Here is a 61421-nt window from a genome sequence, read left to right as displayed (position 1 = left end):
AGTGCGAGACTGGTGTTTAAACATTGAAGAATCATGTGGTGTTGGTGTAAATAAGACAGAATTCTTATTTAATTGTTAATTATTCTAGAATTCTAGGATAGGAGAGATGACAAATGAGGACTTGTGGCCACAGTGAATTGTACTATGAAAAAATAATTCCATTGTGTGTATTGATTTTTGTTTCGTTTCTTTTTCGACATTTTTGTCTATAAAAGGTGTTGATATTTTGGAGGTGGAGGGGGCCAAGAAGGGACCTATTTACAGCCATACAATGTGGCACATCCATATGGAATCCCCCCCCCCCCCCCCAAAGAACTGAGAATCCCAAACCTGCATGACTGTTGAGCCTCTTCTGTCCCGAAGTAGCTTTGTGTGGCTCAGTGTTGCCAGAAGGGAAATGTTAAATTATCATACGGTAGGCTTAAAATCTGATCGTATTTGAAAGAAAAATACCGTACACCAAAAAAAAGGGAGAAAAGACGGGTGTAAATATGTAATTTCACAAAGAAAAAAAGAAACGACCTTGTTTGAGACTCCTACGTGACAAAAACGCATCACATATGCTGCGTGGAAGTAGGCTACATCCTGGACCTCATACGCAACTAAAAGCCTGAAACTAGATTGAAAAGACCCGAACGGTGTTTTGAATGCCTCCAAGTACAGATCTAGGGTCAAAAACTGATTTACTGACTTATTTTGAAAAGCCAAACCGAATCCAGAATCGGCAGCCTGGGAATTTAGAACATTATCGTGCATTTGGGCACATTGTACAGAAGGTACAGAAGTTATCGTACAAATACGATAGTTATCATAGATCTGGCAACACTAGGCTCCACCGCAGCCCCCCAGAGTTTAAGCTCCATGCCTTATTACCCCCCCCCCCCCCCCCCCACACCTCCTACAGATGTACATTTTTGTAAACCATCTTTTGTACATAAAACACTGCACTTGCTGAAATAGTTGGGTTTCTTTTTTTGCCGTTTTTCTTTAAAACTTTAGTTTTTTCCGTTGTACGTTCATTAGGAATGTTTGATCTAATTTAAATGCAATGTGATCTTGCAGTGGGATGTATTTATTTGATTTATTTATTTCTATAGCCATCCTGTGTACACACCATGAGTGAACCTCTCATACATGTAGGGCCAGTAACTCCATGCTTTTTTAACAAAAGTATGACTCGTCTATTATTCTGCTCATTAAAGCATGTGTTTGGGCCTATACTGTATGTGGTCTTAATGTGTGCCAATGATTTCTTTTCCACACAATAAATAAGACCTTTTTTTTCCTGGCAGCCATATTGGCAAATAGTTCTGTAATAATTAAAATCCCTTCAAACGGGTGGCAATTTAAATCGAATTTTGAGTTGTGACGCAAACAGCAGAGGGCAAGTAAAAAAGAAAAAAATACAGATTGTAAGAGAGAAGAGAATTGATAGTTTACAGCCATTTGTACTGTATTGAAAAGAGAAGAAAATGCTGGATTTGTGGGAGAGAAATAATAAAAAACATTGTCTTTAAAACAATCTAGAAAAATCATATCGTATTTCCAGTTCCACAAGTGTTACCAGGCAATGATATTAATTAATGCTCAGCTGTTCAATTCAGCAACAGAACCTTTTCCAGTGATCCAACATTCAGCATCCTGGAACACAAGTTACAAAACCTTAAATTAGTATAATTGGTAACACCTGTATAGGAAGTAGCTTTACACAACTGTGTCAATATGGCTGCCATGAAAAAGGTCTGTTGCACACAAAACATACAGTACACAGATGCAGACGATTATGGACATCTCACCACAGACTGCCAAAAAGAAAACGCAGGTATTCAAAGAAACGCACACACACACACCGATCGATCGTTTTCATTTTTATCCTTTGCTTTATTGGCAAACAATTTCTTGAAAGTCAAAAGGGATAGTTGGCCGTCCTCTCAGTCACAGAGCAGTTTTAATTTTCTACCCTGTATCTCCGACATCTTTCCCCCTACCACAAACGCCTCCAATCTTGGCTCAATCTTCAGACACTGAAAAAAAAGGTTTTTTTTTATCTCCTCTCCCATCATTCTTTGGCTCTTATCTGTCTGACCGTCCTTCCTTCTGAGAGCCTTGTTTGTGACCAACCTTGGGAAGTGAATTGAAAGTCGGTGTAACAATGACACTAGTAGTGTGACCGAAGGCTGCTGTGTTTGTCTACTGCCATTAACTCATTCTGACCTGAGATCAGATTCTAAAAATGTCTTCTACATCCTGACAGTTTTCATTCTGACCTGAGATCAGATTAAAAAAATGTCTTCTATGTCAGTCGCTCTTCGATTTCTCAAAAATAGCAGACCTACAAGCTCGTAGTGCGCCACTCGGTGGCACTATGAGCTTGTAGATCTGCTATTTTTAAATAGCTAAAGCATGATGCTAACACCAAAATGGGTTCCCGCCCCCAAAATGGGTTTTAAGCAAGTAAACACCATTTCAATGTCATCTTCTCAAAATCATATACAGTGTGTTGGGTTGTAAACGATAAATGCTCTAGATAAGTGGTAATCAAACCTTTTTATTTCAAGGATGCCCAATTGCCTATGCCATAGCTTTGAGAGTATACAAATGGAACCAAATGGACCCAAATTAACCAAATGGACAAATGGTCCATTTGTTTCCATTAGTATATTCTCAGAGTTACAGACCCTGGGGGTCCCTGGACCACACTTTGAGAACCAGATAATGTGATTAATTACTAGCATTACAAACTTATTTTGTGGTACCCTTTCTCTTAAAACATCTAATTCGAACCTAGCATTACAAATCTGAAGGCCCTCTCTGTAGCCTGCCCTGATCACATCTCAGTATTGATAAACATTTAACAACCTTTAAACTTCCCAAACCCATAGATATCTACCAATCACCCTACCTTCACTGTGTTCACATATAAAATGTACATTTGTTTTATTTACTCTGGTACTCATTTCAACAACATCCTCAACATCCACAAAGTCCCCCCCCCCCCCCCCTCTGTTTTATCACATTTTCCACAACTTATTTTTCCTCCAATCCACCAGAAGAAATGATATTGAGATTTCTTCTCTGCTTCTCCGTGATACACATATAGTTACATGATGTCTTGTTCGTGCTGTGACGACTCACCGACCACCTGCAAACGGATGCAAAAAAAGGAGAATGGGGCTTACAGATAAGGGTTCTACCAAATCTGTTAACCGAAAATACCCGATCTATAGGCTCATAACACATTGATGAGATTTACCATCCCAGAGCCAAAACCTTGAATAGTTTGTTGTCGTCGGACAAGATTTTGTCCACAATTCCATGCTGTATTGATGCTGGTACCATTAGGAGAGACAACAGGCAAACGTTGAATTGTGTAGACTTCTTGTAAATTATTAAGTAATGCAGATGTTTAACAATAATCTAACTTGAGAGTGAACTGAATGGGGTATCATTTTACACACTAGATCTACACGGGTACATTTGGTTACCGACTCTCCATCATTTAGCTGGGGACCACTTGGAGCTGCCTCAAGGACCACTGGTTGAAAACCACTGATGTAGGCCTAAGAGAATGAAGTCTGCACCCTGGGTCATGCTATAGCTTGACCCAGCTCCTCATCGGAATGACGAAGAGCCGGTATAGGCTTGAAACGTCAAGTCCAATGGTGTAAAAAGGAACCACAATATTATTTTAAGCTTTGTAGCATGGCCCAGTGTGCAGACTTTATTCTTTTTGGATTTTTAGCGGAGTGGAAATGGATGTGTGTTTATTTTGACTGCAAATTATGATTTAGTCTGAGCATTTTGAATAACACACGTGGACTAAATATCAAAATCTTAGACTTTTAGTCTTAGTCAACAAAATGATCACTGGTTTCTGATAACATATACTGGTTGATAAAACTGCATGATTCCATCTCTCCATGACACACAACGGGACACCTGGTGAGAGGGAGAGTCCTCTTCACGTCAAAATGACAAACGGGCAAATCTAGATAACGGGGTTCTGTGCTTTGTTGAAACGATAACATGGCCTGTCATAACATGACATGGGCTGAAGCGTGCTTATCTCGGCGTGCCGGTGTACTGTATGTTGTGTCAGGCCTGTCCCGCCCTTGTCCCCGGGGTGGGACAGGAATTTGAATGTTGCTCTGCAACGAGAACTAGTCTGTGCATGCGTGTGTTTATGACATAGGGGGGGGGGGGGATGTGGGCCATGACCGATCACGTGTAGTCAACAGAATATCTTTGCAGCCTGTCGGGCACAAACCATATCTCCATTATTCTAACTTTGTGTGTGTTTTTGCCAGCTGCTTGAAAAGCGGCTGGACAACATTTTACATGTATCGCTAGTAGCGACCATAGTGGACACTTTTTCATGACTGGCTGCCTCTAGGCTACCTCTCTAAGCCAATGGGAGACATACCCATAAAACCCATAGTCTGAACGGCATGATAAATGAGAGCTTGCTGCAGCTGGCAATTTATGACCGAGTCATTCTTGTTTTTCCATAAATTAACGCCCTACTATACAGTACTATAGCGTTAAGTAGCATAGCTTGTCGATCTTCTACTTTTGCCGTTTTGGAATTTTAATCCTGAATAGCAACAGTTTGGACCCATGAGGTTTCCAGCATCGACAATATTGTATGAGGAAACAAACCTACCATAGTCCATTGGCCACCCGCAGCACTTTTTCATCACATTGATTGATTGATTGATTGATGTATTAACAGTTTGCAGAATTACAGTACATTTCAAGTACAACTCGATACAAAAACTGTTAACAGTGAGTGGACGACACCATAAATAAAGCATTAGACTTGTTTACAATAGGGCCCACCATTTTCAATTCATCAAATTAATGCTAGGACTCGGACTAGAGTAGGACACAGGAATATTCATTGCACCTGTTGTCAGTCAAATACTGGTGCTTTAGCAAGCCACGATTATGATCCTACTGTTGCACTTTATTATTTCACTCTGATGAAAGCATTAGCCAAATGACCTCAAATGTAAAAAGAAAAAAATAAATCTAAGAGCTCTCTGGTTTATCCAGTCCTATAGTCTAACGTCACATCCTTTTAGCTGATCCCATTTTATTTTGCATTCTGTTGTGATTTTAGTCATTTGGGCTAGCTATGTGTGATTCAGTGCTTGCCATTCTGAGAGAATCAGAGATAGAGATGAGAATCTGATCCATTAACCCATTTAGGCCTAAGGCCGATTCTAAAAATGCCTCTAAATCCTGACCTAAGGTTTCTGAAAAACTTCAAATATTTATATAGCAGCATCAAAAAAATTACATTTTTGAATACTGTACATACAGAACCCAAATATGGGTGCCCGGCCTGAGGGGGTAAGATACCAATAGGGGTTCCCGCCCAGAATGGGTTCCCACAATAACGATCGTGTGTGTGTGTGTGTGTGTGTGTGTGTGTGTGTGTGTGTGTGTGTGTGTGTGTGTGTGTGTGTGTGTGTGTGTGTGTGTGTGTGTGTGTGTGTGTGTGTGTGTGTGTGTGTGTGTGTGTGTGTGTGTGTGTGTGTGTGTGTGTGTGTGTGTGTGTGTGTGTGTGTGTGCGTTACCTCTCCGTCGTGTGTCTCAATGGTTTTAATGAGCACTGATCTCTTGGCGTGCATCTCAGAGGAGCGTAGTTGATGCTCAGGGCTGGTTTCTGTTCAAACAAATAGATGAGCTTGTAGATCTGCTATTTCCATCTGATTTTTATACATTTGAAAACTTGAAATGGGACATTCTGCATAATGATTACTTTTGGTACTTTATGTATTTAATGCCAATATATTTGTACTTTTACTCAAGTATTATTTAACATTTACTTAAACTTAAAACATTATTGGTTACTTTTTACACCACAAAATATCACAGACAAACTACCACAATGAGTACTAATGTACTGTAAAAGTAGGCTACATAATGTCACCACCTCAATACTACGTAACATATTGATTCGTTAGCATTTCTTTGTAACCATTATCATTCTAAATTCTAATAACTAGTCATTCAGCTACTAATATAGATATATAGTAATTTAAGCGGGTCATGTTTGCATGTTTGGAATTGTAACAGCTGAAATAAATAGGCTACTATATCAATATTCTAATATTAAACTGCGGGCCACATTAAGTGAAGGCCAGTTGTCCATGTATGTGGTGGTAGAGTATGTTAATACAATACAACTTATACAATTGGGGTGGTTGTATTTTGTCTCTTGAGATATTTAGATCGTTTCAAAGGTCTGAGGGTAGAAGAGGAAAGTTACAGCTACTGTATAACTATTAAGATTGCTCTTTTCATGAATATAATCAAATACAATATAACATTTAAACAATAATTGGTTGACTACACCTTAAAGTGCATGAACGAATAATAACTCCTTGCATTTGTGTTGATTCACAGACTTGTGACTTGTGCCCTCTAGTGGCAACGAGGTGTTTGCTCTTACCTCTGAAACTCAATGTGGAGTAGGTCTGAATGGGCAAGGCAATCCTAGAGAGAGATAGTTTCATTGAGTGTTAGTGATGTGTCTCTTTCCCCTGACAGCATTATAACAGTCTTTACTGTGCCAACAAAGCTTTTTGAATTGAAGTGACCAACGGATACACGACTTTATTGTTGCAATGAGAGCACTAAATTAGTACTCTTTGCACTGCTGCCATTTCTTGATTTTAGATTGTATGTCTCTTCTGAGCATTGCTATAACTTAAGGCCAGACTGCACCAATGCAGCTATAGTCGCAACTTCTTGCGACAAAACAGTTTTAAGGCCAGTCCACACCAATGCAACTCCTTGCAACTGCCATTGGGGATAATGCAGTTGCAAGTAGTTGCATGTTGCAAGCACTTGCATTGGTGTGGACTGGCCTTTACTATATGTTGACTATGGCCGACTCCCGTAATCTATCCTAATGATGCCATCATTTGTGAGACAGGACAGACAGATTTAACAGACTTAAGGAGACAGATGTAAACAGAAAGCAACAACAATAACAGATGGACATTTGACAAATGCCTTTAGACAGATGGACAGACACATACATGGAAATAAACAGACAGAAAAAGACAGAGGGACATAAAAGACAGGCAGAGACAGACGGAATACGGAGATGAGACTTAATCAGTAGACCTCTATACCTGCTCTCCTCCCCTTCCAGGAGCTTCCTGTAGGTGGCTATCTCCACGTCCAGCGCCATCTTGACATTGAGCAGGTCCTGGTACTCGCGGAGGTGCCGCGCCATCTCCTCCTTCATGTTGGCACTCTGGGCCTCCAGCTGCGAGATGCTCTCCTGGAGGCCGCCGGCCTCGCGGCCATGCCTGTCCTCCATGTCCTGCATCTGACGCAGCAGAGACTCGTTCTGCACCAGAACCAGAGAGGCGAGGATGGAGGGAGGACAAGAAAGGAAGGACCGGAGGTAGGTAGTTACGGTAGTATGGAAAGAAGGAATTTATATAAAATAGTTAGGAAGGGATTGTGGGGTAGGTAGGTAGGTAGGTAGGTAGGTAGGTAGGTAGGTAGGTAGGTAGGTAGGTAGGTAGGTAGATAGATAGATAGATAGATAGATGGAAATTAATAGAATCATAATACAGCGATGGAGGGAGTGGAGAGAGAAGGGGGGTGGGAAATGAGAGACAACATGAGTGAAAAGAAAGATTCACTACTACTACTTTAAATGAATACAAGAACGCTCACCCCAAAACACAAACCTCATTCCTAAACTTGACATCAGTAAAACTATGCCCATTGCCTAACCCAACATACAACCTTAGCCTCAGTAAAATGAATACAAGAATCACTGGGGGCGAGTGGTCTGTGGAAAAAATGTGTGTGTAGTACAGAGTGTGCATGATCGGTGTGGGTACGTACGGTGCCTTTGAGAGAGTCGATCTCACAGGTGTAGGACTGGATCTGGTGTCTGAACTCCATGGTCTCCTGACGGGACGTCTTCAGAGCCAAGTGGTTCTTACTGACCGCCTGGTTCAGGTCAGTTACCTGCAGGCCCAGGGGGCAAAGGGCAAAGGTCACAACATAACAACGTGATATCACGCAATATTGAACAATTACAGGCTTCCATTCTGACCACAAAATATATACATTTTACTAATAAACCTCGATCTGTCTGTTTGCCTATACCTATAGCTATCTATGAATCTTTGTCTAACTCTGTTTATCTTTTTACAGCCCCCCCCCCCCCCCTCTCTCTCTCCATACCTTGGACTTGTACCAGTCCTCGGCATCAGAGATGTTCTTGGCGGCGATGCCTTCGTACTGGGCTCTGATGTCCCTCAGGGCGGCTGTCAGGTCCGGCTTGGACATGTCCATCTGGATCTGGACCTGAGTCTCTTGCATCTCGGCCTGCAGCTCCCTGATCTCCTGCCAGGACGAAGAGGAGGAGGAGGAGGAGGAGGAGGAGGAGGAGGAGAAAGGCCAAACGGATTTAGCTTTTAACTGCACGTATGCATTGTTCTCAACTTTCATGACCAAAACAACTGCACGCTGGATGGAGGGAGAGAGCAGTGGACAGAAAGTGGAGAGAGTAAATGTGTGTGGTGTTAAGATTACACCACACTACACACACCAATAATATTGTCTTCTAATAGTGGGGAATACAGCTTAACCACTTTTCACCTGTTTTGGGCATGTAGTTATAGGCAGAAATCCACCCCTCTCCAATTTATTTTCAAAGATAGCAGATCTACAAGCTCACGACGTGTCCTGTGACACATGCCATTTGCGTGCTTGCAGATACGCTATTTTTGTTATTTTACTGACCCCGACCCCAACCCTAACTTCATATTGAAGGGGTTTGACACCAAATTTAGACCCGAAAGATTAGTTCTGGCAAGGACTTCAAGCCACTGTCATCCCTGGACAAGACAGACAGAGGGACAGGGACAGACGCATGAAGACAGGTGTACACACTGTACAGATACCGATAGACCTTGAAGGAGAGACCAAACACAAGGTCAGGACAGACAAACGGACCTCTTCGTGGATCTTCTTCAGGAATGCGATCTCCTCTTGTAGAGTCTCGATGCGTCTCTCCAGGTCTAGACGGGCCAGAGTAGCTGCGTCCACGTCCTGTTTGACGACAAACGCATGCCGTTCACAGTGATGCATTTTCATGACCCCCAAAATGATATGCCCGTGGACCTGTTTTGTGCCTCCAGAAGCAAAGCTTTGAGTTAGAATAATATTCAATGATTTTTAGAGTATATTTCTGCACAGGTTGATTAATTTATGTTGACTTGGTGTTAGAACACCCCCCCCCCACCCCCCCACACCCCCACGGAGATGCCCAGTGTGGGAAACTCACCGCTCTGAAAGCAGCCAGATTGCTCTCAGCTTCTTCCCTCTGAAGAATCTCTTCCTGTAGCCTTGAGAAAGAGAGAGAGATTGTTTTATTGAGTGTTGGTGATCTGTGATGTGAGATCCAATAACATCAACATGTTAAAATGTTATAAGCTGCAATTTTGCAAATAATTGGAGTAGAGCTGCAATTATTCTAAAATAAACTAACTAGAAGAGTATCTCCACCATGGAGGCTACTCCAGGTCAAATATTACTTGAATAAAGTTTGCTCTGTCAAATTTGTATTTGAGTTAAAGTAATGGAGTGCTTGCTTTTAAAAATGACCATGAGTGTTGTCTAATGAGTAAAGGCTCATTCATAGTCTGGATTTTCGGTGGTGAGCTGACCACCGGAGCTGAAATAACGTTGAGCGGTGGTGAGTAAAAACAGAGAGAAGGGCTGGAGCGGTGGCGGTGGTTTGCTCTTCACCGCGGCTCGTGACGTCATGTTGTAGTTCCGTGGTCACCTCACCACCGAAAATCCAGACTATGTATGAACCTTAAGGCACCCATTTCGCCAATACCTTCACAGGACATGTAATCCATGTATAGGCTGGAGGGGCCACTGCGAAAGTTACATAGTTGTCGTTAAGCAAGTTGAAAAGTATTTGTGCATGAGTTCAGTTCAGGTCCTTGCCCTGCTATCGGACTGCTTCTGATTGGAGCCTGCTTTGAGCCACAGACCAACATTTGATGAGATTTAGCTTCTCGGACCCAAAACAAAATAATATGTTATTGTTCATCAATAGGTCAACATACTGTAGCAGTAACAGCACAGACATAGCGAGAGAGAGAGAGAGAGAGAGAGAGAGGAGGGGTGGAATCATCAGAGATGGTTGAGATTCGTGCATTCGTTCCTGTCCTTTTATAGAAGAGCACTTTAAACACAGCGCTGTGGAGGAGCGTTGCCCCAGGAGCAGCAAGGACTGATGGGTAGAGACAGGCCTGGCCTATGAGTGTGCAGACGGAAGATGGATGACGTGTGTGTGAGATTCTGCTGTAACTCTCTCTCACCCTCACACAGCACGCATGCTGTACACACAAGCACATGCACAGGCACGCATGCACAAGCACACGCACAATATATGCCAGCAGGCTCAAAGAGAGATGAATATGAGCACATGCTTACACAGACACTGTATGCACGTCGTCGTGCATGCATGTGCACGTGCGCGCGCACTGTCCATAAAGTTAATGATTCAAAAATATATCATTGCTTCCCTCTACTCCTCTGAGTCTCAAAGATCATGCAGATCAAGCCTCGGTCAGCTCTTCCAGTCCAGTTCTTCGGTGTGAGTTCACCATTATAAATAGATATTTTATTTTAATAGAGGCACGTTGTAATTGTCTCTTCAGGGTGAATCACTGTACTGTTTGTCCTGGTTCTAATCACATGAACCCCAGCTTCCTTATCCAGGGACAAACATTAGGCGGAATATATATAGCCGATCACAACACACATTGTGAGCTTGTGGATACTTACACTCCTACAGTACAACAGGTTGTATAGCATTGCATAAATCTAACTTGTGAACTCTCAGGGAGGTAGGGGTGGTCTCTCTAAGACCAACCTGCTGTCCTGTTGAGACAATTTAGACATTCTCATTTCAATTTAAGTCGAAGTGCATGATTTAAAGGCCCAGCTTAATGGATTCAGCTTATACTGGCTGAAGAAAAGAAAAAAATAGTGTTCAACCTGGCTATTTGGCAAGAACCTTGTGGTGTAGGCTACAACATAAACTTGAACCTGTGATCGCTTTTGAGGTTTTCAGTTTTCATTTTTTCCCCATCCAGACAAGAATATATCCTGATTAGATTAAATGTCTCAAAATACACAAACATTGTGCAAAAATATATTTTCCCTAAAACATTCCCTAAAACATTCTCGGCCAATGTTTGAACAGTTTTTAAAGTATAGTTTGTTGAACCAATGGCCTTTTTCTTTTTAGGTATTAAAAAATAACACCCTTGTGAACTGAGTGTTGCAACTCTCCCCCCCCCTCTCTCTCTCTCTCTCTCTCTCTCTCTCTCTCTGTAATTAGCAGGCAACAGTGCAACACTATCTCTCTCTGTTTCTGGCACAAGAGCGCCACTTTTGCCCCTACTGGTACTCTAAACATAGTCACATAGGTTAGGACATAGGTTAGGACGGACATTGCTATTCCTTGGAGTGGTTGCACCACTCAAAAAGGTCTTAAAAGTCACTTCACTGTCATCTGCAGGATAACCCCTAAAAAGCATGTGGGGACCTACTTTGAGCTCAAGGCCCACACTGGCCTACTCCAACCTGACAGCTGATTCACTTAAAAGACCCACACTGGCCTACTACAACCTGACAGCTGATTCACTTAAAAGCACTGTGCTTATCATCATGACGGCAAACAGTGGCCTAAAAATACCCTGTGTCGGTAACCACAGCAAACAACACAGATAACGACCTCACCTCAATTACCGTACCACAAACAACTCTCAACAACTCTCATATTCCACTGGGGCCGGTTTTGAATCAGACCGCTGCGTCGTCGCTCTTACATGTCTCAACCTCCGGACATGCACGGCCCTCAAAATGCCAGTGGCTTTCAGGGGGTCCCAGTGGACCTCGTATGTGATTCCTGCATCTCTTTCTTGAACGGGATCGAATACCCTGCACTTCGACCCCGCCTTTAACTGTATCCGTTCCCCTGATCGTGTCATGCATTCCTTTGCATCTCAATACGGATGGGATTTAGCACAGTTTAGCAGCAGCATCCTTTGGCGGTGCGGGGGAACTATATCCTTATATCCTTCATCACGGTGGTGTAAACTAACTAACTAAGTACTCCGTTACTCAGTTTAGTTTACTGGAGTATTTCCACTTTTACTTCTACTCTACTACATCTCAGAGGCAAATATACTTTTACTCCACTACATTTATTTGAAAACTTTAGTTACTGTTACTTTGTAGATTTAGATTACCGGTATCATTACAAAACATGCATTGACCACTTCAGCCCTACATACATTTCGACCATTTGAACCCCTGTTTCCCTATATGTGAGCTCATTCAAGTAGAAAACCTCACATGGACAATCAAATGTTCTTATTGTTGAGCATGTTGGGCTTCAGGCAGTACTACAGTGCTTGTATATCTACAATAGGTGTCATACTGTATGCAAAGAAAACACATTTCTCAATAGAAGAGTGGTGAGACTACCTCCAACCACATAGTTATAATATTGTGTAAGTACTGTACCAGACAGATTGATAAACAAATATTTTTATTGTACAGAAAGGATGAACTTGACTAAGAGCCTGCGGCTTGACTCTGTGCAAGCCAGTATAAAGGTCTATTCATAGTCTGGATTTTCGGTGGTGAGGTGACCACCGCTCTGGTGGTGAGCTGACCACCGGAGCTGAAATAACGTTACGCGGTGGTGAGGTGAAAAACAGAGAAGGGCTGGAGTGGCTCGTGACGTCATGTTTGGTGGTCACCTAACCACCGAAAATCCAGACTATGTATGTGAGAGGGAGGATGAATGATTTAAGCAGTCAAAACTAGAACTGGACTCAGAGCTGGGTGTGGCTGCGCACCTGTTGTGCATGGACTTGATCAAGGCACAACAGGTTAAATCAGTAATCCTCCCTCTCACAGAGCCTTAACTCTATCAAACACCTTTGGAATGAAGTGGAATGCCCAATGTGAGCCGGGCCTAATCGGCCAACATGAAGTGCCCGACCTCCCTAAGGCACTGCAGCAGCAGTGTTCCAACTCTGGAAAAGCCATCCCAAAATAGTGGAGAATGATACAGTGGCAAACTCCATAAGCCTGTGATTTACTTTGTAACTAAATAGTAAAACATATATACACATGTGACATATACACAAACAGTCCTGTAACAATTAAGCTGAGAGACACTTTTTTGCCCAATTCATGCAACGTGTTGCATCTCTGACACATTGTAGGCCTATAGGTATTTTCCGTAGAGGTCGATTTGCAGGCAGCCCAGCCCAACTAGTGTTGATTTTGACAGAATATTGAATGAAATTTCATTTTATTTGGTTTAGTCATATTTTAGTCATCTGAAATGTTATAGTGTTAGTCTAGTTTTAGAGTTGTGAGCTTGCAACTAAAATAAAAATGCCTTGTCTTTTAGTTCTACTGGATCTCTTCACTAATCCCTCCCTAACAATTTAGTCTAGTTTTTATCTTGTGACGGAATTGTCAATATATTTAGTCTTAGTTTTAGTCATCAATCATTATCATAGCTTAGTTTTTATTTCGTTTTCATTAGTGAAAATAGGCAGTCGACGAACACTTTTCGTCATGGCTTCAGTCGACGAAATCAACCAACCCACCTGAGTCTGACCTTGTCGAGGTCGTCGGCCAGGTTGTCCCTCTCGACCTCGGCGCGGGACCTCTGTCCGGTGACCACCTCCACCTGGCGCCTCAGCTCGCTCATCTCCTCCTCGTACAGGTGGGCGACCCGCACGGGCTCACGGCCGCGCAGCTTCTCCACCTCCACGGTCAGCGCCTGGTTCTGCTGCTCCAGGAAGCGCACCTTCTCGATGTAGCTGGCGAAGCGGTCGTTGAGGTGCTGCAGCTCCGCCTTCTCGTTTGTGCGCGTGGCCACAAACTCCTGGTTGACGGCGTCGGCCAGGTTGAAGTCCAGCGTCTCGCCGGCGAGGCCGCGGCCCGAAGCGCGCGTCGCCGCCGCCGCCGGCCGGCCGTAGGCACGGTACGAGTAGGCCGGCACCGATGAGGTCCTCACCTCGTAGACGCGCGAGGCCACGTGGACCCCCGCGCCCCCCGCAGAGCCGCAGCTGGGGCGTCCGAAGAGGGAGCGGTTGAGGGAGGGCGACGCGTAGGCCCCCTGGTCGCCAAAGGTCCGACGGTAGGAGGACGACTGCGAGTAGGAGGTCATGTTGGCGCTGGTTTAGGCCGGGGGGGAGAGACAGAGAGTGAGAGAGAGATGCGGTGCTGTGTGTTGTGTGAGAAGGGTCCGCCTGGTGAGAAGCAGGGCCGGAGCAGGAGTATGACGCTCACTGAAGAGCAGGACCTGCTGCCCCTGACTATTTGTAGTCATCCCCCCTTCCAACTCTCTCTCTCTTCGCGAGACCCACCTCGTGTCCCCTCCCTTAAGATTACTGCGTCTACCCCCCCCCTCTCCATCTCTCCCCACCTCTGTCCTATACTTCTCTCTCACGTTCTCTATTTTGCTTCCCCCCCCCCCTCTCTCTCGCTCAGGGTGTGTCAGTGTGTGGTATTCCAGAGTTGCTTGCGTTAAAGGCATAAGATCAGATTGTTGTAGAAGTCTGTCAGTCAGTTTACACTGAATAGAACCCCTTCCCCCTGTGACACCAAATATACACTGCACTATCAGCGCCCAGCCGCCAGAACCTACAGACATGACCAGAGAAGGGTCGTGAAAGGCTCCCCAATCGTATGTTGGCCCACTCTGTTGTGCTGATAGAGTGGGCCAACATCATCAGTATATTATCCGAATTAATCACTGTTTACTTTATTTGGTATAGTGATTAGCCCGACCTGAATACCAGAAGTCTAATGTTGCCATTGACCGGAAGGATTCATTCCTCTTTGGTTTATCAGTGGGTGTTTGGTATTCCATGCACGCAAAGAGACCCCCATTTGAATCCAGGGTGTTACTGTATATATATCGGGGGCTCGGCCAGGACCGGGACCAGCAGTGGAGGTGAACTATCCGTTTCAAGGGGAGTGAATGCTGTAGTCCTGCCTGAAGACCAGCAGCAGGGACTGGGGTTACTTCGGAACCAGGTTGTTACGTTGGGGGCCCGTCCAGGATGGAATCATGGAACCAGGTTGTTACGTTGGGGGCCCGTCGAGGAATGAATCATGGAACCAGGTTGTTACGTTGGGGGCCCGTCGAGGATGGAATCATGGAACCAGGTTGTTACGTTGGGGGCCTGTCCAGGATGGAATCATGGAACCAGGTTGTTACGTTGGGGGCCCGTCCAGGATACCATACCATACCATACCATCTTTATTTCTATAGCACATTTAAATAACAACAAGTTGTACCAAAGTGCTTTACAATAAAAGCCCCCCCCATCATGGAACCAGGTTGTTACGTTAAGGGCCCGTCCAGGATGGAATCATGGAACCAGGTTGTTACGTTGGGGGCCCGTCCAGGATGGTATCATGGAACCAGGTTGTTACGTTGGGGGCCAACCCACAATGACAAGCACCCCTGAACTCCCTCCCCTTAATCTCTACAGATTCAAAAAACGTCATAATTCCATCGCTGCGCAGACACTCGGATGGTTGTTGGACAAAGCACACGGCCGTACGTTTAACGCATGGGTGGTTTTAACTGCTATAGTTGATGTCATGACATAATGCATGCAGGGGTGCAGCATGGATGTCTTTTTTTAAACAGCAACCCCCCCACACACACACCCCGGGCCAGTGACGTAGAGTCTGTGGGGGCCGGAGGGCCAGGGGCCCCATGAGGATTTTCGGGGGAATTGCACCCAACCGCACTGAAGACAGTCAAGACTCTGTCCAACACCGCCCTCCCCTGGCTAAACCAGGCACGGATTATGAAAACCTGCCCCGGGCTCTTTATGAAATCTTACATGGGATGGGAGAGATGCTCATGGTCGACCTGACAACCTGCCTTAAAAGGAAAGAGAGAGAGAGAGAGAGAGAGAGAGGGAGAAGAGAAGACAGACTCACTTGCAGTGTTCACTCTGTTCTCAAAGGGAGGTGGAGACGGAACTACACTTTCTGTTACAATGTGACAAATATAAAGACATCAGAGAATCATTCTTCCCTAAATTTAAAGAAAAATATAAAGAATTTGAATCCACCATTAATAACTCATCACTCCAATAATGTTCTGGGAGAACAGTCCAAATGCACGGTTTTGGCAGCAAAATATGTGTGGAGTTGTCATCAACTGAGGGACCACCAGTGGACAGAAGAGACAGGTATATCTGTCTGAACAGGGTCATTAAGTTGCTGTTATGTTTATGTTTGTTAATTTATTTTCATTGTTACTGTATTGCTTGTTGTTCATTATTGTTGGGATGTTTGTTGTTGTTTCTGTGTGCGCAAAGAGTTGTTGTCTCGGTGTGCGCAATGTTGACTTTTGTTTTGTTGTATGTATGCTTTGGCAATGTAGAACATATTTATCATGCCAATAAAGCCTTTTGAAATTGAGAGAGAGTGTGAGAGAGAGAGAGAGAGAGAGAGAGAGAGAGAGAGAGAGAGAGAGAGAGAGAGAGACCATCCCAGAGTTCCAGACACAGACACCCAAACAGCAAGCCAATGATGATGGTGATGATGATGCATGATGATGATGATGATGTCATCAGTATCCTTTATACTGAATGAAGTGAAAGGGTTTTCCTTTCCCAGCAGACACCAATTATAAACATTTACATTCACGGGCTTTATTCATCTGTGGGAATATTTTCATCAGCATTTATTTATTTTAGGTTTTCTTTCACTGATAGAAAACTAAGCTATGATGACTACAACTAAGACTAAATATATTGCCAATATGTCATTTTATGTTTGGTTGCACTCAAATCACACATTATGATGCCATCAAGGCCTGCCAAAATAAATTTTTGGTGACAAAATCAATAGTAAAATCGTATTAAATTTTGCAGATTAAAACTAACTATAAACAAAACGAAAACTTTTCAGATGACTAAAACTAAATTAAATCAAAATTAAGTCAAAATTACCACTAGTGTTTAGTGGTGTACCGGTACTACCGGTATGTATGTTTTGGACAGGTTTCTTCTAGAACGGCCATTATAGTCTCACACCGCTCCTAGAGCTAACAAGTGGATATAAGGGGCCTCTGTTCCGCATCTATTAACATATCTAAAATAAACCATTGCAAAGTGTGTGTGTGTGTGTGTGTGTGTGCACACACACACACACGCAAAGAGCGCATGCGCGCGTGCCTGGGCTTACTCAAGGGAAGGGGTAAGGATTCAACCTGACAGCTGATGTAAACACCCCCCTCTCTCAATGTCTCTCTCTCTGTCTCTCTCTCTCTCTCTCCTCTACCATTTCAACCATCTCTCTCTCCTTCACCTCCCTCAGTGTTCAGCGCTATATAAGGCTGGTGTTCCTGTGATTAGGGTTGTAACAATTATTACATAATCGCCAAATTGCAATTATTTCAGATAATCGCAATTATTTTGTCATAAATTCGTGTCCATGTTGAAAAATGTTCATAACGTAAAAAAGCTGAAATAGCAGATATACATATCTGCTATTTCAGCTTTAGATGTAGATGCTGTCTGTAGAAAGTGCTGCACAATTAATTGAAAAAATATCTAGTTTCAGATCTCATTTCAAAATTTGAGCAAGAATCATGCAGCACTATAGTTGGCTAGTCCAATTCATTTTAGTTGGGTCTTTGGGCTTCTGCAAGTAAGCTCACAGAATAAGGTCTTAGAATAAGATATATTGTCAATAGCATTCCAGAATATGGGCAAAACAAAAGAAAGCTTTAGATATCTTTTCCTGATGATGATTAAATGAGGTAGTTGAAAGAAAGAACTTCTGAAAAGTGTGCTGTCCCTGTTATCGTCAATTTCTCTGTAGCACAGAGTTCAACCAGTAAGGAATGTTTTGTCATTTACTCTCCACCTAAATGGACAAAACACATTAAATTCTTTCCTCTTACATTAAAAATAAAGCTTTAAGACGTCTTTACACACCGAGCCCTCCATGGCCAGGCACCTCCTTATCTCTCTGACCTGATCCAGCCGAATGTGCCCAGCAGGTCACTGAGATCCACATCACAGGCTTTGCTGGTTGTTCCTCAGACAAAGCGGAAAACCAAAGGCGATCGAGCCTTTGCAGGTTTTGCCCCTAGGCTATGGAATGAGCTTCCACTCCACCTAAGAACTGTGGACTCTGTGGACATTTTCAAAGGACTGTTAAAAACTCACCTTTTTAAACAGGCCTTTCCATAGCCGGCCTGGTTAAATGTTGATTGCTTTATTTTACTCAACTTTTTTCTATTTTCTATTTTGTCTTACTTTATTAATGATTTAGTTCTTAACTTGTTTTATTGACTATTGACTTGTTTTCATTTTATTGTTGTTAAAGCACTTTGTGACTGTAATTGTCTGTGAAAGGTGCTCTATAAATAAACTTTACTTACTTAAACTTACTTACTTTTCCTGACGTTGTGGATGTGATGAAACAGTTGAAAGTAAAGACTTCAGAAACGTGCTTCTAAATCTAGAAGGTTAATAAATTGGTTGTCCACCGGAATCTCAAATCTCTGTAGCACAGAAGATATGATATGACTACTTTGCTAAAATGTTTGCCCTTTGGGAAACCACACTAATAATAACGTCGCAATTTTGAAAAAAATGGTGGTTGCCGCAGTCACTTTGGAGGTGAACTTAACCGCATCTATTAATATATCTAATAGGCTATATCTTTTAGCAAGTGTTGCTTTTTGTAGAGATATATATGTGCATGTGTGTTGTGTTCTAATCTTTTTTTTAAATGTGTTTAGAAACTAAATGACCAATTCCCATGGTTATGTTACTACTCTGACATTAATTCTGGAATGTGTGGTTTTGTATAGCAGCACAATCTCTTTACCTCAGCCTCACCTGCTGGTCAGGTTACCTGGTCACTTGCTGGTCAATCTCTTTACCTCAGCCCCACCTGCTGGTCAGCACACAGAGGAGCGTCTCTAAAGGATGTCATAGGCCCTTTAAGGTGCTGACAGTCAAGAAAGCATTTGTTGTTGATAAGCATACATTTTGTGTTGGCTATGTTGGTGTGTTGGTAATCTGCAGTCTACCAAGCTGTAGATGCTGAACATGTATTTCTTGTATTGAAGATGTATTTGTTTCCCTGGCAGCACAAAAGCTAGAAATATAAACAACAAAAATGAAATAGACATAGTGGTATCAGTATCGTCAAAAGCATCGCCAAAGATATAATCAATGGATACCACATTGGACTTCTAGGCATCTCAAAAGATATAATCAATAGGTGGGTTAAATATAAGTCCCAGATTGTACCTTACAGCCCAGCGTGGCTCAAAAGATAAATCTGAGGTTTACAACCCAAAGGTTCCTGGTTCAATACTCAAACAAAACTAATAATCAACAAAAAACTCAAACTAAACTAAAAGAAACTCAAACAAAACTAATAATCAACAAAAAACTCAAACAAAACAAAAAGAAACTCAAACAAAACTAATAATCAACAAAAAACTCAAACAAAACTAAAAGATACTCAAACAAAACTAAAAGAAACTCAAACTAAACTAACAATCAACAAAAAACTCAAAAAATATTCAATATAAAAACTGAAACAACAAATCAAACAATTAGAGGTTCAAGCCTCTTGAATAATATTTTCACTGTCCTTCTGAAAGGTGCAGTGTTTGAACCTCCTAAAGTGTGCATTGTTTTTTAACCTCCTAATGGAACTCCTAAAGAACCTCTATATTCTGAAAGGTGGGTTAAGTCAGACATTCTCAACTGCATCACTTGTGTGGCTCATGAGTAAAATCCAGTGTTTGTACACCAAAGGTTGCAAGTTCGAACCTGCCACAGGACATTTTCACTGTCCATTCTTTATTCTGACAGGCTGGTTAAATATAAGTTCCCGATTGTACCTTACATGCCACTGTGGCGCAGGTGATAAGCCTGGGGTTTATAAACAGAACATTCTGGGTTCAAATCCCCTGAAGAACATTTTCACTGTCCATCTAAATTCTAAAAGGCTGGTTAAATATAAGTTCCCGATTATACCTTACATGCCAGTGTGGCTCAATAGATAAAAACTAGGCTTCATAAACCAAACGTCATAGGTTCAAACCTCAAAGAAAACCAATACTCAACCAAAAGGTCAAACAAAAACAAAAACCAAAAGAAAAAAAAAATCAAACAAAACAGCTGAAATAAAGTGTCATAAAAAAACTCAAATATCTCAATAAAAATAAACTGGTTCAATCAAATTAATGTGAAAAGTACAAAAATCACTTTGCTTAATATGTACATTTCTTAAGCTCCGCCCCCAGGAGGCAGGCTCATAAAGAAAATCCCGCCCCAGAGGCGGGTTCCCAAAAAAGATCCTCCCCCTCCCACCGGAGCCAAAAGAGGGCGTGAGGAGGGAGGCGGCCTGCCTCGGCACTTTGGCCTTAAAAAGCCAGAAAATGAAGGTTTGCTCTGAGCAAGATTCAAACCCACCACCTTCAGCTTGGGAGACCTATGCTTTCCTCTTGTGCCACTAGGCATTTCACACTAATAAGAATTTGGAGGTTGTATTTAAGGTTGAAGGCAGAGGTGACAGGTCAAGGGATGAAAATCCTTTTCAGACACCTCTACCCCTTGCCAGAATTATTGAATCTAAAGGTGATGATCAGGGTTCATGACGACTCAACTGAGATTTAGGTTATTGTTTAAAACCATCTGTGGGAACATTTTTACTCTGTTTCCCACATTTACTCTTTCATTGAGCAAACAAGATGTTTAGTTTGCCATAATGTAATTACATTGCATACCAGTTATTGTCATCTCTTACTCTTAGTCTTAGTTTTAGATGACCAAAACTTTTGCACTTTTAATCAACCAGAAATATAATTGTTTTGTTTAATACATTACTTTTGCTGTTCTCACTCCAGACTTTATTTAAACAATTAAGTTGGATATAAAGTTTTCAACTAGTTTCTCAAACAGTGCTGTGACCACAGCACTTCTTTGATAAGCTGAATAAAAAATAAAAAATAAACTACTTTAAAGTGAGAACAAATGCACTATAGCCTGTTTATCAAAACCTAAATGTTTTGTGATTAGTATATATATTTTTTACACTTACACATTTTTGTTAAAGAACATTTGCTGTTCTCACTTTAGACTGTTAAACGTCTTTAAAGTTTTCAACTCAAACAGTGCTGTTATGACCACAGCTCATCTTAGAATAGCTTATTTAATTTAAAAAGAAATACCACTTTATACACTCATGGCATGCAGCATGTCAATCAAATCAATTATAGGCTGAGCTCCATACTTGTGAACTGCATTCTGTTTTGAGCTAGTGACTCAAGGATACCTTTTTTAAATTGAATCCAACAAATTCCATTTAATGTATTTATTGCAACAAACACCAAACAATTAAATAAAAAAACAAACAACAATTTGGGGTAAGAACAGGACTATGGAAATTGTATACATGTGACCATGGCAGAGTAAGAACAGCTCAGTAAATTCAACTTGATGGTATTCCATCTTGGGAATCCATTAAAAGTGCTAAGGTGACCACACTGTTGATGTGTTCCACAATGGCAAGAGTAGACAAGCCTATAAGTAGAACTCTGTTAGAACCACAATGGCTAGAGTAGACAAGTCTATAAGTAGAACTCTGTTAGAACCACAATATGAAGGTACAGATAAGGCAACATTTCTGCACATTTGGTCATCAACACTGATGTGTAGAGAAGGGAGGCCTGCGAAACATAAATTAGGACCACCAAGTCCAAAAAGAATCAATGGCCTAAACTCAAAAAGTGCTAAAGCAATTACAAGCAGTTTCCTACTTTGCTCAGTCAGTGCAAACAAAGAAAGACCAAACAGGAAAGCTAGCATGGCCAGTAGGCTTTATAGGGGAGGGGCTAATCAGTGACTACTTACACCTGGGTAATTGGGGGAAAGGTTAAGTGTATGGTTATCAGAGGCATCTTCCATGCCTTTGTGGCATAAGTATAAAAACAAAGGTATATAAACCAAAAGTGATAGGTTCAAAACTCAAACATGACTCAATATTAAAACTAAAAGAAACAATACCATTGAAGATGTCAAACAACTCCAATTTATGAGTAAAATAATTTTCAACAAAAACGTACTGACTCAAAATGTATGTAATGTTCTCAACTGCATTTCTCATGCATATGTGGCTGAAGAGTAAAATCCAGAGTTCATTTCTGCGACAGAACATTTTCACTGTCCATCTAAATTCTAAAAGGTGGGTTAAATATAAGTCCCAGATTGTACCTTACAGCCCAGCGTGGCTCAAAAGATAAGTCTGAGGTTTACAACCCAAAGGTTCCTGGTTCAATACTCAAACAAAACTAATAATCAACAAAAAACTCAAACAAAACAAAAAGAAACTCAAACAAAACTAATAATCAACAAAAAACTCAAACAAAACAAAAAGAAACTCAAACAAAACTAATAATCAACAAAAAACTCAAACAAAACTAAAAGATACTCAAACAAAACTAAAAGAAACTCAAACAAAACTAACAATCAACAAAAAACTCAAAAAATATTCAATATAAAAACTGAAACAACAAATCAAACAATTAGAGGTTCAAGCCTCTTGAATAATATTTTCACTGTCCTTCTGAAAGGTGCAGTGTTTGAACCTCCTAAAGTGTGCATTGTTTTTTAACCTCCTAATGGAACTCCTAAAGAACCTCTATATTCTGAAAGGTGGGTTAAGTCAGACATTCTCAACTGCATCACTTATGCCTGTGTGGCTCATGAGTAAAATCCAGTGTTTGTACACCAAAGGTTGCGAGTTCGAACCTGCCACAGGACATTTTCACTGTCCATTCTTTATTCTGACAGGCTGGTTAAATATAAGTTCCCGATTGTACCTTACATGCCACTGTGGCGCAGGTGATAAGCCTGGGGTTTATAAACAGAACATTCTGGGTTCAAATCCCCTGAAGAACATTTTCACTGTCCATCTAAATTCTAAAAGGCTGGTTAAATATAAGTTCCCGATTATACCTTACATGCCAGTGTGGCTCAATAGATAAAAACTAGGCTTCATAAACCAAACGTCATAGGTTCAAACCTCAAAGAAAACCAATACTCAACCAAAAGGTCAAACAAAAACAAAAACCAAAAGAAAAAAAAAATCAAACAAAACAGCTGAAATAAAGTGTCATAAAAAAACTCAAATATCTCAATAAAAATAAACTGGTTCAATCAAATTAATGTGAAAAGTACAAAAATCACTTTGCTTAATATGTACATTTCTTAAGCTCCGCCCCCAGGAGGCAGGCTCATAAAGAAAATCCCGCCCCAGAGGCGGGTTCCCAAAAAAGATCCTCCCCCTCCCACCGGAGCCAAAAGAGGGCGTGAGGAGGGAGGCGGCCTGCCTCGGCACTTTGGCCTTAAAAAGCCAGAAAATGAAGGTTTGCTCTGAGCAAGATTCAAACCCACCACCTTCAGCTTGGGAGACCTATGCTTTCCTCTTGCGCCACTAGGCATTTCACACTAATAAGAATTTGGAGGTTGTATTTAAGGTTGAAGGCAGAGGTGACAGGTCAAGGGATGAAAATCCTTTTCAGACACCTCTACCCCTTGCCAGAATTATTGAATCTAAAGGTGATGATCAGGGTTCATGACGACTCAACTGAGATTTAGGTTATTGTTTAAAACCATCTGTGGGAACATTTTTACTCTGTTTCCCACATTTACTCTTTCATTGAGCAAACAAGATGTTTAGTTTGCCATAATGTAATTACATTGCATACCAGTTATTGTCATCTCTTACTCTTAGTCTTAGTTTTAGATGACCAAAACTTTTGCACTTTTAATCAACCAGAAATATAATTGTTTTGTTTAATACATTACTTTTGCTGTTCTCACTCCAGACTTTATTTAAACAATTAAGTTGGATATAAAGTTTTCAACTAGTTTCTCAAACAGTGCTGTGACCACAGCACTTCTTTGATAAGCTGAATAAAAAATAAACTACTTTAAAGTGAGAACAAATGCACTATAGCCTGTTTATCAAAACCTAAATGTTTTGTGATTAGTATATATATTTTTTACACTTACACATTTTTGTTAAAGAACATTTGCTGTTCTCACTTTAGACTGTTAAACGTCTTTAAAGTTTTCAACTCAAACAGTGCTGTTATGACCACAGCTCATCTTAGAATAGCTTATTTAATTTAAAAAGAAATACCACTTTATACACTCATGGCATGCAGCATGTCAATCAAATCAATTATAGGCTGAGCTCCATACTTGTGAACTGCATTCTGTTTTGAGCTAGTGACTCAAGGATACCTTTTTTTAATTGAATCCAACAAATTCCATTTAATGTATTTATTGCAACAAACACCAAACAATTAAATACAAAAACAAACAACAATTTGGGGTAAGAACAGGACTATGGAAATTGTATACATGTGACCATGGCAGAGTAAGAACAGCTCAGTAAATTCAACTTGATGGTATTCCATCTTGGGAATCCATTAAAAGTGCTAAGGTGACCACACTGTTGATGTGTTCCACAATGGCAAGAGTAGACAAGCCTATAAGTAGAACTCTGTTAGAACCACAATGGCTAGAGTAGACAAGTCTATAAGTAGAACTCTGTTAGAACCACAATATGAAGGTACAGATAAGGCAACATTTCTGCACATTTGGTCATCAACACTGATGTGTAGAGAAGGGAGGCCTGCGAAACATAAATTAGGACCACCAAGTCCAAAAAGAATCAATGGCCTAAACTCAAAAAGTGCTAAAGCAATTACAAGCAGTTTCCTACTTTGCTCAGTCAGTGCAAACAAAGAAAGACCAAACAGGAAAGCTAGCATGGCCAGTAGGCTTTATAGGGGAGGGGCTAATCAGTGACTACTTACACCTGGGTAATTGGGGGAAAGGTTAAGTGTATGGTTATCAGAGGCATCTTCCATGCCTTTGTGGCATAAGTATAAAAACAAAGGTATATAAACCAAAAGTGATAGGTTCAAAACTCAAACATGACTCAATATTAAAACTAAAAGAAACAATACCATTGAAGATGTCAAACAACTCCAATTTATGAGTAAAATAATTTTCAACAAAAACGTACTGACTCAAAATGTATGTAATGTTCTCAACTGCATTTCTCATGCATATGTGGCTGAAGAGTAAAATCCAGAGTTCATTTCTGCGACAGAACATTTTCACTGTCCATCTAAATTCTAAAAGGTGGGTTAAATATAAGTCCCAGATTGTACCTTACAGCCCAGCGTGGCTCAAAAGATAAGTCTGAGGTTTACAACCCAAAGGTTCCTGGTTCAATACTCAAACAAAACTAATAATCAACAAAAAACTCAAACAAAACAAAAAGAAACTCAAACAAAACTAATAATCAACAAAAAACTCAAACAAAACAAAAAGAAACTCAAACAAAACTAATAATCAACAAAAAACTCAAACAAAACTAAAAGATACTCAAACAAAACTAAAAGAAACTCAAACAAAACTAACAATCAACAAAAAACTCAAAAAATATTCAATATAAAAACTGAAACAACAAATCAAACAATTAGAGGTTCAAGCCTCTTGAATAATATTTTCACTGTCCTTCTGAAAGGTGCAGTGTTTGAACCTCCTAAAGTGTGCATTGTTTTTTAACCTCCTAATGGAACTCCTAAAGAACCTCTATATTCTGAAAGGTGGGTTAAGTCAGACATTCTCAACTGCATCACTTATGCCTGTGTGGCTCATGAGTAAAATCCAGTGTTTGTACACCAAAGGTTGCGAGTTCGAACCTGCCACAGGACATTTTCACTGTCCATTCTTTATTCTGACAGGCTGGTTAAATATAAGTTCCCGATTGTACCTTACATGCCACTGTGGCGCAGGTGATAAGCCTGGGGTTTATAAACAGAACATTCTGGGTTCAAATCCCCTGAAGAACATTTTCACTGTCCATCTAAATTCTAAAAGGCTGGTTAAATATAAGTTCCCGATTATACCTTACATGCCAGTGTGGCTCAATAGATAAAAACTAGGCTTCATAAACCAAACGTCATAGGTTCAAACCTCAAAGAAAACCAATACTCAACCAAAAGGTCAAACAAAAACAAAAACCAAAAGAAAAAAAAAATCAAACAAAACAGCTGAAATAAAGTGTCATAAAAAAACTCAAATATCTCAATAAAAATAAACTGGTTCAATCAAATTAATGTGAAAAGTACAAAAATCACTTTGCTTAATATGTACATTTCTTAAGCTCCGCCCCCAGGAGGCAGGCTCATAAAGAAAATCCCGCCCCAGAGGCGGGTTCCCAAAAAAGATCCTCCCCCTCCCACCGGAGCCAAAAGAGGGCGTGAGGAGGGAGGCGGCCTGCCTCGGCACTTTGGCCTTAAAAAGCCAGAAAATGAAGGTTTGCTCTGAGCAAGATTCAAACCCACCACCTTCAGCTTGGGAGACCTATGCTTTCCTCTTGCGCCACTAGGCATTTCACACTAATAAGAATTTGGAGGTTGTATTTAAGGTTGAAGGCAGAGGTGACAGGTCAAGGGATGAAAATCCTTTTCAGACACCTCTACCCCTTGCCAGAATTATTGAATCTAAAGGTGATGATCAGGGTTCATGACGACTCAACTGAGATTTAGGTTATTGTTTAAAACCATCTGTGGGAACATTTTTACTCTGTTTCCCACATTTACTCTTTCATTGAGCAAACAAGATGTTTAGTTTGCCATAATGTAATTACATTGCATACCAGTTATTGTCATCTCTTACTCTTAGTCTTAGTTTTAGATGACCAAAACTTTTGCACTTTTAATCAACCAGAAATATAATTGTTTTGTTTAATACATTACTTTTGCTGTTCTCACTCCAGACTTTATTTAAACAATTAAGTTGGATATAAAGTTTTCAACTAGTTTCTCAAACAGTGCTGTGACCACAGCACTTCTTTGATAAGCTGAATAAAAAATAAACTACTTTAAAGTGAGAACAAATGCACTATAGCCTGTTTATCAAAACCTAAATGTTTTGTGATTAGTATATATATTTTTTACACTTACACATTTTTGTTAAAGAACATTTGCTGTTCTCACTTTAGACTGTTAAACGTCTTTAAAGTTTTCAACTCAAACAGTGCTGTTATGACCACAGCTCATCTTAGAATAGCTTATTTAATTTAAAAAGAAATACCACTTTATACACTCATGGCATGCAGCATGTCAATCAAATCAATTATAGGCTGAGCTCCATACTTGTGAACTGCATTCTGTTTTGAGCTAGTGACTCAAGGATACCTTTTTTTAATTGAATCCAACAAATTCCATTTAATGTATTTATTGCAACAAACACCAAACAATTAAATACAAAAACAAACAACAATTTGGGGTAAGAACAGGACTATGGAAATTGTATACATGTGACCATGGCAGAGTAAGAACAGCTCAGTAAATTCAACTTGATGGTATTCCATCTTGGGAATCCATTAAAAGTGCTAAGGTGACCACACTGTTGATGTGTTCCACAATGGCAAGAGTAGACAAGCCTATAAGTAGAACTCTGTTAGAACCACAATGGCTAGAGTAGACAAGTCTATAAGTAGAACTCTGTTAGAACCACAATATGAAGGTACAGATAAGGCAACATTTCTGCACATTTGGTCATCAACACTGATGTGTAGAGAAGGGAGGCCTGCGAAACATAAATTAGGACCACCAAGTCCAAAAAGAATCAATGGCCTAAACTCAAAAAGTGCTAAAGCAATTACAAGCAGTTTCCTACTTTGCTCAGTCAGTGCAAACAAAGAAAGACCAAACAGGAAAGCTAGCATGGCCAGTAGGCTTTATAGGGGAGGGGCTAATCAGTGACTACTTACACCTGGGTAATTGGGGGAAAGGTTAAGTGTATGGTTATCAGAGGCATCTTCCATGCCTTTGTGGCATAAGTATAAAAACAAAGGTATATAAACCAAAAGTGATAGGTTCAAAACTCAAACATGACTCAATATTAAAACTAAAAGAAACAATACCATTGAAGATGTCAAACAACTCCAATTTATGAGTAAAATAATTTTCAACAAAAACGTACTGACTCAAAATGTATGTAATGTTCTCAACTGCATTTCTCATGCATATGTGGCTGAAGAGTAAAATCCAGAGTTCATTTCTGCGACAGAACATTTTCACTGTCCATCTAAATTCTAAAAGGTGGGTTAAATATAAGTCCCAGATTGTACCTTACAGCCCAGCGTGGCTCAAAAGATAAGTCTGAGGTTTACAACCCAAAGGTTCCTGGTTCAATACTCAAACAAAACTAATAATCAACAAAAAACTCAAACTAAACTAAAAGAAACTCAAACAAAACTAATAATCAACAAAAAACTCAAACAAAACAAAAAGAAACTCAAACAAAACTAATAATCAACAAAAAACTCAAACAAAACTAAAAGATACTCAAACAAAACTAAAAGAAACTCAAACAAAACTAACAATCAACAAAAAACTCAAAAAATATTCAATATAAAAACTGAAACAACAAATCAAACAATTAGAGGTTCAAGCCTCTTGAATAATATTTTCACTGTCCTTCTGAAAGGTGCAGTGTTTGAACCTCCTAAAGTGTGCATTGTTTTTTAACCTCCTAATGGAACTCCTAAAGAACCTCTATATTCTGAAAGGTGGGTTAAGTCAGACATTCTCAACTGCATCACTTATGCCTGTGTGGCTCATGAGTAAAATCCAGTGTTTGTACACCAAAGGTTGCGAGTTCGAACCTGCCACAGGACATTTTCACTGTCCATTCTTTATTCTGACAGGCTGGTTAAATCTAAGTTCCCGATTGTACCTTACATGCCACTGTGGCGCAGGTGATAAGCCTGGGGTTTATAAACAGAACATTCTGAGTTCAAATCCCCTGAAGAACATTTTCACTGTCCATCTAAATTCTAAAAGGCTGGTTAAATATAAGTTCCCGATTATACCTTACATGCCAGTGTGGCTCAATAGATAAAAACTAGGCTTCATAAACCAAACGTCATAGGTTCAAACCTCAAAGAAAACCAATACTCAACCAAAAGGTCAAACAAAAACAAAAACCAAAAGAAAAAAAAAATCAAACAAAACAGCTGAAATAAAGTGTCATAAAAAAACTCAAATATCTCAATAAAAATAAACTGGTTCAATCAAATTAATGTGAAAAGTACAAAAATCACTTTGCTTAATATGTACATTTCTTAAGCTCCGCCCCCAGGAGGCAGGCTCATAAAGAAAATCCCGCCCCAGAGGCGGGTTCCCAAAAAAGATCCTCCCCCTCCCACCGGAGCCAAAAGAGGGCGTGAGGAGGGAGGCGGCCTGCCTCGGCACTTTGGCCTTAAAAAGCCAGAAAATGAAGGTTTGCTCTGAGCAAGATTCAAACCCACCACCTTCAGCTTGGGAGACCTATGCTTTCCTCTTGTGCCACTAGGCATTTCACACTAATAAGAATTTGGAGGTTGTATTTAAGGTTGAAGGCAGAGGTGACAGGTCAAGGGATGAAAATCCTTTTCAGACACCTCTACCCCTTGCCAGAATTATTGAATCTAAAGGTGATGATCAGGGTTCATGACGACTCAACTGAGATTTAGGTTATTGTTTAAAACCATCTGTGGGAACATTTTTACTCTGTTTCCCACATTTACTCTTTCATTGAGCAAACAAGATGTTTAGTTTGCCATAATGTAATTACATTGCATACCAGTTATTGTCATCTCTTACTCTTAGTCTTAGTTTTAGATGACCAAAACTTTTGCACTTTTAATCAACCAGAAATATAATTGTTTTGTTTAATACATTACTTTTGCTGTTCTCACTCCAGACTTTATTTAAACAATTAAGTTGGATATAAAGTTTTCAACTAGTTTCTCAAACAGTGCTGTGACCACAGCACTTCTTTGATAAGCTGAATAAAAAATAAAAAATAAACTACTTTAAAGTGAGAACAAATGCACTATAGCCTGTTTATCAAAACCTAAATGTTTTGTGATTAGTATATATATTTTTTACACTTACACATTTTTGTTAAAGAACATTTGCTGTTCTCACTTTAGACTGTTAAACGTCTTTAAAGTTTTCAACTCAAACAGTGCTGTTATGACCACAGCTCATCTTAGAATAGCTTATTTAATTTAAAAAGAAATACCACTTTATACACTCATGGCATGCAGCATGTCAATCAAATCAATTATAGGCTGAGCTCCATACTTGTGAACTGCATTCTGTTTTGAGCTAGTGACTCAAGGATACCTTTTTTTAATTGAATCCAACAAATTCCATTTAATGTATTTATTGCAACAAACACCAAACAATTAAATACAAAAACAAACAACAATTTGGGGTAAGAACAGGACTATGGAAATTGTATACATGTGACCATGGCAGAGTAAGAACAGCTCAGTAAATTCAACTTGATGGTATTCCATCTTGGGAATCCATTAAAAGTGCTAAGGTGACCACACTGTTGATGTGTTCCACAATGGCAAGAGTAGACAAGCCTATAAGTAGAACTCTGTTAGAACCACAATGGCTAGAGTAGACAAGTCTATAAGTAGAACTCTGTTAGAACCACAATATGAAGGTACAGATAAGGCAACATTTCTGCACATTTGGTCATCAACACTGATGTGTAGAGAAGGGAGGCCTGCGAAACATAAATTAGGACCACCAAGTCCAAAAAGAATCAATGGCCTAAACTCAAAAAGTGCTAAAGCAATTACAAGCAGTTTCCTACTTTGCTCAGTCAGTGCAAACAAAGAAAGACCAAACAGGAAAGCTAGCATGGCCAGTAGGCTTTATAGGGGAGGGGCTAATCAGTGACTACTTACACCTGGGTAATTGGGGGAAAGGTTAAGTGTATGGTTATCAGAGGCATCTTCCATGCCTTTGTGGCATAAGTATAAAAACAAAGGTATATAAACCAAAAGTGATAGGTTCAAAACTCAAACATGACTCAATATTAAAACTAAAAGAAACAATACCATTGAAGATGTCAAACAACTCCAATTTATGAGTAAAATAATTTTCAACAAAAACGTACTGACTCAAAATGTATGTAATGTTCTCAACTGCATTTCTCATGCATATGTGGCTGAAGAGTAAAATCCAGAGTTCATTTCTGCGACAGAACATTTTCACTGTCCATCTAAATTCTAAAAGGTGGGTTAAATATAAGTCCCAGATTGTACCTTACAGCCCAGCGTGGCTCAAAAGATAAGTCTGAGGTTTACAACCCAAAGGTTCCTGGTTCAATACTCAAACAAAACTAATAATCAACAAAAAACTCAAACTAAACTAAAAGAAACTCAAACAAAACTAATAATCAACAAAAAACTCAAACAAAACAAAAAGAAACTCAAACAAAACTAATAATCAACAAAAAACTCAAACAAAACTAAAAGATACTCAAACAAAACTAAAAGAAACTCAAACAAAACTAACAATCAACAAAAAACTCAAAAAATATTCAATATAAAAACTGAAACAACAAATCAAACAATTAGAGGTTCAAGCCTCTTGAATAATATTTTCACTGTCCTTCTGAAAGGTGCAGTGTTTGAACCTCCTAAAGTGTGCATTGTTTTTTAACCTCCTAATGGAACTCCTAAAGAACCTCTATATTCTGAAAGGTGGGTTAAGTCAGACATTCTCAACTGCATCACTTATGCCTGTGTGGCTCATGAGTAAAATCCAGTGTTTGTACACCAAAGGTTGCGAGTTCGAACCTGCCACAGGACATTTTCACTGTCCATTCTTTATTCTGACAGGCTGGTTAAATATAAGTTCCCGATTGTACCTTACATGCCACTGTGGCGCAGGTGATAAGCCTGGGGTTTATAAACAGAACATTCTGGGTTCAAATCCCCTGAAGAACATTTTCACTGTCCATCTAAATTCTAAAAGGCTGGTTAAATATAAGTTCCCGATTATACCTTACATGCCAGTGTGGCTCAATAGATAAAAACTAGGCTTCATAAACCAAACGTCATAGGTTCAAACCTCAAAGAAAACCAATACTCAACCAAAAGGTCAAACAAAAACAAAAACCAAAAGAAAAAAAAAATCAAACAAAACAGCTGAAATAAAGTGTCATAAAAAAACTCAAATATCTCAATAAAAATAAACTGGTTCAATCAAATTAATGTGAAAAGTACAAAAATCACTTTGCTTAATATGTACATTTCTTAAGCTCCGCCCCCAGGAGGCAGGCTCATAAAGAAAATCCCGCCCCAGAGGCGGGTTCCCAAAAAAGATCCTCCCCCTCCCACCGGAGCCAAAAGAGGGCGTGAGGAGGGAGGCGGCCTGCCTCGGCACTTTGGCCTTAAAAAGCCAGAAAATGAAGGTTTGCTCTGAGCAAGATTCAAACCCACCACCTTCAGCTTGGGAGACCTATGCTTTCCTCTTGCGCCACTAGGCATTTCACACTAATAAGAATTTGGAGGTTGTATTTAAGGTTGAAGGCAGAGGTGACAGGTCAAGGGATGAAAATCCTTTTCAGACACCTCTACCCCTTGCCAGAATTATTGAATCTAAAGGTGATGATCAGGGTTCATGACGACTCAACTGAGATTTAGGTTATTGTTTAAAACCATCTGTGGGAACATTTTTACTCTGTTTCCCACATTTACTCTTTCATTGAGCAAACAAGATGTTTAGTTTGCCATAATGTAATTACATTGCATACCAGTTATTGTCATCTCTTACTCTTAGTCTTAGTTTTAGATGACCAAAACTTTTGCACTTTTAATCAACCAGAAATATAATTGTTTTGTTTAATACATTACTTTTGCTGTTCTCACTCCAGACTTTATTTAAACAATTAAGTTGGATATAAAGTTTTCAACTAGTTTCTCAAACAGTGCTGTGACCACAGCACTTCTTTGATAAGCTGAATAAAAAATAAAAAATAAACTACTTTAAAGTGAGAACAAATGCACTATAGCCTGTTTATCAAAACCTAAATGTTTTGTGATTAGTATATATATTTTTTACACTTACACATTTTTGTTAAAGAACATTTGCTGTTCTCACTTTAGACTGTTAAACGTCTTTAAAGTTTTCAACTCAAACAGTGCTGTTATGACCACAGCTCATCTTAGAATAGCTTATTTAATTTAAAAAGAAATACCACTTTATACACTCATGGCATGCAGCATGTCAATCAAATCAATTATAGGCTGAGCTCCATACTTGTGAACTGCATTCTGTTTTGAGCTAGTGACTCAAGGATACCTTTTTTAAATTGAATCCAACAAATTCCATTTAATGTATTTATTGCAACAAACACCAAACAATTAAATACAAAAACAAACAACAATTTGGGGTAAGAACAGGACTATGGAAATTGTATACATGTGACCATGGCAGAGTAAGAACAGCTCAGTAAATTCAACTTGATGGTATTCCATCTTGGGAATCCATTAAAAGTGCTAAGGTGACCACACTGTTGATGTGTTCCACAATGGCAAGAGTAGACAAGCCTATAAGTAGAACTCTGTTAGAACCACAATGGCTAGAGTAGACAAGTCTATAAGTAGAACTCTGTTAGAACCACAATATGAAGGTACAGATAAGGCAACATTTCTGCACATTTGGTCATCAACACTGATGTGTAGAGAAGGGAGGCCTGCGAAACATAAATTAGGACCACCAAGTCCAAAAAGAATCAATGGCCTAAACTCAAAAAGTGCTAAAGCAATTACAAGCAGTTTCCTACTTTGCTCAGTCAGTGCAAACAAAGAAAGACCAAACAGGAAAGCTAGCATGGCCAGTAGGCTTTATAGGGGAGGGGCTAATCAGTGACTACTTACACCTGGGTAATTGGGGGAAAGGTTAAGTGTATGGTTATCAGAGGCATCTTCCATGCCTTTGTGGCATAAGTATAAAAACAAAGGTATATAAACCAAAAGTGATAGGTTCAAAACTCAAACATGACTCAATATTAAAACTAAAAGAAACAATACCATTGAAGATGTCAAACAACTCCAATTTATGAGTAAAATAATTTTCAACAAAAACGTACTGACTCAAAATGTATGTAATGTTCTCAACTGCATTTCTCATGCATATGTGGCTGAAGAGTAAAATCCAGAGTTCATTTCTGCGACAGAACATTTTCACTGTCCATCTAAATTCTAAAAGGTGGGTTAAATATAAGTCCCAGATTGTACCTTACAGCCCAGCGTGGCTCAAAAGATAAGTCTGAGGTTTACAACCCAAAGGTTCCTGGTTCAATACTCAAACAAAACTAATAATCAACAAAAAACTCAAACTAAACTAAAAGAAACTCAAACAAAACTAATAATCAACAAAAAACTCAAACAAAACAAAAGGAAACTCAAACAAAACTAATAATCAACAAAAAACTCAAACAAAACTAAAAGATACTCAAACAAAACTAAAAGAAACTCAAACAAAACTAACAATCAACAAAAAACTCAAAAAATATTCAATATAAAAACTGAAACAACAAATCAAACAATTAGAGGTTCAAGCCTCTTGAATAATATTTTCACTGTCCTTCTGAAAGGTGCAGTGTTTGAACCTCCTAAAGTGTGCATTGTTTTTTAACCTCCTAATGGAACTCCTAAAGAACCTCTATATTCTGAAAGGTGGGTTAAGTCAGACATTCTCAACTGCATCACTTATGCCTGTGTGGCTCATGAGTAAAATCCAGTGTTTGTACACCAAAGGTTGCGAGTTCGAACCTGCCACAGGACATTTTCACTGTCCATTCTTTATTCTGACAGGCTGGTTAAATATAAGTTCCCGATTGTACCTTACATGCCACTGTGGCGCAGGTGATAAGCCTGGGGTTTATAAACAGAACATTCTGGGTTCAAATCCCCTGAAGAACATTTTCACTGTCCATCTAAATTCTAAAAGGCTGGTTAAATATAAGTTCCCGATTATACCTTACATGCCAGTGTGGCTCAATAGATAAAAACTAGGCTTCATAAACCAAACGTCATAGGTTCAAACCTCAAAGAAAACCAATACTCAACCAAAAGGTCAAACAAAAACAAAAACCAAAAGAAAAAAAAAATCAAACAAAACAGCTGAAATAAAGTGTCATAAAAAAACTCAAATATCTCAATAAAAATAAACTGGTTCAATCAAATTAATGTGAAAAGTACAAAAATCACTTTGCTTAATATGTACATTTCTTAAGCTCCGCCCCCAGGAGGCAGGCTCATAAAGAAAATCCCGCCCCAGAGGCGGGTTCCCAAAAAAGATCCTCCCCCTCCCACCGGAGCCAAAAGAGGGCGTGAGGAGGGAGGCGGCCTGCCTCGGCACTTTGGCCTTAAAAAGCCAGAAAATGAAGGTTTGCTCTGAGCAAGATTCAAACCCACCACCTTCAGCTTGGGAGACCTATGCTTTCCTCTTGCGCCACTAGGCATTTCACACTAATAAGAATTTGGAGGTTGTATTTAAGGTTGAAGGCAGAGGTGACAGGTCAAGGGATGAAAATCCTTTTCAGACACCTCTACCCCTTGCCAGAATTATTGAATCTAAAGGTGATGATCAGGGTTCATGACGACTCAACTGAGATTTAGGTTATTGTTTAAAACCATCTGTGGGAACATTTTTACTCTGTTTCCCACATTTACTCTTTCATTGAGCAAACAAGATGTTTAGTTTGCCATAATGTAATTACATTGCATACCAGTTATTGTCATCTCTTACTCTTAGTCTTAGTTTTAGATGACCAAAACTTTTGCACTTTTAATCAACCAGAAATATAATTGTTTTGTTTAATACATTACTTTTGCTGTTCTCACTCCAGACTTTATTTAAACAATTAAGTTGGATATAAAGTTTTCAACTAGTTTCTCAAACAGTGCTGTGACCACAGCACTTCTTTGATAAGCTGAATAAAAAATAAAAAATAAACTACTTTAAAGTGAGAACAAATGCACTATAGCCTGTTTATCAAAACCTAAATGTTTTGTGATTAGTATATATATTTTTTACACTTACACATTTTTGTTAAAGAACATTTGCTGTTCTCACTTTAGACTGTTAAACGTCTTTAAAGTTTTCAACTCAAACAGTGCTGTTATGACCACAGCTCATCTTAGAATAGCTTATTTAATTTAAAAAGAAATACCACTTTATACACTCATGGCATGCAGCATGTCAATCAAATCAATTATAGGCTGAGCTCCATACTTGTGAACTGCATTCTGTTTTGAGCTAGTGACTCAAGGATACCTTTTTTTAATTGAATCCAACAAATTCCATTTAATGTATTTATTGCAACAAACACCAAACAATTAAATACAAAAACAAACAACAATTTGGGGTAAGAACAGGACTATGGAAATTGTATACATGTGACCATGGCAGAGTAAGAACAGCTCAGTAAATTCAACTTGATGGTATTCCATCTTGGGAATCCATTAAAAGTGCTAAGGTGACCACACTGTTGATGTGTTCCACAATGGCAAGAGTAGACAAGCCTATAAGTAGAACTCTGTTAGAACCACAATGGCTAGAGTAGACAAGTCTATAAGTAGAACTCTGTTAGAACCACAATATGAAGGTACAGATAAGGCAACATTTCTGCACATTTGGTCATCAACACTGATGTGTAGAGAAGGGAGGCCTGCGAAACATACATTAGGACCACCAAGTCCAAAAAGAATCAATGGCCTAAACTCAAAAAGTGCTAAAGCAATTACAAGCAGTTTCCTACTTTGCTCAGTCAGTGCAAACAAAGAAAGACCAAACAGGAAAGCTAGCATGGCCAGTAGGCTTTATAGGGGAGGGGCTAATCAGTGACTACTTACACCTGGGTAATTGGGGGAAAGGTTAAGTGTATGGTTATCAGAGGCATCTTCCATGCCTTTGTGGCATAAGTATAAAAACAAAGGTATATAAACCAAAAGTGATAGGTTCAAAACTCAAACATGACTCAATATTAAAACTAAAAGAAACAATACCATTGAAGATGTCAAACAACTCCAATTTATGAGTAAAATAATTTTCAACAAAAAAGTACTGACTCAAAATTTATGTAATGTTCTCAACTGCATTTCTCATGCATATGTGGCTGAAGAGTAAAATCCAGAGTTCATTTCTGCGACAGAACATTTTCACTGTCCATCTAAATTCTAAAAGGTGGGTTAAATATAAGTCCCAGATTGTACCTTACAGCCCAGCGTGGCTCAAAAGATAAGTCTGAGGTTTACAACCCAAAGGTTCCTGGTTCAATACTCAAACAAAACTAATAATCAACAAAAAACTCAAACTAAACTAAAAGAAACTCAAACAAAACTAATAATCAACAAAAAACTCAAACAAAACAAAAAGAAACTCAAACTAAACAAAAAGAAACTCAAACAAAACTAATAATCAACAAAAAACTCAAACAAAACTAAAAGAAACTCAATCAAAACTAATACTCAAACAAAACTAAAAGAAACTCAAACAAAACTAAAAGAAACTCAAACAAAACTAACAATCAACAAAAAACTCAAAAAATATTCAATATAAAAACTGAAACAACAAATCAAACAATTAGAGGTTCAAGCCTCTTGAATAAGATTTTCACTGTCCTTCTGAAAGGTGCAGTGTTTGAACCTCCTAAAGTGTGCATTGTTTTTTAACCTCCTAATGGAACTCCTAAAGAACCTCTATATTCTGAAAGGTGGGTTAAGTCAGACATTCTCAACTGCATCACTTATGCCTGTGTGGCTCATGAGTAAAATCCAGTGTTTGTACACCAAAGGTTGCGAGTTCAAACCTGCCACAGGACATTTTCACTGTCCATTCTTTATTCTGACAGGCTGGTTAAATATAAGTTCCCGATTGTACCTGACATGCCAGTGTGGCGCAGGTTATAAGCCTGGGGTTTATAAACAGAACATTCTGGGTTCAAATCCCCTGAAGAACATTTTCACTGTCCATCTAAATTCTAAAAGGCTGGTTAAATATAAGTTCCCGATTATACCTTACATGCCAGTGTGGCTCAATAGATAAAAACTAGGCTTCATAAACCAAACGTCATAGGTTCAAACCTCAAAGAAAACCAATACTCAACCAAAAGGTCAAACAAAAACCAAAACCAAAAGAAGCCAACAAAACAGCTGAAATAAAGTGTCATAAAAAAACTCAAATATCTCAATAAAAACTAAAAATAAACTGGTTCAATCAAATTAATGTGAAAAGTACAAAAATCACTTTGCTTAATATGTACATTTCTTAAGCTCCGCCCCCAGGAGGCAGGCTCATAAAGAAAATCCCGCCCCAGAGGCGGGTTCCCAAAAAAGATCCTCCCCCTCCCACCGGAGCCAAAAGAGGGCGTGAGGAGGGAGGCGGCCTGCCTCGGCACTTTGGCCTTAAAAAGCCAGAAAATGAAGGTTTGCTCTGAGCAAGATTCAAACCCACCACCTTCAGCTTGGGAGACCTATGCTTTCCTCTTGCGCCACTAGGCATTTCACACTAATAAGAATTTGGAGGTTGTATTTAAGGTTGAAGGCAGAGGTGACAGGTCAAGGGATGAAAATCCTTTTCAGACACCTCTACCCCTTGCCAGAATTATTGAATCTAAAGGTGATGATCAGGGTTCATGACGACTCAACTGAGATTTAGGTTATTGTTTAAAACCATCTGTGGGAACATTTTTACTCTGTTTCCCACATTTACTCTTTCATTGAGCAAACAAGATGTTTAGTTTGCCATAATGTAATTACATTGCATACCAGTTATTGTCATCTCTTACTCTTAGTCTTAGTTTTAGATGACCAAAACTTTTGCACTTTTAATCAACCAGAAATATAATTGTTTTGTTTAATACATTACTTTTGCTGTTCTCACTCCAGACTTTATTTAAACAATTAAGTTGGATATAAAGTTTTCAACTAGTTTCTCAAACAGTGCTGTGACCACAGCACTTCTTTGATAAGCTGAATAAAAAATAAAAAATAAACTACTTTAAAGTGAGAACAAATGCACTATAGCCTGTTTATCAAAACCTAAATGTTTTGTGATTAGTATATATATTTTTTACACTTACACATTTTTGTTAAAGAACATTTGCTGTTCTCACTTTAGACTGTTAAACGTCTTTAAAGTTTTCAACTCAAACAGTGCTGTTATGACCACAGCTCATCTTAGAATAGCTTATTTAATTTAAAAAGAAATACCACTTTATACACTCATGGCATGCAGCATGTCAATCAAATCAATTATAGGCTGAGCTCCATACTTGTGAACTGCATTCTGTTTTGAGCTAGTGACTCAAGGATACCTTTTTTAAATTGAATCCAACAAATTCCATTTAATGTATTTATTGCAACAAACACCAAACAATTAAATACAAAAACAAACAACAATTTGGGGTAAGAACAGGACTATGGAAATTGTATACATGTGACCATGGCAGAGTAAGAACAGCTCAGTAAATTCAACTTGATGGTATTCCATCTTGGGAATCCATTAAAAGTGCTAAGGTGACCACACTGTTGATGTGTTCCACAATGGCAAGAGTAGACAAGCCTATAAGTAGAACTCTGTTAGAACCACAATGGCTAGAGTAGACAAGTCTATAAGTAGAACTCTGTTAGAACCACAATATGAAGGTACAGATAAGGCAACATTTCTGCACATTTGGTCATCAACACTGATGTGTAGAGAAGGGAGGCCTGCGAAACATAAATTAGGACCACCAAGTCCAAAAAGAATCAATGGCCTAAACTCAAAAAGTGCTAAAGCAATTACAAGCAGTTTCCTACTTTGCTCAGTCAGTGCAAACAAAGAAAGACCAAACAGGAAAGCTAGCATGGCCAGTAGGCTTTATAGGGGAGGGGCTAATCAGTGACTACTTACACCTGGGTAATTGGGGGAAAGGTTAAGTGTATGGTTATCAGAGGCATCTTCCATGCCTTTGTGGCATAAGTATAAAAACAAAGGTATATAAACCAAAAGTGATAGGTTCAAAACTCAAACATGACTCAATATTAAAACTAAAAGAAACAATACCATTGAAGATGTCAAACAACTCCAATTTATGAGTAAAATAATTTTCAACAAAAACGTACTGACTCAAAATGTATGTAATGTTCTCAACTGCATTTCTCATGCATATGTGGCTGAAGAGTAAAATCCAGAGTTCATTTCTGCGACAGAACATTTTCACTGTCCATCTAAATTCTAAAAGGTGGGTTAAATATAAGTCCCAGATTGTACCTTACAGCCCAGCGTGGCTCAAAAGATAAGTCTGAGGTTTACAACCCAAAGGTTCCTGGTTCAATACTCAAACAAAACTAATAATCAACAAAAAACTCAAACTAAACTAAAAGAAACTCAAACAAAACTAATAATCAACAAAAAACTCAAACAAAACAAAAGGAAACTCAAACAAAACTAATAATCAACAAAAAACTCAAACAAAACTAAAAGATACTCAAACAAAACTAAAAGAAACTCAAACAAAACTAACAATCAACAAAAAACTCAAAAAATATTCAATATAAAAACTGAAACAACAAATCAAACAATTAGAGGTTCAAGCCTCTTGAATAATATTTTCACTGTCCTTCTGAAAGGTGCAGTGTTTGAACCTCCTAAAGTGTGCATTGTTTTTTAACCTCCTAATGGAACTCCTAAAGAACCTCTATATTCTGAAAGGTGGGTTAAGTCAGACATTCTCAACTGCATCACTTATGCCTGTGTGGCTCATGAGTAAAATCCAGTGTTTGTACACCAAAGGTTGCGAGTTCGAACCTGCCACAGGACATTTTCACTGTCCATTCTTTATTCTGACAGGCTGGTTAAATATAAGTTCCCGATTGTACCTTACATGCCACTGTGGCGCAGGTGATAAGCCTGGGGTTTATAAACAGAACATTCTGGGTTCAAATCCCCTGAAGAACATTTTCACTGTCCATCTAAATTCTAAAAGGCTGGTTAAATATAAGTTCCCGATTATACCTTACATGCCAGTGTGGCTCAATAGATAAAAACTAGGCTTCATAAACCAAACGTCATAGGTTCAAACCTCAAAGAAAACCAATACTCAACCAAAAGGTCAAACAAAAACAAAAACCAAAAGAAAAAAAAAATCAAACAAAACAGCTGAAATAAAGTGTCATAAAAAAACTCAAATATCTCAATAAAAATAAACTGGTTCAATCAAATTAATGTGAAAAGTACAAAAATCACTTTGCTTAATATGTACATTTCTTAAGCTCCGCCCCCAGGAGGCAGGCTCATAAAGAAAATCCCGCCCCAGAGGCGGGTTCCCAAAAAAGATCCTCCCCCTCCCACCGGAGCCAAAAGAGGGCGTGAGGAGGGAGGCGGCCTGCCTCGGCACTTTGGCCTTAAAAAGCCAGAAAATGAAGGTTTGCTCTGAGCAAGATTCAAACCCACCACCTTCAGCTTGGGAGACCTATGCTTTCCTCTTGCGCCACTAGGCATTTCACACTAATAAGAATTTGGAGGTTGTATTTAAGGTTGAAGGCAGAGGTGACAGGTCAAGGGATGAAAATCCTTTTCAGACACCTCTACCCCTTGCCAGAATTATTGAATCTAAAGGTGATGATCAGGGTTCATGACGACTCAACTGAGATTTAGGTTATTGTTTAAAACCATCTGTGGGAACATTTTTACTCTGTTTCCCACATTTACTCTTTCATTGAGCAAACAAGATGTTTAGTTTGCCATAATGTAATTACATTGCATACCAGTTATTGTCATCTCTTACTCTTAGTCTTAGTTTTAGATGACCAAAACTTTTGCACTTTTAATCAACCAGAAATATAATTGTTTTGTTTAATACATTACTTTTGCTGTTCTCACTCCAGACTTTATTTAAACAATTAAGTTGGATATAAAGTTTTCAACTAGTTTCTCAAACAGTGCTGTGACCACAGCACTTCTTTGATAAGCTGAATAAAAAATAAAAAATAAACTACTTTAAAGTGAGAACAAATGCACTATAGCCTGTTTATCAAAACCTAAATGTTTTGTGATTAGTATATATATTTTTTACACTTACACATTTTTGTTAAAGAACATTTGCTGTTCTCACTTTAGACTGTTAAACGTCTTTAAAGTTTTCAACTCAAACAGTGCTGTTATGACCACAGCTCATCTTAGAATAGCTTATTTAATTTAAAAAGAAATACCACTTTATACACTCATGGCATGCAGCATGTCAATCAAATCAATTATAGGCTGAGCTCCATACTTGTGAACTGCATTCTGTTTTGAGCTAGTGACTCAAGGATACCTTTTTTTAATTGAATCCAACAAATTCCATTTAATGTATTTATTGCAACAAACACCAAACAATTAAATACAAAAACAAACAACAATTTGGGGTAAGAACAGGACTATGGAAATTGTATACATGTGACCATGGCAGAGTAAGAACAGCTCAGTAAATTCAACTTGATGGTATTCCATCTTGGGAATCCATTAAAAGTGCTAAGGTGACCACACTGTTGATGTGTTCCACAATGGCAAGAGTAGACAAGCCTATAAGTAGAACTCTGTTAGAACCACAATGGCTAGAGTAGACAAGTCTATAAGTAGAACTCTGTTAGAACCACAATATGAAGGTACAGATAAGGCAACATTTCTGCACATTTGGTCATCAACACTGATGTGTAGAGAAGGGAGGCCTGCGAAACATACATTAGGACCACCAAGTCCAAAAAGAATCAATGGCCTAAACTCAAAAAGTGCTAAAGCAATTACAAGCAGTTTCCTACTTTGCTCAGTCAGTGCAAACAAAGAAAGACCAAACAGGAAAGCTAGCATGGCCAGTAGGCTTTATAGGGGAGGGGCTAATCAGTGACTACTTACACCTGGGTAATTGGGGGAAAGGTTAAGTGTATGGTTATCAGAGGCATCTTCCATGCCTTTGTGGCATAAGTATAAAAACAAAGGTATATAAACCAAAAGTGATAGGTTCAAAACTCAAACATGACTCAATATTAAAACTAAAAGAAACAATACCATTGAAGATGTCAAACAACTCCAATTTATGAGTAAAATAATTTTCAACAAAAAAGTACTGACTCAAAATTTATGTAATGTTCTCAACTGCATTTCTCATGCATATGTGGCTGAAGAGTAAAATCCAGAGTTCATTTCTGCGACAGAACATTTTCACTGTCCATCTAAATTCTAAAAGGTGGGTTAAATATAAGTCCCAGATTGTACCTTACAGCCCAGCGTGGCTCAAAAGATAAGTCTGAGGTTTACAACCCAAAGGTTCCTGGTTCAATACTCAAACAAAACTAATAATCAACAAAAAACTCAAACTAAACTAAAAGAAACTCAAACAAAACTAATAATCAACAAAAAACTCAAACAAAACAAAAAGAAACTCAAACTAAACAAAAAGAAACTCAAACAAAACTAATAATCAACAAAAAACTCAAACAAAACTAAAAGAAACTCAATCAAAACTAATACTCAAACAAAACTAAAAGAAACTCAAACAAAACTAAAAGAAACTCAAACAAAACTAACAATCAACAAAAAACTCAAAAAATATTCAATATAAAAACTGAAACAACAAATCAAACAATTAGAGGTTCAAGCCTCTTGAATAAGATTTTCACTGTCCTTCTGAAAGGTGCAGTGTTTGAACCTCCTAAAGTGTGCATTGTTTTTTAACCTCCTAATGGAACTCCTAAAGAACCTCTATATTCTGAAAGGTGGGTTAAGTCAGACATTCTCAACTGCATCACTTATGCCTGTGTGGCTCATGAGTAAAATCCAGTGTTTGTACACCAAAGGTTGCGAGTTCAAACCTGCCACAGGACATTTTCACTGTCCATTCTTTATTCTGACAGGCTGGTTAAATATAAGTTCCCGATTGTACCTGACATGCCAGTGTGGCGCAGGTTATAAGCCTGGGGTTTATAAACAGAACATTCTGGGTTCAAATCCCCTGAAGAACATTTTCACTGTCCATCTAAATTCTAAAAGGCTGGTTAAATATAAGTTCCCGATTATACCTTACATGCCAGTGTGGCTCAATAGATAAAAACTAGGCTTCATAAACCAAACGTCATAGGTTCAAACCTCAAAGAAAACCAATACTCAACCAAAAGGTCAAACAAAAACCAAAACCAAAAGAAGCCAACAAAACAGCTGAAATAAAGTGTCATAAAAAAACTCAAATATCTCAATAAAAACTAAAAATAAACTGGTTCAATCAAATTAATGTGAAAAGTACAAAAATCACTTTGCTTAATATGTACATTTCTTAAGCTCCGCCCCCAGGAGGCAGGCTCATAAAGAAAATCCCGCCCCAGAGGCGGGTTCCCAAAAAAGATCCTCCCCCTCCCACCGGAGCCAAAAGAGGGCGTGAGGAGGGAGGCGGCCTGCCTCGGCACTTTGGCCTTAAAAAGCCAGAAAATGAAGGTTTGCTCTGAGCAAGATTCAAACCCACCACCTTCAGCTTGGGAGACCTATGCTTTCCTCTTGCGCCACTAGGCATTTCACACTAATAAGAATTTGGAGGTTGTATTTAAGGTTGAAGGCAGAGGTGACAGGTCAAGGGATGAAAATCCTTTTCAGACACCTCTACCCCTTGCCAGAATGATTGAATCTAAAGGTGATGATCAGGGTTCATGACGACTCAACTGAGATTTAGGTTATTGTTTAAAACCATCTGTGGGAACATTTTTACTCTGTTTCCCTTTCCCACATTTACTCTTTCATTGAGCAAACAAGATGTTTAGTTTGCCATAATGCAATTACATTGCATACCAGTTATTGTCATCTCTTACTCTTAGTCTTAGTTTTAGATGACAAAAACTTTTGCACTTTTAATCAACCAGAAATATAATTGTTTTGTTTAATACATTACTTTTGCTGTTCTCACTCCAGACTTTATTTAAACAATTAAGTTGGATATAAAGTTTTCAACTAGTTTCTCAAACAGTGCTGTGACCACAGCACTTCTTTGATAAGCTGAATAAAAAATAAAAAATAAACTACTTTAAAGTGAGAACAAATGCACTATAGCCTGTTTATCAAAACCTAAAGTGTTTGAGATTAGTATATATTTTTTTACACTTACACATTTTTGTTAAAGAACATTTGCTGTTCTCACTTTAGACTGTTAAACGTCTTTAAAGTTTTCAACTCAAACAGTGCTGTTATGACCACAGCTCATCTTAGAATAGCTTATTTAATTTAAAAAATAAATACCACTTTATACACTCATGGCATGCAGCATGTCAATCAAATCAATTATAGGCTGAGCTCCATACTTGTGAACTGCATTCTGTTTTGAGCTAGTGACTCAAGGATACCTTTTTTAAATTGAATCCAACAAATTCCATTTAATGTATTTATTGCAACAAACACCAAACAATTAAATACAAAAACAAACAACTATTTGGGGTAAGAACAGGACTATGGAAATTGTATACATGTGACCATGGCAGAGTAAGAACAGCTCAGTAAATTCAACTTGATGGTATTCCATCTTGGGAATCCATTAAAAGTGCTGATGTGATCCACAATGGCAAGAGTAGACAAGCCTATATCTAGAACTCTTTTAGAACCACAATGGCGAGAGTAGACAAGCCTATAAGTAGAACTCTGTTAGAACCACAATATGAAGGTACAGATCACAAAGGCAACATTTCTGCACATTTGTGAGTCAGTGCAAACAAACAAAGACCAAACAGGAAAGCCCAGCATGGCCACCAGGCTTTATAGGGGAGGGGCTAATCAGTGACTACTTACACCTGGGTAATTGGGGGCATGGAGACAGAACTCTGCACCATCTCACATGCCTTTGTGGCATAAACATAAAGACAAGGATTTATAAACCGAAAGTTTTAGGTTAAAAATTTGTCAATATAAAAACTGAAACAACAAATCAAACTAAACATGTCAAATAACAAAACAAAAGAAATATGCAGAAAACAAAAATCATCAACCAAAACAATCCAAATGCCTAACCAAAAAACCTAAATGCTTTTCAAAGCAAACTTATATCATACAACCTCTAATCATTCGGGTTGATTATGACAACAAATGAGATTTAGCTTGGAACTACTTTATTCTGTACTCACATTTAATATTTCAATGAGCAGTGTTTAGTGACCTTCATAATGTCACTAAAATGCATCTGTGCTTGAAACAAACATTTCTGAGCCTGCATGTTCTCAATCAACCTAATTACATCCTGCTCTTTCTGGAGTTGTCATGTGACCGGCTGTGATTTTGGACTTTATTTGAACCTAAACCAACCACAGAAATACAATTCAATGTACAGCATAAATAACCGGGTAGCGGTGGCTCAGGGGTAGAGTGGCTGGATGGTAACCGCAAGGTTGCCAGCTCAAACCCGGGAGTTGGTGTCAAAGTGTCCTTGAGCAAGACACTGAGGTTTAAACCCAACATGAGCATTTTTCTTTGCATCTTCATACAATCTATCACTGCAGAGCATGCTATAGCATCAATTCATGCATGAGCTATGGTGGTGCAATGGTTACAATTCAGGCCTTGCAAATAGAAGGTTCTGGGTTCAAGTCCAGCACGGGAATTTTCCTCTTTGCCTCTTTATCCAATCTTTCACTGTAGAGTGTGCAATAGCATAAATTCCGTATGAGTCATGGTGGTGAACTGGTTAGGACAGTGGCCCTGCAAACAGAAGGTTCCTGGTTCAAATACAGTGATGACATTTTTCCAATTATTATCTTGTCTTGCATCTTTGTCCAATCTTTCACTGTAGAGCATGCAATAGCATCAATTCTGCATGAGCTATGGTGGTGCAATGGTTAAAATGCAGGCCTTGCAAACAGAAGGTTCTGGTTTCAAGTTGAGCACGGGCATTTTCCTCTTTGCATCTTTATCCAATCTTTCACTGTAGAGTGTGCAATAGCATCAACTCTGCATCAGTCATGGTGGTGCACTGGTTAAGACACTGGCCCTTCAACCAGAAGGTTCCTGGTTCAAATACAGCATGGGCATTTTTCCAATTATTATCTTGTCTTGCATCTTTGTCCAATATTTCACTGTAGAGCATGCAATAGCATCAATTCTGCATGAGCTATGGTGGTGCAATGGTTAAAGTTCAGACCTTGCAAACAGAAGGTTCTGGGTTCAAGTCCAGCACGGGCATTTTCCTCTTTGCATCTTTATCCAATCTTTCACTGTAGAGTGTGCAATAGCATCAACTCGGCATGAGTCATGGTGGTGCACTGGTTAAGACACTGGCCTTGCAACCAGAAGGTTCCTGGTTCAAATACAGTGATGACCTTTTTCCAAGTTTGTACTCTTGTACCTGTATCTCTAACCTTACAGTGCGCAAAAGAACAGGTTAAGTATGAACCACTGTGGTACAGTGGTTAAGATAAGACCACAATAAGACCGTTACACAAAGACTGTGAGTTCAAACCTCACAGATGAAAAAGAAAACTCCTTGGCACGGAGGCAGTGGAAAATCGAAAGATGGGGAGTGGCAGAAATGAAAGAGAGAGTTCGAAGATGGTTGAAGGGACCACCTGGAGCAATGTGAGGAGGTCGAGGTGTCCGAGATGTGAGGAGGCTGAGGTGTCCGAGATGTGAGGAGGTTGAGGTGTCCGAGATGCGAGGAGGTTGAGGTGTCCGAGATGCGAGGAGGCCGAGTGTCCGAGATGCGAGGAGGCCGAGTGTCCGAGATGAGAGGAGGCCGAGAGTCTGAGATGTGAGGAGGCCGAGTGTCCGAGATGCGAGGTGGCCGAGTGTCCGAGATGAGAGGAGGCCGAGATGCGAGGAGGCCGAGAGTCCGAGATGCGAGGAGGCCGAGTGTCTGAGATGAAAGGAGGCACAGAGTTGAATAAGAAAACAGGTAAAAAGCTTTTTAAATATTTTTTTTTATTAAAATTTAAGCCCCTCCCTCTAAAACTTGAGGAATGCGGGCTAAAAACACCCTTATGAACCAAAAAACTAAAATTGCTACAGCCAGGATTCAAACCCCCAACCTTCTGCACATGAATCCTGTGCTTTACCTTAATGCCACCAGGCCTTTCACATTAAATACACATTATCGGTCATATTTGAGGTTGAAGGAAAAGCTCAAGTCAAAAGATACAAATATTCAATATTTAAGTATTATAGCATATTTGTGGTGTTAAATGTGATGTTTTTCATCATATTTAAGAAATTACATTATTAGTTTTAGACCATCTAACACATTAGCTGTTTATTTGTATTTATTTCCTTTTGTATTTATTTCCTTTTACATCTTTACATTAAAATAAGCTGAGCCACAGATTTTAGACAGCACTCTGCCTGTTTGATCTGAAATGTACATTGAATTGATTCCAACCACTTCTGTTTCATGTAATAGGACACTAGGGGCTATATCTTGCCCATACCCCTTATCTCGAAACATATTTTCCAGTTTTTACTATTAAAAAAAAAAAAAACGTTTAAAATAGTTCAACTAGCCGATCTACAAGCTCACAACGTGTCGCTGTTTATCGGCTAAAGTTAAATTATTTGAAAAGGTTTTTCAAAATAGTAAAACAAAAACAAATATGTTTAGGGATAAGGGGTAAGGTGTGGCACAAGATAGGGCCCTCAGTATCCCATGAAAACATCCTGTAATATAATACTGTAAAAAACACTTATGTTGTCAAAAACCATGAAAAGATGGGTTTTGATTTAAAAACATCTTTATTGACACAAATGCATAACGATTTCCATTGTGCGTGCGTGCGTGCGTCCGTTGGGAGGAGAGCAGATATAATTATTACAGAAAAACTAAATAAAAAATACATTTATTAGGCCTAATACAATTTCCAATTAACCATACAACTAAAATAACAATTGCGTGTATAGAACCAGTTTTTAATCCTGAATAGTGTCATTTTGTGGTGTTAGTGTCTTGTCCTTTGCACTCAGACACACAGATTGTGGTGTTATGGTTAAATTATTACCCTCAGGCAGGGTGTGGTGCTTTTCTTAAGGTTACATTCTTACCCTCTGGTAACACTATAGAAGGTGGATCCTCTGCATCAGGATCCTGATCCACTCCCTCATCAATGGATCCACTGAGGTCAAACACAAAGTTCATAGGTCACAAAGCGAAGCACACAGTTATATTTATAATCCATTCAGTTCAACAGTAGAAGAATGACCACATCCTATAGCTATAGACAGAGCAGTCTATAGTGGTCACACTGGGGCCTGGGGATGGTGGGCAACGTTGTTATTATTATAATTTAGCGCCCATGTTGGGTCTGTTGGGTCAAGAGCGCCCTTTGTGGGTGATTCAGATTGCACCTTTAAAGTATGCCTGTGTTCAAAGAAGCTAACAACTCACATTCAATTATAATCAGTGTTTTGCTGCCATCTGTTACCATCTGTTATCATGAAAGCTCTGGAAAAGATTATGGTTCATCATGCACGAATGGAAACAAATGTACCCTTACGAGTCCATTTGGTACCATTTGTACACACTCAGATGTATGGGGGTCCTTGAAAATAAAAAAAGTTAGACAACCACTGTCCTAGTGGACTCATAATGTGTCGTAGTAAATCAGCGTCAAAACATATTATGAAGAAATCCTGGAGACTGACATTTAGTAATTGGGTCTTAGATCAAAATAAGAACATTATAATGGTGTGTAAAACAGAAAATCTAACATTTTGCCATACAATTTGTCCGTGTACGGACATATTGATGATGACCTCTGGTAACATTTAGAAAATACACATTAAAATAAATCCAACACAACTTTCTGTGGAGCCATCTATGAAATCTTGGCAGAAGTTTGATCTGCGACACAATTGTATCTGTACATTGATATACCAGGTAATCAATGAACCTTAAGTAGCAACTTGGCAAGATATCTAAATTACATTTTTAACGTAATCCATTCATTATGTGGCTAGCCCCCCCAATTAATGCATGGCTTTTGAAGATTAGTCATGTCACAAGTGGCAGCCAAGTCTATGGACCTTTTAATGTTAGTTTAGAACACTAATGACGTAAATAATTTGCCAGCCAACTCTATGAACTTTAATGTTGGCAAACGTACATCGTTTGCCAACAGTGAGATCCACGACTTACCAGGAAGAAGAGAAGCTCAGTCTTGGTCTGGGTTCAGCTTGAGGTGGTGAGAAGACAAGACAGTTTTCTCCAGTGTGAGATGTCAGCCAGAAGTGCAGTGACTCTTCTCCAGTGTGAGATGTCAGCCAGAAGTGCAGTGAGTGACTCTTCTCCAGTGTGAGATGTCAGCCAGATGTGCAGTGACTCTTCTCCAGTGTGAGATGTCAGCCAGATGTGCAGTGACTCTTCTCCAGTGTGAGATGTCAGCCAGATGTGCAGTGATGGGCTGTTCAACCTGAGTGGCAGAGAAGTGGAGAGAGCAAAACTGTTGAGTTTTAACAATCAACCAATAGGAAGTCTCATACATCTAGCATGCATCAATGTTGTATGCTAGATCGAAAGGTGTGCGATCAGATCTTAGATCTGTGTGTGTGTGTGTGTGTGTGTGTGTGTGTGTGTGTGTGTGTGTGTGTGTGTGTGTGTGTGTGTGTGTGTGTGTGTGTGTGTGTGTGTGTGTGTGTGTGTGTGTGTGTGTGTGTGTGTGCCGAAGGCCGGGACAAGTGGGCGGGCGGTCCTGGTAGAAAAATAAATCACATAGAGACACAGTACTGTAGTGCCTCCGTTAACTAGGATCACATAGAGACAGTGTATTGTCTCAGTTAACTAGCTAGGATCAAAGGTAAACCAATAACATAACATCAGTCTAAAGTTCTCTAGTCTAAACCACAGGTCTTCAACAGGGGGTCAAGGACCAACTAACCATCCTTATTCTGGTTGGAACATTCGCTGAAAATAGCCGATCTACAAGCTCACAATGCGGTGTAACGATTTGGTTTAGATTGATTTTTATTTATTTTTGCCCAACGTTAAACACGTGTTAAAAAGGCGTCTGGCAGTCTGGGAGATAAAAAAAAAGAAGTTAAATAAGTCCTCGGCAGACATTGAGTTAACATGTTGTAACATTCAGGGGTCATCGCCATGTCAGGCTTGTGGTGGACATTTTTGTCAAAATTCAATTTTTGCCACAGACATACAAATGAGCGGACAATGGAACCAAATGGACCCGTAATTAAGGGTTCCATTTGTACACACTCAAACTTATTCTGAAGAAATGCTGGATACTGACATTCAGTAATTGGGTCTTAAGATCAAAATAAGAACATTATAATGGTGTGTAAAAGAGAAAATCTAACATTTGCCACGGACAAGACCAAGTCTTGCCATGGACACATTTGTCCGTGGTAACATTTAGAAAATAGAAAATACACATTAACATGAATCCAACACAACTGTCAAAAAAGTCTGTGGAGCATCTATGAAATCTATGCAGAAGTTTGATCTGCGAGTGAGACACAATTGTACATTGAAATACCAGTTAAACTAAACACCAATGATCATGTCGAAGTATTATCTGTACATTGAAATACCAGGTAACCAATGATTCTTTCCAAGTAGCATGATATCTAAATTACATTTTTAACATACCGGTAATCCATTAATTATTTGGCTAGCCCCCCAATGCATGGCTTTTGGAGATTACGTCATGTGTCAGTCAAGTCTATAGACTTTGTAATGCTTGTTTAGAGCACTTATGAGTTATGACGTACATCGTTTGCCAACAGTGAGATCCTGCGTGGAGGCAGGACTTACATGGGAAGAAGAGAAGACCTCTTGGTCTGCTGCGACATACTAAATCCAACACGGGTTGTGGTTCTGGTGGAGCTTAATTTCCATCCACCATCTGTCTAAAAACCCGGAAGAGACTCTGAGAGAGGCTCTGAGCGGAAAACGGCCACACCTACACGCTCAAGTCTGGCAACAGCTAGAATATGTCGATGCACTGTTCAGAGGAGTTGGCAGAGGAGTGGAGAGAGAAAAGAAAAACAGTTGAATGTTTAATTGTTACAATCAACCAATAGGAAGGAGTATATAAGGATCAGATCCTAGATCAGTGTCACCATCATGACATTTCACTTGACAATTAATTGTCAATTCATAGTGATTAACAATTATTGCGATTAACAATTTAATTGCATTTTTCCTTTGAACATTGGAATACATAAATTGAATATCTGTCTAGCTTTTATTAAAAAATCATGGAGAAATATATCTAAAATAAAAAATATATAACAAAGTACCCAGACCCTAGGAATACAACCTCACCTCTGTCTGTGGATAAAGGACTTCCTGACCAACAGGCCCCAAAAGGTCAGGCTAGGTCAACACACATCGTCCACTATCACCCTCAACACCGGCGTCCCTCAAGGATGTGTCCTTAGCCCACTCCTCTACTCTCTTTTCACTAGTGACTGTATCTCACACCACAGTTCCAACACTCTAGTCAAGTTTGCAGACGACACAACCATCGTAGGTCTGATAACAAACAACGACGAGGTGGCATACAGAGAGGAGGTCAGTGCACTAGCTGCATGGTGTAAGGACAATGACCTAAACCTGAACTCAAAGAAGACTAAGGAGATAGTCATGGACTTCAGGAGGGCAAAGCCATGTCACAGGGGTCTGAGTATCGGAGGGGAGGAGGTCGAGAGGGTTTCTAGTTTAACATTTCTTGGAGTGAACATCTCAGAAGACCTGAGCTGGAGCCTTAACACCTCATGTCTGGTCAAGAAGGCCCAGCAACGGCTCTTCTTCCTGAGGAAGCTGAAACGGAATGGACTCCCGCAGAACCTGCTCATCAACTTCTATCGCTCTACCATTGAGAGTATCCTGACCTACGCCTGCACAGCCTGGTACTCCAGCTGCACCGACGTAGAGAGGAAGGACTTACAGCGAGTGGTCAAGACAGCGCAGTGGATCATTGGCTCTCTCAAGCCGTCTCCACAAGCGAGCCCTAAAGATATCCAAGGACCCCTCACACCCCGGACATCACCTGTTCGAGACCCTTCCATCCGGAAGGCTGAAGGTCATTAAGGCCAGAACCAACCGGCTGTCCAACAGCTTTTTTCCAAAGGCTGTGAAAACACTGCTCAGTTCACATATACGCACGCACACACGTGCACAGTGAAAACACTGCTTGGTTCGCATACACGCACACACACACTCACATATGACTGTCCTATCTGGCAAGTGCAATATAGACTATGGGCAAACGCAATATGATATAGTATATGCAATAGCATATGGGCAAGTGCAATAGTATATAGTATATAATATATTCCCCCATGGTCCCCTCCTACTGTTGATGAATTTGCATATGAATTTTATGATTGTGTGGTCCCCTTATTTTATCATTTTAACAGTGCATTAGAATATTTAATATGGATTGAGATGACTTGACTGGACTGGACTATGACGGACTAACAGTTTTATGCCATGTAGTTTTAGCCCCTTCAGTGTTTTTTTCGTTGTCTTTGCGTCCTCTCTTGATACTGTTATATGTTGTGCTGCACTAAACAGAATTTCGTTGTATGTCTCATACAGTGACAATAAAGATCTTATCTTAAGTAGAGGAAATAGCTGATCAACAAGCTTACAATGTGTCACATTGCGATGAATTGTGAGCCTGTATCAGGGGTGTCCAAAAGGTAGTAAATAAAAAATATATATAATTTATTCATTTGGCATCTGACACTTGAATTAAGGTGACTTGATTGATTGACATAAAAAATGGCCTGTTAAGCCACAATGGAATACTTTGTTTAAAAGATTGTTTTGCACAAACATCAGTAGCATTACAAAGTTACACAAACTATTTCCATTTCCCCCCTTTTATTTCCCATTCCAAGTGTGTTTCTCATGTTGTGTAACGCCAGAGCCGCTATTCCAAAGCCCCTCTAACTATTTTCAGCAATGAGATCATGTTTTTTTGGTCATTTTGAAAGTAGCTCTCAAGTCAAAAAAGTCTGGTCACCTAGGCTCTGCTGGAGATCAACCATTTCCACTATTTTTGGAAACCCCAGAGGGGTCCCCACATGCTTTTAGGGGGGTCCCCAGATGACAGTAAAGTGACAATTTAAGGACTTTTAATAACTTATTATTGCATCAGAACTAAGTAATCAACAAACAATATACCGGTAGTATTAAAAAAAACAGTTTAATTATTTGTAAATTGTCAAATAATTAAATAGAAGAAAGAGGTAAAACATGTAGAAAATAGCTGATCTACAAGCTCCCAAAAGCTCGCAACACGAGGCGTTGTGATCTTGTAGATCAGCAGCTATTTTCACAATAGCCTACTTATCTATGGAACTGAGTCAAACAAAATGTAATAGGCGTAGCCTACTGTAGGCGGCCTATATAGTTAACGCATACATGTTTTGCTTGTCAGAGTGTGTGGTCGGCATGAAAGAGTGGTCTAATTTTAAGATTAATTTAAGATTAAAGCAGCGTCACAGATGAAAAAGAGAAGAAAACAGTGAATCCCTCTGCTTTCGTTTCTAAATCATTGTCTTTGTGCACATAGCCCATTTCGGCACCCTCGGTTACCTTTTCTGAGTTTTGGACACAAAGATACAGTAACTGAGGGTCCCGAAAGGGGCTAGTGTGCACCTGGATCCTATCCTGCACATGGAACACAATTAAAGGTTCTAGCCCTAGAAATTCTAGAATGGCTCAGATATTACATACTAACACATGCCCTCGATCCTGTGTTGGTGAAGTGTATGCAATATGACAGCATTCTAGGGCTATAAAGGTCCTAGACAGTACATTAACTAAATGTCCTATTACACTTCTCAGATAGCATCCATACTCACTCAGAAACTTGTTGAAATGTCTCTCACAAGTTCACCAGCCACAGTCCATCTTGTTGTTATTAATGTCAGCTGGTTTTGGTAGAAACACTGAGTGAAAACCCAGCTTCAAACGCACTGCTATTAATCGCTGGCTCTTCATTTGGTGACAACATTTACCAGATAATTTAATTATAAGCAGAGCTGTTTCCAGTTCCACAGATCTCTCACTCTCTCAGACTGTTTTCCTTCCTGTTATCTTTTTTTAGTCCCACCCCGTCAAACCTGCAAAATGTTGACTAGAGTTGATTGACAGCTGTCCTGTGTGGCCATTGCCCAATGACATTGCTTTGTTTGGGAACCATCTGCACTATGCGTAATACATGTTGTTTTCCGTTGTGTCCAACAGGTGTCAGTGTTGCGTTGTGTTGTGTTTGTGAACTTTGGTCAGCTCTGCTCCAGGTTGTTTTACACTCATTTTACTAAGCAGAGCTTAATGTAAACAAAAAACAGTGTGACTCTATATAGCTCGACCCGCTTCCTAAGGTGTGTTTAATTAACTGATTAATGAATTACCTTCTAGGGCAGGGTTTCTCAAAGTGGGTTCACACAGGGCCAGGGTGCCACAGAATACTTTGATATTTGGAATTCATCAACATCACTGCAGGTTAACCACTTCAATGTACTGTACTCTTCTCTAAGATAACCTGATGAAGGTCTACAGACCGAAACCTTGTTTCCCATTTAAACGCTGTGTCTGTGTGTGGTGGGAGTATTTTTATTTTTCATTTGAACTTGGGACCACCCTGAAAACCCTTTAAAACCACACTCAACCCAAACAACCTGCTACCCAGATGCTCAAACAAGGGATTAAATTCATTTCGCATGAACTATGCCACTAAAATGTGGAACGCCCTACCAACAGCCATTAAGACATGTGAATCCCTTGACTCCTTCAAAACCGCTCTCCCGTTAAAAAACTAAAAACAAACCAAAAAGTCAGTCCCCCACCCACCCCCTTTTTCCTACATGTTTTTCCCTTTTTTAACTTTATTTATATGATTTCCTGTTTTTTCATATAAGTACGTCTTTAAATGATGAATTGAAAATAGGGGACCCTGATGTAAACAAGTCTTGGTGCATAATCATGGTTCGTCCACAAAGTAACAGTTTGTATTGACTTGTGCTTAGTGTTTTTGTTTGAAATGTACCCTTTCTACATACTGTGAAATTAATGTTTCAATCAATCACTCAATCACTCAAAACCCACTTTGCATCCCCTTCCGTTTGTAAAGGCGTGACTTTTAGAAACGCGTAATTGCATGTATTGTTATTAAATAAGGTTTACAGTTCACATCTGATGACCTGAGGGATGTGAACTTGACTGAGGTTCCCTTGAGCAAGTCATTTATAACCACTGGTGGAAAGTACATTTACTCAAGTGCTGTACTTAAGTACAATTTGTAAATTGTACTTTACTTGAGTAGTTCCCATTTCCAATACTTTTACTTCTACTCCACTACAATTCAGGTCTAAATATGGTACTTTTACTCCACTACATTTATTTGAACACTTGTAGATTCTGATTATTATTACAAAACATACATTAACCACTTCAGTCCTATACACATTTTGACAATTTAAACATAGCCGATCTACAAGCTCATAGTCTCGTGTATCCAGACAACTCTTCCACAATCTCCGAATGCTACAGTATATAGAGTCTGGAACCTCCGAGTAAGGAAGCTGCCATTTCCATTCATGACAATATATTTTAAAATATCTTTAGAGCTTATTTTTTATTTCCTTTTCTGCCAAGTAACAAGCTAAATATGCTTAGATGATTTCAGAACGGAAGTGGGGAGGAGGCTCCACTTCCGCTTTATATTTTACTCATGAACATCTGTTGCTCCAGACTGTATGATTTGGAAACTGCGGCGAGAGGCAACAGTCTGGCAACGCAAGACTAACAAGTTCACAATGCGTTGCTATTTTCAAATGATTTGCATACATTTGAAAACATATACATATGCATATGCATATTGAGTACTTTTAGTACCCCCAGATTTTATTCTGGGGGTCCCTGGCGAAGAAAATAAGCTAATGGGAGGAGGGATCCACGGCCAAATACACTTTTGCAAGACACTGAACCCCAAATTGCTCCCGATGTGCTGGTTGGTACCTTGCATGGCTTCCGCCGCAATCGGTGTATGAATGTATGTGCACAAATGGAATTTTTACCGTTACAGGTCAATTTTGTTCCATTGGTACACATTCAGAGTCATGGGGTCCTTGAAAACAAAACGTTATGGGGTCCTTGAAAATAAAAGGTTTGCGAATCGTACTGTCCTAGTAAATCAGTGTCAAACATATCCTGAAGAAATCCTGGAGACTGACATTCAGTAATTGCGTCTTAAAATCAAAATAAGAACATTCTAATGGTGTGTAAAACAGAAAATCTAACATTTTTCATGGGCCACAGACATTAGTCTGAGTACGAACATGTTGATGACCTTTAGACATTTAGAAAATACACATTAACATGAATTATCCAACACAACTGTCAAACAAGTCTGTGGAGCCGATAAAGAAAGAAAAAACAGGTGCAGCTTTTCCCTTCAGGGGTCGCCACAGCGAATCATCAGCCTTCATCTCACCCTGTCCTCTGCCTCCTCTTCTCTCAACTCATCAGCCTTCATCTCACCCTGTCCTCTGCCTCCTCTTCTCTCACACCAACTCACTTCATGAATCATCAGCCTTCATCTCACCCTGTCCTCTGCCTCCTCTTCTCTCACACAGCGAATCATCAGCCTTCATCTCACCCTGTCCTCTGCCTCCTCTTCTCTCACAGCGAATCATCAGCCTTCATCTCACCCTGTCCTCTGCCTCCTCTTCTCTAATCATCAGCCTTCATCTCACCCTGTCCTCTGCCTCCTCTTCTCTCCACAGCGAATCATCAGCCTTCATCTCACCCTGTCCTCTGCCTCCTCTTCTCTCACACCAACTCACTTCATGAATCATCAGCCTTCATCTCACCCTGTCCTCTGCCTCCTCTTCTCTCACACCAACTCACTTCATGTCCTCTTTGACTGAATCTATAAATCTCCTCTTTGGTCTTCCTCTAAGCCTCCTGCCTGGCAGTTCCAACCTCAACAGCCTTCTACCGATATACTCACTATCCCTCCTCTGTACATGTCCACACCATTTCAGTCTGGGCTGGCCTCTCTGGCATTATCTCCAAAACGGGGTGCATCCTTAGTTTAGACTAGTCATTGGTTAGACATGGGTTAAGGTTAGGTTTAGGTGTGCTGCCCCGTGGGAGGTTAGGTTTAGGGTGAGGGTTTGAGATAGGTTGTAGTTGTAGTTGTTTGAGATAGGACCAATGACTAATCTAACCAATGACTAGTCTAAACCAAAAACTGTCTAAACTAAGTACTGCACCCCTCCAAAACATGACATGCGCTGTCCCTCTGATGTACTTGTTACCCATCCAAATGTTGAGGTTCTCTCTGGGAGTAACAAGGACCGATGGCTCAGGAACGAGTACATCAGAGGGACAGCGCATGTCAGATGTTTTGGAGATAAAGCCAGAGAGGCCAGACTGAGATGGTTTGGACACATACAAAGGAGGGATAGTGAGTATATTAGTAGAAGGATGTTGAATGTTGGTCTAGAGCAGAGGTTCCCAACCACTGGTGGTACTTGAGCCCCCCTCTGGTGGTACAAAAGGAGTCACCCAAAAAAGGAGAAAAGGACAAAAGTGGAATGAAATATTTTTATTACTACAGGTAGTTCTTCTGACCAAGCAATTGGTTGAAATAGGCTCTCCAGCCGTGTTGAAATGAGCATGACAGCACACCTAGCCGTTAATAGAAGATTTGAGAACTGATTAATCGTATTATAAATATCATCAATTATGCCGATTAGTGATTTGACAGTGTTAGTCAGAGCAGCAGCATTATTGACTTAGGAATGGAACAAAAAGGGCAGGTATTCGCTCCTGTATTTAAACATCAGTTATTATTATGGTGGTACTTGGAGAGCCAAATACTTTCTTGGTACAGGTTCAGTATAAAAACAAAAAGGTTGGGAACCAATGGCCCAGAGGAAGACCAAAGAGAAGATTATGGATGTAGTGAAAAGAGGACATGAAGTTAGTTGAGAGAAGAGAGAAGTTAGTTAGTTAGTTGAGAGAAGAGCAAAGGGTGAGATGGAGGCAGATGGTTTGCTGCGGCGACCACCGAAGGGAAAAGAAGAGTCAGACGGCTGACCGACTTCCGCAAAAACAACCATAACACTGAGATTATCACTGTTGACATGCTTTACAAATATAAAAGATATTCTGAGCACAAATATTTTTTTTAAGGAGAAATTGAGCTGGCTAATTATCAACCATTCCCCCTTTTGTCACCAAGTCACAAATGTTCATGACCTGGCTTCCACACAGCCAGTATCCCCACAGTCTCACTTTTAGAGGTGATCGGCCGATTTTGTCACAAAATGACTCCATCGGTGATCAGCAATTTACCACCCGATGTGGAAAAACCAATCTTCAGATATACAGGTATAGTATAATTCCGTTTTGCATCTTTGTGACAGATCTAAACATTCACCCCTTCCTCCCCACATACACAGGAACATTTTGGAAATATTCACATTTTCCCCTTACGCACAAGATCGGTATCGGCCGATCACGAGAAAAACAAATCGGCGATTGGCCCCCAAAGAAAACCTGATCGGAGCACCACTACTTCTTTTTCTTGTCCTGCGTGGAGGTGCCACTGGTGGACCACTGGTCCAGCAGCCTCTTGCCGTAGTAGATCTGCCAGCCGTGCACCTGCACGGCGATGACGATCACCAGATACATGACGGACACGGCGGAGAAGCCGAAGATGAAGCGGTAGGCCTTGCCGTGGCGGTAGAGCTGCTGCGCCACGGGGAACATCTCCATGGAGCCGTAGAGGAGAGGCGCCACGCAGAAGAGGCCGCCGCTGACCATGGAGACGACCAGGTAGCCGACGTTGTTGCGCGGCAGCGCCGCGAAGCTGAAGAGGGTCGGGACGACACTCAGGAGGTACGGGTACTCCCACTGGTACGGAGCGGCGACCACCTTGTGGGACACCAGGCTCAGCTGGCTGACCGTCACCTGCAGGGGACACACAAATGTTTAGCAGACGCTCTTCTTAGCCCATCCTGACCTGAGATCAGATTCTAGAAATGTCTTCTATGTCAGTCGTTATTCGATTTTTCAAAAATAGCAGACCTACAAGCAGATCTACAAGCTCATAGCACGCCACCGAGTGGCGCGCTATGAGCTTGTAGATCTGCTATTTTTCAATAGCTAAAGCATAACAATGCTAACACCAAAATGGGTTCCCGCCCAAAATGGGTTAATCAATGCATTTGATGTATTACACTAAATACAGTAAGCAGGTAATACATCAAATGCATGAGAAATAGTATGATCATAGGACCAAAGCAATGACAATGTGAAATGAGAACTGGTTGGTGACCAAACGTCCTCCTTACACATTTCAACCAGAGTAGCTTGTCTTTCTTGTCACACAGACTATGTGATTAGATTGCTAAAATGTGATCTGGATTGTGACAGCCATGTTTACCAATCATGTACTTTCATTGAAAAGATTTATAATAATTAAATAAGATGTAACATATCTATCCATCCAGCTATCTCACAAAGAAGAACTTCCCAAATCAATAATAACAATGTCAGTTCAGGCATGTAAATCATATGATCATTTGTCCAGTTGATGTTCCATGGACTGCATGGCAATGGGTAGTCAAACTACTGTCAACAAAATTCTAGGCGAGTCTAGACCATTAAGTAAGTTTGGTCTCTGTCCATTTTTTCCCTTGCCATTAGGTGACACTCAGGCCAATATAAAGGCTAATTTAAGAAATGTATAGTTATTGGTTAAAAGCAAGCTGAGCACAAGGAATATAATTTTAGACAGCACCACGATACAAAGCATGTTACCTTCAAAGTGGTCTTTCCACACAGGGAAAAAAAGGTTTCCCCCGTGCCTTCCCCCCCCCCCCCCCCCAATTGCGGTAATTTCAGCGTGCACCCATATTTTGGCGTACGCCGAGTTGATAAATGAGGGCCTATAGCTATAATATAGCCTATATATTTGACAGTGAGAGTCTGATATTGTAAAAATTTAAATAACTTGATAGAACATGTTATTCTCAATTCTCAACTGTATGTTAGATAATAGGACCCACTTCCAAAGATGACAAAAAAGCTGCTAAAAAAGATTAAATAAAATGTGTTCTCTACAAACATACATTACGGTTTAAAATCAAAGGGCTGCAGAAGAGCAGATGTTTGGCCATTACCTGAGCTGCCATCAGCACCCAGATCAGGACATGGACAATGTTAAGTTTACGGATCTCAGACTTCAAGGCAACACTGTAAAAAAAGAAATAAAGAAAAAAAATAAACGAGTTAGAAAACAGTTTCCACTACTGATTATCACATTACAATTTTTAACATAGTCATTTCCGTTAATTCTCGTTATGGAGGTCAAATCTGGTGTCCTCTAGGTAGTAGGTACTAGTGCTGTATTTAGTA

At 39.5% G+C, this 61421-nt stretch overlaps 2 protein-coding genes across 2 annotated transcripts in view; both read right to left on the bottom strand.

Moving 5' to 3' along the window:
* Positions 1–3019: 3019 nt before the first annotated feature.
* Positions 3020–14263, bottom strand: LOC310854063 (desmin-like; the record flags this gene model as incomplete). The annotated part of the gene is made up of 9 exons (XM_083758546.1): positions 3020–3142; positions 5583–5671; positions 6461–6504; positions 7149–7369; positions 7879–8004; positions 8224–8385; positions 8998–9093; positions 9329–9389; positions 13698–14263. 9 exons carry the CDS (start codon positions 14261–14263, stop codon positions 3101–3103), a joined length of 1407 nt encoding a protein of 468 aa, XP_083614672.1. The 3' UTR covers positions 3020–3100.
* Positions 14264–58587: 44324 nt separating this feature from the next.
* Positions 58588–61421, bottom strand: part of LOC310853832 (protein jagunal homolog 1-B-like) — a 6716-nt gene continuing 3882 nt past the window's right edge. The window contains exons 3-4 of the mRNA XM_083758307.1: positions 61187–61259; positions 58588–59972 (exon numbers count right to left, since the gene is read on the bottom strand). Of these exons, the coding sequence (XP_083614433.1) occupies positions 59574–59972; positions 61187–61259 (472 nt within the window). The 3' untranslated portion in view covers positions 58588–59573. The remainder of the gene's footprint in view (positions 59973–61186; positions 61260–61421) is intronic.

Source organism: Protomyctophum parallelum (genome assembly GCF_964188405.1).
Source record: "Protomyctophum parallelum genome assembly, chromosome: 23".
In the NCBI taxonomy this organism is placed as follows: domain Eukaryota; kingdom Metazoa; phylum Chordata; class Actinopteri; order Myctophiformes; family Myctophidae; genus Protomyctophum; species Protomyctophum parallelum.
This window is presented reverse-complemented; position numbering and strand designations above follow the sequence as displayed.